Source organism: Eumetopias jubatus, unplaced genomic scaffold (genome assembly GCF_037043125.1).
Source record: "Eumetopias jubatus isolate StellerSeaLion01/CBP00866 unplaced genomic scaffold, mEumJub1_p1.0 scaffold_10, whole genome shotgun sequence".
NCBI classification, from domain to species: domain Eukaryota; kingdom Metazoa; phylum Chordata; class Mammalia; order Carnivora; family Otariidae; genus Eumetopias; species Eumetopias jubatus.
This window is the reverse complement of record NW_028274816.1, coordinates 54,522,532-54,580,490: the sequence shown is the minus strand read 5'-3', so window position 1 is coordinate 54,580,490 and position 57,959 is coordinate 54,522,532. Positions and strand designations below refer to the sequence as shown.

The window sequence follows — 57,959 nt, the reverse complement described above, 5'->3', positions numbered from 1 at the left end:
GGACCCAGGTTTGGATCGTTGGCTGTGGCATGGGATTAAAGGTCTGAGAGCTGAAATTTTTAGGAGTAAAGGTCGGGGAGATAGTGCGATCCCTTTGTCCCAGACAAGAAAAGCATAGCATGAGCAGACCCCTTGGTGTCCCCTAGTAGCAGGGATTGGGTGTCTGAGGGAGCAGGAATTTGGCAACGTAATTCCTGAGTCCCCACGTGAGGGGCCTGCGGAAAATCAGGCTAGAGTTGAGACACCCAGATTTCCAGAGGAGGTGGGACCCCCCCCAGGAGACGAGGCGGGAAGATGGGGTTCAAGAATGCGGGGGTCATGGGCGCCTGGGTGGCTCAGTCGGTTAAGCATCTGCCTTCAGCTCAGGTCATGATCCCGGGGTCCTGGGATCGAGTCCAAAGTTGAGCTCCCTGCTCAGTGGGGAGCCTGCTTCTCCCTCTCCCTTTGCCCGCCCCTCCCCCTGCTTGTGCTCTCTCTCCGTGTGTCAAATAAATAAATAAAATCTTAAAAAGAAAAGAAAAGAAAAGAAAAAGAATGCGGAGGTCAAGGAGCGTCCGGCAGGCTCGGGGCTGGAAGAGCGTGGTTTTCTCCCCAATCAGCGTAACCTGTAGCGTCAGCCCGCTCCGGCTGTGCGCTGGGCGGCCACCCCCGGGCGCTGTGGGCCGAGCGGTCCCTGCGTCTCAGGCATCCCTTTGAGGTGGAGTACCCTCAGCTCTCATCCTAAACCCCTTTCCCCACTCAGCTTTCATTCTGTCTTAGACCCCAGAGAATTCTTTTTTTTTTTTTTTAAGATTTTATTTATTTGACAGAGAGAAAGAGGGAGAGAGAGAGCACAAGCAGGGGGAGCGGCAGGCAGAGGGAGAAGCAGACTCCCCGCTGAGCAGTTCCAGGACTCGATCCTAGGACCCCGGGATCCTGAAGCTGAAGACAGATGCTTAACCGGCTGAGCCACCCAGGTGTCCCCTTAGACCCCCGAGAATTCTTCACTTACAGGATCTTCAACGTTGCATCTCAGACCCAGCAGAGACCGGGTCTTTGCAGTCAGGATGGCAGTCTGTCGTCCAGCTCCTGGCGTTTCTGCCCTCTCTGAGCCTGTTTCCTCTTCCAGAAATAAGTTGAAAACCCATTGGCCTGGCAAAAAGTCAGATTTTTGGCTATGCTAAGTGTTGATGAGGAGCTGATGGAAGTGTAAATGAACAAATGAGTTGGAGAGCAACTTGGCAGCACCCATCAGACCCTGGACAGAGTGCGGGGCCATTGCTGGCTACATCCATCCTCCGTGGCTCTTAAACACGTTTGCTTATATTGGGTCATGATATACACCCAAAACAATCTCACAGGGTAATCCTTACCCTATGTACATGTGTTATAATAGCTTCTTTTCTATTTAATTCCATTTCATTAAAGGGAAAATCATGTTTGCAACCCACTAAATTGATTTCACTAACCCACTAATGGATCTTGTTGGGCAGTTTGAAAATTACTGCCCTAAGAAACTCCAAGAGACGTGTTCAGGAATGTTAATTGCAGTCTTGTCGGAAATGGAGAAAACTGGAAACAAGGTAAGGCCGTCACCAGCAGGAGGGATGAATAAATTGCGGTACACTCTCACAAAGGCCTCCCACACAGTAGTTCAAATGAATGAATTGGATACACATACCAATAGTGTGAGTCCTAAAAACATAATGATGAGTGTACTGGGTTGAATAGTGCGCCCCGCCCGCAAATTCAAGTCCACTAGAACATTATGTAGAAATAGAATGTGACCTTATTTAGAAGTAGAGTTCTCGCAGATGTCACCAAGTTAAGATGAGGTCATATTATTAGGGTCGGCTGTAAACCCAACATGATTGGAAATTTGGACACGGACACAGGTACATACATGGAAGAAAGCCACATGGTGTCAGAGGCAGAGATCAGAGCCAAAGAATGTCAAGAATTTCTGGCAAACACCCGAAGCTAGGAAGAGGCAAGGAAGGATCCTCCTCTTGAGACTTCAAAGAGAACAGCCCTGCCAACATCTTGATTTTGGGTTCCTACTTCCCAGAATGGGGAGAAAATAAATTTCTGTTGCTTTAAGCCACTCAGTTTGCGGTCCTTAGTTACAGCAGCCCTAGGAAACTGATATAATGAGTAATAATAATAATAATAAACAGGTGCAGAAGAATTACAGGGCAATGTCGTTTATATCAGGCTTGAAAGCCTGCAAAACCAATGCTGTAGATTATTTGGGGATGCATCTGTATGAGATCATGGTATGAAAACATGGGAGGACATGACATGCAGGCCGTGCCAAGACTTCAACGTCCTTCAACGAAGGACGTGCCAAGACTTCAATGATGTCATTAATGCCTTAATTTGAAAAATCTGGATCCAATATGGCAAAGTGGCTAAGAGTTCATCTAGCCGCATAGTGGATCCAAAAGCAGTGAATGATATGAAAAGATCCGCAACATCGTTATCAGTCGGATGAAAATCAGAACCACAATGAGCTACCACTTCACACCTGTTAGGGTGGCTGTAATGGAAAAGACAGATAATAAGTACTGGGGAGGCTGTGGAGGAATTGGAACTCTCGTACACTGCTGGTGGGAATGTAAATGGTGCAGCTGCTTTGGAAAACAATTTGGCAGCTCCTCAAAGTAGAGGAAATAAAGAGAGTTTATCTATGGCAAAATAGAGTTACCGTATGACCCAGCAAGCCCCTCCTATGTGGATATATTCCAGGGAACTGAAAACATGCATCCCTGCAAATATTTGTGGAAATAACCTACACGTCCATCAACTGGTAAGTGGGTAAATTAAAAGCAGTGTACCCGTACAATGGAAGACTATTCAACCATTAAAAGGAATGAATGCCATGAGGTAGATGAACCTCAAAAACCTTATGCTAGGAGCGCCTGGGTGGCTCAGGTGGTTAAGCATTGGACTCTTGATCTCAGCTCAAGACTCTTGGGGATCTCAGCTCAGGTCTTGATCTCAGGGTTCTGAGTTCAAGCCCAGCATCGGGCTCCATGGTGGGCGTGGAGCCTACTTAAAAAAACAATTAAAACAAAAGTGAAAGAAGCCAGTCACAAAATACCATATACTGTATGATTAAACGTATTTATTTTTTTTTAAGTTTTATTTATTTATTTGACAGAGAGAGATCGAGATTTAGAGGGAGGGAAGGCGCACAATCAGGGGGAGCAGCAGAGGGAGAGGGAGAAGCAAGCTGCCCGCCAAGCAGGGAGCCCAATGCCCACTCGATCCCACGACCCTAGGACCATAACCTGGGCCGAAGGCAGACACCTAACCGACTGAGCTACCCAGGCGCCCTTGTATGATTAAATTTACATAAAGTGTTCAGAATAGGCAAATCTATACAGACAGAGAGTATATTAGGGCTTGCCTAAGCTGAAAGGGATTGGGGAGAAATGGGGAGTGACTACCAATGGGTATGGGGTTTATTTTTGGGGTGAAGACATGGTTTTAAATTGATTGTAATGATGATTGCACAGCTCTCTGAATTTACTAAAACCTTTGAACTGTACACTTTAAATAGTTGAATTGTATGGTGTATGCATTATGTCTCCATAAAGCTGTTTTTATTTTTTAATTTTTTAAAATTTTCTAAAAAAAATAAAGCTGTTTTTTGAAAAGTGGAGGCTATACCCGAGGATAGCCACAAGAGGGCGCTCCAAGCACAGACTCACCTTCGGGAACGAGCTTCTCAGGCCACGCCCCCAAAGTCTGGCCACACCTCCGAGGCCCTGGCCTCGCCCCAAGGTTCTGACCGCCCTTCAGGCTGAGGCCTGCCCCTCATCCCAGCCAGGCCTCTGAGTCTGGCCACACCCCTTAACCACGCCCTAAGGCCCCGGTCACGCCCCAAGGCCGCGTCTGAAGCTGCAAATTCACCCTCCCAATTCCCCAAACCCTGACCACAGATGCATGCACAGACTTAGATACTCGTAGAGACAACAGAGCCTTAAACCTCCAACTTTCAAACCTTGACTTTTTAATTCGCATTTTTTTCTCTTTGGAAATCATTTTTTTTTTTTTAAGATTTCATTTATTTGACAGAGAGAGACACAGTTGAGAGAGGGAACACAAGCAGGGGGCGTGGGAGAGGGAGAGGGAGAAGCAGGCTTCCCGCGGAGCAGGGAACCCGATGCGGGATTCAATCCCAGGACCTTGGGATCATGACCCGAGTGGAAGGCAGACACTTAACCGGCTGAGCCACCTAAGCGCCTCCCCAAACTATCCTTCAGAGCAAAGCTGTTTTTCTCCAGTCTGGTGTCCAAACCGAGGTCATGAGATGTATTCAGTTTCCCGTCCTCTTTGGTACAATGGCTCTAGCATTCTTTGTGTTCCATGAAGTAGACATTTTTGAACAGGCCAGGCCAGTTCTTTTGTTACGATGTCCCCTTGGGTTTGAGTTTGTCTGATATTTCCTTGTCATTAGATTCTGGTGGCAGGAATATTCTAAAAGAGATGCCATGTCCTTCGGGGGGGGGGGCAGAGACCCAGACCGCGTCTCAGAAGGCACAGGATGTTGGTCATTCTGTGACTGGTGACGGATTCCATCCCTTGGTTATGGTGAATCCTGGAACCCTGGACTCAAGAGGCTCACCAAGGCAGTTTTTTACCTTCTCCGGGCCTCAGTTTCCCTTTCTGTAAAGTGGAGGTTTGGCTTCCATGAGGGTCTGCAAACACACCTAGCCAGCAGATGTGTTCTGCTTCATGCACACGCTCTTTAAAATTTGTTTTTCGGGAATGGCGCCAGCATTTAACATTCGGCAGATTTCACGCATGCACCTGGAAGAGACATTCTCTGAGTGTCTGGATTTACCCACGGTGGTGATAACAAGTGAAACCTGCAGCAGGGGCTGGGGCCCCTGAGAAATGCGTTTGAAAATGTGACTTTTGGCTTGAGAATGTTAGGAGTGTCAGAGACAAGGAGAGCCGTCTTGGTGGTAGTGGTTGAGGGATGTGTGCTTAATTCTGTGAGGTCTGGGGGGGGTGGGGCTGGAGACCCTGTCTATGGGCCTCCTCCCCGATCCTAGGCGTCTGCCCTTCTGCAGGGGAAGGGGGAGGGATGTGTAAGGGGGATGGGTGTGTAAGGACACGCACGCGCCCAGTCCCAAGGTCAGGAGGCTGAGAGGGAATTTCCATGTGTGGAGAAGCCAGATCCTTTGTTTTAGAGAAGTAACTTACCAAGGTCAGGGCCGGGTTCAGCTCTTGAACCCGGGGATAGTTTCTCACACACAAAGACCCACAGCCTGGACTCACAAGGATGAAGAGATTCCCAACAGACACGCTCCAGGCTGATAATGGGCCAGGCCCTGTGCTAAGCACCCACGGTCTTGTTAAATCCTCTTCAACTCGGGACGCCTGGGTGGCTCAGTCGGTTGGGTATCCGACTCTTGATTTCAGCTCAGATCATGATCTCAGGGTCCTGGGATTGAGCCCCGAGTCGGGCTCCCTGCTCAGCGGGGAGTCTGCTTCTCCTTCTCCCTTAGCCTCTCTCTCCACTTCTGCTCTCTCTTTCTCTCTCTCTCTCTCAAAAAAAAAAAAAATTCCTCATCAACGCAACCCTGAGTGGCCAGTGTTAATCCCATTTTGCCAACGAGGAAGCTGAGGCTCAGGATGGTACACTCATTTCACCCAGGGTCACATAGCCATTTGGTAGCAGAGCCCCGGTGTGACAGATACGCTGTCCCTTAGTTACCCTTCTCCCCTCTTCTTTCTATAACAGAGCCTCAGAATTTTAGCTGGGTATATGCTGCCCAGATAAAATGACATTTCCCAGTCTCCCTTGTGATAGCTGTGGCCATATGACTAAGTTCTAGGCAAAAGAATGTGATATGTATAATTTCTGGGTTGTAGCTTAAAGGGCAGGGGCGTACACCTGCCTTTCTTTTTTGTTCTCAATGGTTGGGATGTGGATGTGATGGTGGGCCCTGGAGCAACCATCTTGGACCACAGGGTACGAATGTGTGGTGAAGGCAGCCGAGCAGCAAGGTAGGAGTCTGGATCTCCCACATTCTCAAGCTACTATTCCAGCCCTGGGTGTGTTAACTGGACCCTGACATGAGAGAAAAATCGACTTCCATCTTATTTAAGCCACTCTATTTTTTTTAGTTTTTGTCAGAACAGCTGAATGAAAAGTCTAGCTAATACACACACCTCAGCTAGGACGTCATTACCTCATTTTTCCATCAAGACAAAGAATAGGTCCCATCCTCTTCCTTCCCGCTACCTGGCCACCCTCAAAACCAATTCCCAGATGATAACCACAGCACTTCCCGTTTATCAAGTTCTTTCTCAGCACCACGCTGTTGTAAGCACTCTACACAATTCAGTCCTCACGACAGGGGCACCTGGGCGCCTCAGTGGATTAAGCATCTGCCTTCCGCTCGGATTTTAAGATCTTAAAAAAAAAAATCTTCACAACAGACTGGCAAGGTGAACGCCGTTATTATGCCTCCTTTCCACAGAGGAGGAAACCGGCTTAGGGCCGTGGCGTCACCTGATGAAGGTGATCCAGCCAGGAAATGGAAGGGCAGGACTCGAACTCAGTTCTGACTCCAGGGCCTACACTCTCGATGAGACACCCACTTTTTATCCTTTCCAGGGGCACACAAGGCCTGGTGTGCACAATTAAAATAGATACAACCACGCACGAGTTTTCTTGCATGGCGACAGGGCCCCGTGATTACGAGCATGGGCTTTGGAGGCATAGACCTGGGCTTGGACGGGAGGTTTGCTCTCTCTGGTTCTCAGTTTTCTCATCTGGAATATGGGTGCTGTCATGGCCAATAAACGGCTACTAATATTTGCATTTATTATTATTTTTTAAGATTGTATTTACTTATTTGACAGAGAGAGAGAGCATGGGCAGGGGAGAGGAGGAGAGGGAGAGGGAGAAGCAGACTCTCTGCTGTGCAGGGAGTCAGATGAGGGGCTCGATCCCAGGACCCTGAGAACATGACCTGAGCTGAAGGCAGATGCTTAAGTGCCTTGAGCCACCCAGGCGCTCCTATATTTCTGTTTGTACCCTCAAACGGGTCACACAGGGTGACGTGGGACCAGACGCAGCCACAGAGAATCATGAATGCCATGACGTGGGGGCTAGGGTTGGGGGTGGAGGAGGCTCATTCCCTAGGCCATCACTTCTCAAGGGTCTGCTCTGGGCCAGGCAGTGTGCTGGCTGCTGTGGGTCGGGGGGCTGCAGGGAAGGACGCCTGGCACTGCCCTCCCAGAGCTCACGGTCTGCTGGAGAGACGGTCATTGTGCGTGGCTTTACATGCGCGGGGGGCTTATCATACGGGAAGTTCTCATGCACCGCTGTTTGTGGGGCCCAACAGTAACCCTCCGTAGGGGGTTGAATGTGGGCCCCTCCCCCCTTAAAAATACGGCCCCATCCTAACCCCTAGAACTTGTGAACGTGCCCTTATTTGGAAAGAAGGTGTTTGCAGATACGATCAAGGGAAGGATCTCAAGATGAGATCATCCTGGATTATCTAGGTGGGCCCTAAATCCACTGACCCCCCCCCCACCCCGTGTCCTTACAGGAGACAGAGAGGAGACCCAGACCCCTGAAGGAGACACAAGAAGGAGAGGCCACATGAAGATGGGGGGGTGGGGGGGTTGGGGGGGAAGAGAGGGTTGTAGCTATAGCCCCGGAGCGCAGGGGGCCAGCAGCTGCTAGAAGGGGCACGGAGCCTTTGGAGGGAGCGTGGCCCTGCTGACCACTTGATTTCGGACTCCTGGCCTATAGAACTACAAGAGGATAACGGCCCATTGTTTTACGCCCCCTGGATTGTGGCCGTTTGTGACAGCAGCCCTTAGGACCTTAGTCCAGTGGACCCTCCAAGGTGAGGCCCCGGCAGGGACACTGTGGCCCAGCGTAGGTTCAGAAACAGCGGCACGTGGTCACAAACACACACCAAGACGTAGAGCCAGCTAAGTCCGGGGGACCCAACTTTGTCTCCCAGGAAGACGTTAAGGCAGTTGGCCCCAAAGATACAACGTGTCATGGAGTGGTGGCAGCAGAAATATCACAGTGGCCAAGACAGACGAAGAGCCAGAGGTTCAGGGAGGCCCCCATTTAAAAAAAAAGTCACCATTACTCAGAAGTAAACACACACATGGTCATGCACCAATAGAATGGAACCACGGTTGCCAGCTTTTCCCACAGGACACCGCTTTCATCAAGGTTGGGGGCAGTGGGGACCAATGGGGGTTCGAGTCCTCCCTTGGGGGTTCCAGCTTGCCCTTGGTCTCCCCCACCGTCCATCCATCTTCCTTTCCCGATGCTCTGATCCCCTTAACAAGTCTCTTATCCATATACCCACCTCCTAGTAACGTTGCTTCTCGGATTGAAGCCTGGGGTTGGCTGAATAAAGGCTCTCAACGCTACTTATGTTCTAATCCCTGCAATCTTGTAGAAGTGACTTTAAATGGCAAAAGGGCCACGATGTGGAGAGAAACTTGGATTATCCGGGTGGGTCCAGTATAATCGCAGGGTCCCCCTTCTAAGAGGGAGGCGGGAGATCCCGGTAGAAATGCAGAGAGAGGGGCACCTGGGTGGCTCATGGGGTTGAGCATCTAACTCTTGATTCTGGCTCAGGTCATGATCTCGGGGTCGTGAGATCGAGCCCCACATTAGGCTCTGTGCTCAGCACAGAGTCTGCTTGAGATTCTGTCCCTCCCTCTGCCCCTCCGCCTGCTCTCTCTCTCTCTCTCTCAAATAAGTAAATAAAATCTTTAAAGAAACAAAGAAGGAGTGCAGATAGAAGCAAGAGGTCAGAGTGATGGAAGGGACCATGAGACAAGGAGCGCGCGTGCCTCTAGAATCTGGCAGAGGCAAGGGGATGGACTCTCCCCTAGAGCTTCAGAAAGGAACCAGCCCTGCTGACACCTTGACATTGGGCCAGTGAAACTGATTTTGGACTTCTGCCCTCTAGAACCGTAAGTGAATCAATCAGTTGTTTTAAGCTGCTAAATGGGTGGTGCTTTGTGACAGGGGTGACAGAAAATGAAGGCAAACCCTGAGTGATACCTAAGTCACACATTCACAGAGTCAAAACCCAAACCTAGTATGTCAGCGGGGGCCTGGAATCACCGAATAGAAAACGTGGCACGCCGAGTGAGGCAGTCACATACCAATAGTCACAGGGTGACCACAGGTTTCAATGTTGGGAACGCTCACAACTGCTGCACACGCACACACGGGCCCCGAGACCATCAGTCACCTGACAGTCAGCTGCGTTACCCCAGGGACCCAGGAACCTCAGAAACACACACGCATGCAGACAGCCAGGGTCACTATGGAATCCAAAAGGGTCCCCCACAAAGATGTCACACGCGTGTATCGTCCCCACAAACGATGGCACAGTGACAAAACAGAAGGAACACACTAGAAGTCCCAGAGTCACCCACACGTGTCATCCTCAGCCGGAGACTCACAAGGTCACTCCTGGGGTCAGCTGGCGAGCGATGAACAGCTGTGCGCACTCGAGTGCACTTCCTCCAGGCCTTCCCATGAAAGAGGCCCAGCCCAGCCCGGGTATGGTACAAAAATAGTTTATTACAAAAGAAATCCAACCAAAATGCCTAATAATTTACATTGTTATCAGTGCCTGTCTTCGGCCCATCTCCCCCTCCTCGTCCATCCGGGTGGAGGAGGGGAGAGGAGTGACTATTCCCTGGTTCCACCAGCTCTGGCGGGGTGGGGGAGCAGAAGGAATTTGGGTGGAATTCCAGACAGGGGACTGGTGCCTGAGAATGATAGGGGTGAGAGTCCTGGGTGGGCGACCAGGCCGGAGAATCTCTTTGCTCAGAAGAAGGGGCTTATGGGTAGATGCCTGTGCCTCTGTGCAAATCCTGGTCCTGAAGGGGGGGGGCAGAGTGAGGTCTTCACAGTTTCTAGGAGGGTTGACCCCACAGGGCAGGGAGGTCCCTCCGCAGGAGTCTGAGATCTGCCCCCCCATCCCTCTCAGCTGCCTCCTGGAGCTGGGGAGGGGGGCACCGGCCGGCCAGGGGCTCGGAGGACCCCAGCGAAGGGCAGGAAGGCAGGTGGAGATGAGGGAGGAAGGAAGAAACTGGGGGGAGCCATGGGGAATCCAGGTGGGTCCTTGGGGGGAGACTGGGAGGGCGAGGAGGAGGGTGATGCAGAAAGGAGACCTGTGGGAAGAAGACGGGGGGTGGGCGTCATGAGCCACGGGATCCAGACCCAACTGGCCCGGCCCTCTCTGGGGGTCTGGAGGAGGGCACAGGGGCCTGGAAGGTTCTGGGGGAGCAGGGGCTGGGGGCCTAGAGGGTTCTGGGGGAGCAGGGGCTGGGGGCCTGGAAGGTTCTGGGGTAGCAGGGGCTGGGGGCCTGGAGGGTTCTGGGGGAGCAGGGGCTGGGGCCTGGAGGGGCTGGAGGAGCAGGGGCTGGGGCCTGGAGGGTTCTGGGGGAGCAGGGGCTGGGGGCCTGGAGGGTCCTGGGGGAGGAGCGGCTAGGGGCCTGGAAGGTTCTGGGGGAGGAGGCGCTGGAGGCCTGGAGGGCTCTGGCCCAGGCGGGGCTGGGGGCCTTGGAGGGTTCTAGGGGAGCAGGGGCTGGGGCCTGGAGGGGCTGGAGGAGCAGGGGCTGGGGGCCCGGAGGGTCCGGGGGAGCCCGGTTCTCACCGTTGGAGCTGAGGAGGCTGCTGCTCTCAGGGGAGGTGGTGGTACTGCGTTCCGGCGAGGGCTCTGGCTGTGATGCAGGAGCAGGCCGGGTCGCCTTCCCCCTCAGGATGTCGATGACCTGTGGGAAGCTGGGGGGTCACCACCCGGCTACTCCTGCCCACACTGCTCTCCCTCTCTCCGTTCTCGTCGTGCACGGGGTCTGCTTCGTGCCTCCATGTCCCCTGTCAGAGCTCGCTGGGACCCACAGGCTGCCCCGCTTCCTCCCCCTCCCCGCGCACCGGCACAGACACGCGCGCGCACCGAGGTGTCGCATCCACGCGGGCCGGCGCTCGGACACCGGCCCTCCCAGCGCGCACACTCACCCGGCGGCTGCGCGCCACCATGAGCGGCGTGTCGTTGTGGCAGTTCTTGAGGCCACTGTCGGCGCCGCTGCGGACCAGCGTGCGCACGAGCGGGAGGAGCCCACGGCCAGACGCCGAGTGCAGCGCCGAGCTGCCGGAGTACATCTGAGCGTTCACGTTGGCGCCGTGCTGCGGGGTGGGAGGGACGCGTCAGGACGGCCGCCGCCGCGCCGGACCCGCGCCGGGGCGGTGGATGGGGCGGGGCCAGAGGAGGGGCGGGGCCGGGATGGGGTCCGAGCGGAGGGCGGGGGACGCAGGCTGGTGGCCCGGACGCGGGACCAGATCCGGGGTGGGTGACAGAAGGGTGGAAGCCAGAACCCAAGGTGGGCCGGAGCGGGACTGGGCTGGCGGGCTGATCACCCCGGGCTGGACTCCGGCTGATCGGCCCGCGGTCCCGGCCCGCCGAAGTAGGGGCGGAGTCAGAGAAAGGAAAGGTCCAGGGTCGAGGCGGGGCGGAAGGGGCAGGACGCGTAAGGGGCCAAAGCGGGAAGGCAGGGTGAGCAAGGCAGTCTGCGCCGGGCCCGGCTCATTCTGGGGATGGGGGAGGAAAGGGAGAAGTCCCGGGACAAGAGGGCGGCCTTGGGGGTGAGGCATAGGGTTGACATAACGAGGCCTAGAAGGAAGGGACAGATCTGGAAGCGGAGCAAGAGCGGGAGCCCGAGCTGGAAGCCAGGGACGGAGCGACTGCTGGGCTGGTGCTGGAGGAAAGGGTGGGCGAGAGGCCAAGGGCCGGGGCCGTACCCACCTGCAGCAGCAGCTGCACCATACTAAGGCTGTTGTTTTCCACTGCGTGGATGAGCGGGGAGCGACCGCTTTTAATGTCCTGCAGAAAGGAGGGAAGGTCTTTGAGCCTCTCCAAGCTCTGCCCAATCAGCTGGCGGCCAATATCCCAGCAGCTTGGTCCAGCATCTCAATCGGGTTAGATACTTGAAGCCCCACCCCACCCACTCGCGCCGTCTCCCACGCAAGCGCCGCCTCTTGGGGGGTCCCGCCCCCGCCCCCCAGCTCCTCTTGGCCCCACTCCCGGCCCGCGCCTGCTCACCACCGCGTCGATGTCGGCACCCCGCTCCAGCAAGAGCAGCACAGCTTCGGGGCACTCCATGTTCACGGCCACGTGCAGGGCAGTGAGCCCTGAGGTACAGGAAGACTCAGTTAACCTGGGGCTGGGGCTTTGGAGCCCCGGAAAGACCTCAGGTCTTGCCAGACAGCCCCACCCGGCGCCGGGGTAGGGGCTCACCGTCGTAATTGCGGGCCTCCAGGTCCACGGTGCCCGGGGCCGCGCTGTCCAGCAGGGCCCGCAGGCAGGTCGGGCTGCGGTGCTCACACGCCAGGTGGGCTGCTGTCTGGCCATGGCGGTCCAGTGCCATGGGGCTGGCACCAGCCATCACTAGCAGCCGGACCACGGATGGCAATGTGGTGATCACTGCCAGGTGCAGCGGTGTCTGGGGGGGGGGGCACGGAGACTGTGAGGGACCTGTGCCCTGCCCTGCGTCCCAGTCGTGACCCCGAGCTCCAGTCTTATCCCGGGACCAGAAATCTGGAGTCAGTCCTCCGATCAGATTCAAGAGTAAGGCTCCCCCCTGCCGGCCGCCCCCCACCAGCTCCTCAGGACCCCTCAGCTCCTAGGACTCAGGAGTCCAGACCCTCAGGCCTCTCTTCCATAAGATCCAGGCCGCCAGGCTCACCTGTCGGAGGTTGTTGTAGATATCCAGCTCCCGGCCGCCATGCTGGAAGAGGCTGACCAGCCCATGCACAGCTGCCAGATTGCCCTGCACCACGGCAATGTGGAGTGGCCTGGGGATGGGGGGGATCACAAGCATTAGGGGCTGGTCACCTCTTACCCCCATACACTCCGTGGTGCCAAGTCGAACACGTGCCAGGTACTTTGGAAGCGTATACAGAATCCAGCCACTTTTCCTGACCCTCATTCTCTCCTTCCTGGTTCAGCCACCATCTCCTCCCTCCTGGGCTGTTCCCTGCTTCCTTCCACCCCTGTCCTGCTGTCTGTCTCCCACATAGCAGCCAGAGAGACCCTTTTGCAACCTCAATCAGGTCAGGTCCCTCCTCTGCTCAGAACCCTCGGAATCAGGGCCAAACAGGCCCTCTGTGATCTTGCCTCCCCCTCTTCAATCCCTTTGGCTTCTTCTCCAACTGCTCTCTTTGCTCTGCTTGGCTTCCTTGCCGTGCCTCAAACAGAACAAGCATGCTTACTTGCCTCCCAGAGCCTTTGCACTGGCTGTTCCTTCTGTCTGGAACAGTCATCCCCCAGATCATCTGCACGACTTGCTCCCCGCATTTGGGCCTCTGCCGGAATGGTGTGGCCACGGCTCACTCCCCTCCCCCCCCCCCCGCTTAATTTTCCTCCACATCATCACCCGACATTGTACAGTTTGCTTTGTTTCCTGTCTGAATCTCCCCTTCTAGAATGTCAGCGCCACCTGGGCAGGGCGTTTTGTCTGCTTTGGTCCCTGCCCCGTGCCCCGGAGCGCGGCTGGGGCTGACAGCAGTTGCTCCACAAGCATGCCCTGAATAAAGGAATCCATGGCAGTGATCCCTGGCCATCCTTGAGGCTGGCGAGTGTGCTCCCACCTCTCTCGTCCTGCCCTGGCTTGCTCATCTGTGACCTGAGTGGGAAGTTCTCTTCAGCAGTTGTCACTGCAAGTCACGCTCAGCCTCTAACCCCAGAGCATCTATTTGGAGGGATTTTTGCCCAGAGGGGAGGTGGGATGTACGCGGATGGGGTCATTGTTCTGGACACCCGGGGCTGTGCGACCCAGATCCCCCCTTCCACACTGAAGGACTCTCTCCCCCAGCTTCTGGGAAGGTTGTCCGCTCTCAGCTCTCTCTGGGAATTATCCTCCGCTGAAAAGCACTGCTTGCCTGGGTCATGAGCAGGGGCAGCTGCCATCCCATGGCATCCAGTGACCTGTCAGTGCTGGCATAGAGGGCCTAGCCTTCTGGCCCCACTCTAAAGGCCGCTGCAGCTGCTCCAGTCCCTGTGGGGCAGCTAAGGCCCTGCTGAGACTCCCAGCAGCCCAATTTCTGCTCAGTCCTGCTTCCCAATACCCTTCGGATCCTTCCCACAGCCCCCAACCTGGAAGAGCCATTTAGAGTTGAGGGGGCAGTCTGGGATGACTCTGTGTGTGTGTGTGTGTGTGTGTGTGTGTTGGGGGGGGACATTAGCACTGAGCTTACAAGGGTGACTGCATACACACAAGCTGCACAACGTTCCCTTGACGTCCATTTACTGGAGCAACGACTTTCTAACCCACCACTGCCTCTTACTAACTAGAGCCTTGCTAAGGCAGGTGAACAGTGGTTCTCCCCACTGTGGGATGTGCTTCCAAAATCCACACGATAAACCAGCTCCCTTAAGTGCTCTGGTGCCGGTGGAGAGATCCTGCAGCAACCTCACCCCCCTCTCCCCGGGGGTGGTGGTGGCTTTTCGGGGCTAAGCAGGCCAGGGGTGCAGATTAGGCTGCAACCCTCCCTAGCTGTGTGTGCTAGACCAAAGTCACGTGGCCCTCGGGTTTTCTCCTCCGTACGGTAGCGCCCACCTCCCCACAGGAGCTCTGCAGGTGAAATGCTGAACCCGGAGATCCCGATCCGTGAAAGCCAAATTTAAAAGGAAAATGTTGGGGGAGGGGCCGGACCTGGGCCGGGGCGGGGGGGGAGGGATGCGGTGGGGTGCGGCCCGGAGAAGGGCTCCCTTCCCTCCCTTCATCTCCCAGGAAGCCTGGCCTGGGTCCCTCTCGGGGCGGGCGGGGTTAAGCGAGGGCAGAGGGAGCGAATGATTTCAGAGAAACCGTCCAGGCCTGAGTTCCCATAAACGCGCGGGCTGCAGGGGGTGGGGCGGGGCTGGAGGAAGTGGGGACGGGAGGGGCGGCCCAGCCCTCGGACTTCCAGTAACAGGTCTGCTGGGCGGGGCTCCGCTTCCTGCTCCCGGGGGAGGGAAGCCTCCCGCCGGGGATCTACCCCGGCCACCCCCGGCACCCCCACTTCCATCCTCGCGTGGGGTGGAGCAGGAGGGAGGCCAACCAAAGAGACCCAAGCTTCCCTGGGGGGAAGGACCCCAAGTTTTCCAGCCTAGGGGCCCCTCTGGAACTCCACCCTTCAGGGCTCAGACTCCAGCTGGTTCGCTCTCCCCAGATCCCGGCGACCACCCCTGAGATCTCATAGGACCCGGTTATACGGTGTGCCCTAACTCTTTGCGGATACCAGCTTCCCCAGTCCCTGTGAGTTATAGATCCCCAAGCTGCTCTGTATACCCTGTTCCTTAATCCCCCAGGGGTCAAGGAATACAGTACCCCAACGTCTGCTCTCTGGGACTCAGAACACCCCCCCCCTCGCAGACCGAGATCTCTAGCTTCCCGGTGCCTGACCTCTTGAGGGTCCAGATGCCCCGAGATTCTTGCTCTCTTGAGTCCCTAGAAGTCCAGGCTCCCAACTAAGCTTGGCTGCTTTGGGGACCCAGACTTAGCGTGTCTCCCTCCCCCACCCCTAGGCTAGCCAGCTGTCCATTCCGGTAAAGTCTTGGCCCCAGCGGAAGGGGTTAAGGTTAGACTGAACGCCAGGAGGGGGAGGCTGCGAGTGAGTGACGGCTGCTGACGTGGGGGAGGCAGAGCAGCTGGGCTGCGGTCAAGTTCTGCGGGAAGGGATTTCCCCCAACAGGCAGCTGAGGCTGAAGTGTTTGCTTTGGAGGGGAGGGGGGAGAGGGGGGAGAGGGGGGAGAGCGGGGGAGGGCGGGTGGGGCGCAGGATTTGAGACTGGTGTGCCAGGTCGCCTTCTGCACCCTGCATTCGCAGGCTGCAAACAAATCATCCCTGGGGGCAGATACAAATTATTTCGCAGATGACCCCAGAGGTACCCAGAGTGGGAGGGAACTAGTTTTATTCAGCCTTTTAGATTTCTCAGGCACTTTCTCCTGCTTAGACTCACAGAATGGCCCAGAAGCCCCTGGGGAGCTCTGTGAGAACACCCCCTGCCCCACTCCCCTGTGTGAAGGACCTACTGTGTGCCTGGCCCTATTGTATGTTCTCTGCGTGTGTACATCATTGCACTGAATCCTAATTTTGGTAGGTCCGAGATGAGCCCCGATTTCCAGAAAGGGGCATCGAGGCTCAGGGATGTAAAGTCACCAAGTTGGCCAGTGATGGAGGCCTCCCCCCGCCCCATTTTCTGCAGCCCTGAGCCTGTCCTTTCCAACCCTACAATTCCCAGATAGGCACTTTATAGAGGCGATCTCTGGTCTGCCTCACAGACTTTCACATGCTTATAGTTCTTGTTTTTACAGGGGGAAACTCTGGCAGAGAGGGGCGAGAAAGTGGCCAGCTGAAATTCAAACCTGGGTGGATAAAATAATAATTGGCATGGTGAAGGGTGTTGAGTGCTTACTGTGTGCTAGGCACAGAGCTGACCCTTCCCCTGCAGGGGTTTTCAGCAGCCTCAAGGGCACGTTCTCCCAACCGCAGGGGATAAACTATGGGATTTGTGAAATCAGTTTATTTTTTATTTTTTTTTTTTTTTAGATTTTATTTATTTGAGAGGGAGAGAATGAGAGACAGAGAGCACAAGAGGGAAGAGGGTCAGAGGGAGAGGCAGACTCCCTGCCGAGCAGGGAGCCCGATGCGGGACTCGATCCCGGGACTCCAGGATCCTGACCTGAGCCGAAGGCAGTCGCTTAACCAACTGAGCCACCCAGGCGCCCCTTTGTGAAATCAGTTTAAAGGGATCCTCAAATTAATTGACCTCTATGACCATGAAACAGACCAGAATAGAAAATACAGAGTAGAGCCCATCTAGTAAGGGTGACTCTTGTTTTGTTCTGTGCAAGTTTTATTTCAAGCTTCTATGTGTGGATGTGTGCTGGGTTTAGCATAAAGTAATCATAACAATAATATTAGTTAATACTTACTGAGCACTTATAACCTACCAGGCTCAGTGCTGAGAGCTTAACATGTATAATTCACGTAACAAATCAATCAGTGAAGTATCTTTCACATGTTTGGATTTTTTTTTAAAAAGAATTTTGGGGTATCTTAGGGGATATTTTATTTTATTTTTTTTAAAGATTTTATTTATTTATTTGAGAGAGAGAGAATGAGAGCCAGAGAGCACAAGAGGGAAGAGGGTCAGAGGGAGAAGCAGACTCCCCGCTGAGCAGGGAGCCCGATGTGGGACTCGATCCCAGGACTCCAGGATCATGACCTGAGCCGAAGGCAGTCACTTAACCAACTGAGCCACCCAGGCGCCCAAGGGATATTTTATTTTTTAAAAGTAATCTCTATACCCGACGTGGAACTTGAACTCACAACCCCAAGATTAAGAGCTTGCATGCTCTACCGACCGAGCCAGCCAGGCACCCCTCTCATGTTTGGATTTTGATAAAAAATTTTGAAGCCCCCTGCTTCAAGAAGAGTCCTAGGAGGTAAGTGCTCTCAGACTGCCCATTTTTCAGAAGAGGAAACTGAGGCACAGAGCAGGGGAGGGGGAGAAGACTTAGGCTCCAAGTCACAGCCAGCAGTGGGGACAGGCTGAGAGAACTCGAAAGCCCAAGCTGAGTGGCCCTGTGTTGTGGTGGGTGAGGTGGGTGGAGGGTTGGCATTTATGGGGGGGGTGCTTTACTCACGTGTCTCCGTCTTCATCTGCACGGGTGGCCACAGCGATGTCAGCCGACAAGGGGTGTTCCATGGAGCACACCATGGGGTACAGAGGTGTAGGCAGGTTCAGGAGAGGAAAGAGGGAGCCCATAGTTGGGGTTGGGTATATGGGCAGTAAAGGTCCTGGACAGAGAAAGGACATGGGTGAGGCCAAGCCCGCAGACCCTCAGCCCACCCCTGCTTCCAGGCCTTCGCACCTGCTGTGTCACCTGCCCCTTTTCCTAGGTACCTTTTGCATTTCATACCGGGCCATAAAGGCCCAAGACCAACTGGCCTTCCACATCCATCTGGGCTCAGGTGGCTTCCCCCTTCACCATCCCCTGAGAGCCCTGGTCACTGTTGTCACTTTTCTCTTCACTAGTCTGACTCCCCGTCTCCTAGTGGGCATGGCCCTGAACCTCATCATCACCCACCAGGGGGACCGACCCCAGGGCCTATTTGCTGAGTAAATTTGTGGTTGAAGGAGATAAGAATGGATGAAGCACTAGGTGTAGGGTGTGGGTGATTGTAGAGAGTTGGGGAGAAGGGTGGGTCAGAAGGAGAGAAGAGTGGAGTCAGACACCATCCATGGCAGCGGTTGAAGCCATTACCACCCATCACACAGATGGGGAAAACTGAGGCCTGGGTTCTCATCCAAGGAACAGGAAAGGGGAGGGGGCAGTGGCGGGCCTCCTGATGCACACCCTGAGGCTTTCTAACTGCCCGTACTCTGATGGGGGAAGGTGCAGGAACTGGAAAAATCTGGAAGCACTAGGCATGGGCTCTGTGCAGCTTTGGGGTCACTCAGGGATGGGTGATGTGGCACAGCTGTGGTAGGGGATGCCCCTTCCTTGAGATAGGATGGGGAGAATGGTGTTTGGCCTTCTGTCATCTCCTGATCCTTGGGGGCCCCCATCCGTGCACCCCCAAGTTTGCAGGTCCTCATATCTCCAGTACCAGGCCTTGGTGCCTTGCAGCCTTTTGCCTAAATTCTTCATCTTGGCCCTAAATCCTTCAGTCCCAGAATTTCCCAGTCCTGTCCCCCATTCCTAGACCCCTCCCTCCCCAAGCCGTGACTTTGTGACCCCCTGACTTCCTGACCTCAGATGAGACCCTGAGCCTGTGTGACCATACATAACTGGGTGCCCAGAGCCCCAGATCTCTGTCCTACTGGCTCCTCAGGACCCCCATTATCTGGGCCTGTTTCCTTGCATCCCTGTGATTCCAGATATTGGGGTGCTTAAAACTCCAACTCTGTTCTCCTGATTCCCACTCTTCCCTGATACCAGGTTCCTGAGATTCTGATATGCTGACATCCCTAATATCTGTCTTCTTAGAACCCGAGTTGCTGTTTCCCTGACTCCCTTTGACACCACGTATCTGGATGCCAAGAACCCCAATTTCTCGGGCCCGAGCCTTGAGTCCTCATAATCCGAGATATTCGGGTTCTAAAGAGCTTATGACTCTGTGTTCTTGGGACTATAGGCTCTGCCCCCTTGATTCCCGGAGACTTTCATATCTGCACGGCTAGGCACTGTCTCCTGGGTCCCCACCTCTGTGGCTTTCGGACTTTGGGCTCTGTCCCCCAGGGACCCCTGACACCCAGCGTCCTGGGACCCCCATATCTGTGTCCCAAGGCACTGCTCCCTGATGATCCCATAACCGCGTCCCCGGGACCTCAGGCTCTGCCCCCTCCCAGCTCCCCAGGAACTATGCCATATCTGTGTCCTTGGGACCTTGGATTCTGGCCCCCTGCTTCTCAGCTGGGAGAACCCTGGGAGCCCCTGTATTTGCGTCCTGAACCGTTCTGTGGCTCCGGGGACCCTATGCCCTGTCTGACCCCCACCTGGCCAGGACCCGTGGGAGCCACTCACCCTGGTAGTAAAGAGCCTCTGGCCGGGCCAGTCCGTGAGGGGCCGCGGGGACCGCCGGGGAGTCGGAGCCGCCGCCTAGGGGATCCGGGGGGACAACTGGACCCGCGGCGCCGCGGGGGGCGGCGGGTTCCGGGGAGGGAGCGCGCAGGGGGCGCTTGCGGAGCGGCAGAGCAGCGCCGGGGGGCCCGGCGGCCTTGGGCCGGGTGCGCAGGTCCACGGGCCCCTCGTCCATGGCCCCCGCGGGGCATCGGGGCATGGGGCCGCCGGAGACGGCGGCCGAGCGGGCGGCCGGAGCGCGGCTCGGCTCGGCTGCACGGGAGGGTGGCTGCGCCGGGCGCCGGGACTTCCCCTGCCGCCGGCTGAACTGAAGGGACTTTTGTCGGCCGGGGCGGTACCGGTCGCCCGCCTCCCCGCCCCCGCCCCCCCCCGCCGTCTCCCCCCCCACCCCCCGGGGCCACCCGTCCGCCCCAGGGGTTTCCTGGACCCGCCGCCGCTCCCGCCGCCTCGCGGAGCGGCTCGCCGAGCGCCCCGCCCGCGCCCGCCCCCTCCCGACCCCGCGGCGCCCCCGGCTGCTGGGCCCCGGCGGAGGGGGGGTGGGCAGGAGGCGGGGTCAGGCGGCGGGGGTCCCCACCCCCTGCGGGTGCGGGCTCTCTCAGTCGCTGCCTCAGTGTTTTGGTCTTCCTGACTGTCTCTCTCTCTCTCTCTGTATCTCTGAGTCTCTGACTGTCTCTGACTCTCCCGTCCGGATAGGTGTGTCTTTCTGGGACTCGGTCTCTCTCCCTCTCCCTGTATCTCTATCTCTGTGTCTCGGTTCTCACTGCCTATGTCTCTCCTGTCTCTGTGTCTCTCACTATCTCTCGGTCTCTCGAGTGCTGTCTGCCCTCAGCCTCTCCCCTAGGGAGGGATTCCAGGAGGCCCTGGGCTCGCTAGGACGCGGGTTCGAGTCCCGACTCCCCACTTCCTCGCCGGGTGACCTTGACCAGGCACTTCCCTTCGCTGAGCCGTTTCCTCCTTTGCGGGAGGAAAAAAGACACCCCCAGGTCAGGGACTGCTCTCGGCAGGTGCCCAGGCACCGTCCCTCTGCCTGTCCTGTCGCCATCTCTGCCTCCAGGTGTCCCGACAGTGGGTCTGAACTTCGCTGGGGGTGGGGTGCGGTGGGAAAGTGCACAGAGAAACACTGGATGTGTCTCCCCCTGAGGGATCCCTGCACCCAGCCCGAACTTCTGGGCGAAGAGACTGTGAGAGACCAAGGGAAAGAGAGACAGAGAGATAGCAAGAGACGCGGAGACACAAGACCAGAGTCAGGGCGACCACAGCCCGGGCCTGGGGTGGGGGTGGGGGTGGGGGTGGCAGTCTGGCTACCCCTTCTCCCCCACCATCCCCTCCCCTCCGGGCGGGGTTGGTGGGTGGGGAACAGGCCGGGCGGGTTGGGGGCATGACTCAGAGGCAGGCTGGAGCCGGTGGGCGGGGAGGGGCAGAGGCGGGCCTTTTCCGGGGTCCCTCCCCTCCCTCCCTTCTCTCCGCCCCGGGGAGGGACCCCAGCGGCGCGGGGCTTTCCCGGATTTCCCTTGAGGCGGGGCTGTTGCTGGGGTTGAGTCCCGGTCACCGAGTTACGGGAGGCCAAGGGGGAGGCTTTGGGGACCTGGGAGGGGGGGTGGCGCAGAGGAATGGGGGCTGCACCCCGGATCTGTCCAGGAGGCACGCAGGTCCCCCTGGTTCTCTTTGTGTCTCCCCCTGTCTCTGCAACTCTGTCCCTCCATCCATCCCTGGCCTCCCTCTCCCCGTCTCCGGCCCCGCCCCCTCTCTCTTTTTGTCTCCCAATCTCTGTCTGTGTCTCTGTCTCCCTAGCAGCGTCTCTCTGGGGCCCTGAAAATCGGTGTGGGGCCCCGGTCCCCAGGAAGGGACTTTGCCCAGGACTCCGGCCCCACCCCAGTGGATCGTTAACCAGGGATTTGAAGAGCAGCTGTGGGCAGAGAGAGGCCTCACCCCTTCCCCCTTCTCTCCTTTCTGCCTCTCTCTGGGTCCCTTAGCCCCTGTAATGGGGAAACATTTGGGGGCAAGGTCTGGGCCCAAATCCCACCTCCACTCCTTGCTCCCCGTGGGACCTCAGACAAGTCCTTTGTCTTGAGACTCAGTTTGGTCTTCTGGCAAATGGGGCCAACGTCATGCCCTGCCTCCCCATGTTGGGGTAGCTTCAAGTGAAGGAATTAGGTTGGAAAGTTTGGGTGCTGGTGTTCTCATCCACTCAGACCTCGCCTGAGGGGACTCTCGGACAGCAGACAGGTCCTATATGGAGCACTACCCCACTGCACAAAAGGGGAAGCTGAGCCCCAGAGGGGCGGGGCTTGTCAAGGTGGTGATACTAGGAGGTGGGGTTGGAAGGGCACCCAAGTTCCTTGTACTCCCTGTCTTCCTGTAGCACGTGGGCCTAGGCTGCACTGGTTGGTGGGGGGGTGTCTGTACTTGGCCCAGAGAGGGTTTGGAAGGGCTGAGAGAGAGAGAGAGAGCGTGCTGGGGGTTCTTAGTCTGAGGATGGATGAGGGATAAAAGTCTGAGGGAGGAGGCTCTGAAGGTGGAAGACAGGTCTGAGAGAGGTAAATGGTCTAAGGGAGGGGGAGAAGGGAGGGAGTAAAGGTCTGAGGGAGGAGGTGAGGGGCTGAGGGAAAGGAGGAATGTCTGAGGGAGGAGGGCCTGAGAGAGGGGAAGGAGGTCTGAAGGAGGGGGCGCTGTCTAAGGAAGTCTGAGGAGGACCAAGGGAGGAGAGCAGCTCTGAGGGAGGAGGGGAGAGCTGGGGTGGGGGGGAGTTCTGAGGGAAGAGGAGATTTGCGGCGGGGCGGGGGGGGGGGGGAGACCTGAGGGTCTGAGGATGGAAAGCATGGTCTGAGGGAGGAGGAGCAGTTAGAAGAGGGCCTCCTTGGGGCAGAGGGAAGAGAGGCGTGCTTGGGACCAAGCAGGGACCCAGGGAAGGGAAGGGAAAGGAAGGGAAGGGAAGGGAAGGGAAGGGAAGGGAAGGGAAGGGAGGCCTGGAGTCAGCCCCGCCCCACAGCTGTCTAATTTCCCAGAATCTTCTACTGCTCAGGAAAGTCCCAGCTCCCACAACCGCCTCCCTCCAGTGTCGGGAATGGAGGATGTGGAACCAGGATGGCTGCCCCCTCCTTTCCCCCCTGGCTCCCTGTGCCCCAGGCGGGGAGAACTAGGGTCTCCCCACTCTGGGCTTGAGCTCTGGAGGCCCTCTGCTGGCAGGGGCAGCCCCTGGATGAGTCCCAGAAACTTCCCAGAGAGGGCCCGGAAGTCCTACATTGCGTCTAACCACTTTCCCTCCTGCAGGCCGCCCTTTGTATCTGTCCAAATCGTTTCCAGTTTCCTACGGCTTCTTCCCCCCTCATCCTCCCCTGCGTCCTCCTGGGGGAAGGAAGGACCAAGGCCGTACCTGTTCAAGGCCCAGCTAGAAGGCTGGGGGCTTGGGGCAGGTTCCTAGCTCTTGGGGGCCTTCCAGAGGGGAGGGTAGTGCTTGTCAGACCCTAGGTTCCCATCAGCTTAATTCCTGGGCCTTTTTTCTGCCCCAATTTTTGCTCCCAGCTGAGGCCTGAGTGCAAGTCGTGTCTTCTGCCTTCATTAGCTGTGTGACTTCCACGCACTTACTTAACCTCATGGAGCCTTGGCTTCCTTACCATAAAACAGACTAAATCAAGAAACGAATGCTTCCACCCTGCCCAGCCTGATGTATAGGAAGCACTGGATGCAATGTGGCTGCAATTATGATTTGCCTTATTATAACCACAGGAAACGTGATTATTATTATTATTATCAATTAATCACAGAGTCTCAACAGCTGGACCCATTTCATTGAGGAAATTAGGATTTCCCCCTGCGGGGCTTGGAGACATGGGTCCGGGGCCCTGCTCTGCCATGTGAGAGCTGTGTGACCTTGGAGACGTGGCTTTCCCTCTCTGTGCCTTTGTTGTGACTTTATAGTTGGGTATAATAACAGCTCCTGCCTCACAGGATTGCTGAGCCGACTGAGACCAGGTGTGCCGAAGGAATGATGGAATGCATGATGACCGTTCTTGTCTCCATACTGCCTGCCTTAACTCCTCAGGCCAGGCCTTCCTTGTCACCCTTCTCCATCCAGAGGTGAGACAAGATGGGCCCATTCACTCTGGGCTGAGCTCCCACTGGGAACTGGCACACTCAATCCTCTAGACACCCTGCGAGGAAATCCAACCAAAAGCCCCATTTTACAGAGAAAGAAGCAAGCACGGAGGAGGGATGTCACTGCCCCAGGGTCATATGGCAAGGGACAGAGTGGAGGGAGCATCGAGATTTTCTGCCAGGTCTGTGTGTCCCCAGCACCCTGATGGCTGCACCCGCTGACCTGGGAGGGGTGCCGTCTGGAGAGACCACAGTTAGAGACCTCTCCTCTCTAACTCCAGACCCTTCCCTCCCTCCCTGGGTGGGAAGGGTGTAGAAGGGGAAACTCAGACCCAAAAAGCCAAAGTTGTGGTCAGAGATTTGCAGGGACTATGGTCTCTCTGCAGGCTCTTCTCCTGCCTCCAGGCACAGGGGAGGGAGGTCAAGCTGATGGAGGGAAGGTCACAGTGCAGCAGGAAGGTATAGATTTCGATTTAAGAGAGGTTTGGGGAGAGCAAGCGAATTTACAAAGGCAGAGGAAAACATATGCGAGCCTGGAGCTGGAGGGCCCTGCCCAAGGTCACACAGCTTTGGGTCTGCAGACAGCTCTGCTCCCAGAGGCTGCCCCTTCCCCACCCCCAGGGGCGAATGCAGGCCAGCTTCCTGCAGCCTGCCCTGTACCTCCTGGTTCCTCCCCACCCTGGGGCCTTGGCAGCTTCTGGAATCCCTGGCACCAAGCAGGATCAGCCCATCTGGGGCCTTGGCCAAGACTTAATCTTCCCCTTTCTCCCTCTTGCCGGGTCTGCACGCACGATGCTGAGTCAGAGGATTGCAACATCTCTCCTCAGGCTTTGAGACCAGACACCCTCTGCCCCATGCACTGCCTTGATCAGACAAAGGTGATGCGGTGGGAGAGATCTGGGATATTGGCATCTGCCCTGGGTTGAGGGGGGCGGTTTGGGGAAGGTCAGAGGGGTTCCGGGGAGGTGATGGTAGACAGATGGTAGGCAGTGTCATGCTGGGCCTCAGCGTCCTCATCTGTCAATGGGGGGCTCACTGTCTAGCTGGGTTCGAATACCAGCTCTGTGACCCTGGGCAAGTGACTTACCCTCTCTGGGCCTCAGTTTCCTTATCTATAAAACGGGGACAAAGCAGTGAATCCTCACGGGGTTGTTAGGGTCACAGGAGTTAACGTGCATCAGCTCAAGCGGGCAAGGAGCTCAGTTCTCAGTAAATGGAAGGTATCATTTTTCCATGATTGCTATTATTAATATAGGTATGGGAGGGGCTGCCACAGAGGCACGCTGCTTGGATCCCCCTTCAAGAAAAGATTTGTGGCAGGCGTGCGGATGGCTGGCTGACAGCCTCCCACAGTTGGCTCCTTCAAGTTCAGCCTCAGCTTGCCAGTCGGGGACACCATCTCCTGGGCAGCCTCTGGCCATTGACAGAGCCAGGCGAGGTAGGGGGTTCTGGCCATTTTTGCCTACTGTGGGGTTCCTCTAATGGGCAGTCTGCTGCAGGGGCTCTCCCTTGGGCTGACGTGGTGGCCTGATATTTCCTTCCCCCCTACCCAATCCTGCCTCCCCACTTCCCTTCCTCATGGACGGCTCTCCCTAACTTTTTGCCTTCCTGTCTCTAAGCGTCCGTGAGGACAGCCCGTGGGAGTCAGGCAATCTGAGGGCGAGTACTGTCTCTGCCTGGGTGGCTTCGGAGCAGCATCTGATCTCTCTGAGCCTCAGTTTCCCCCTCTGAGTCACGAGAAGAGTAACGTGATGGCTGGGAGGCTCCCATGAGTCAGCAGGAAAGCCTTTGGTGCACTTACCTGGCACAGATGCCTCCTACTCATCCATCGGAATGGAGACAAATCTGGGTCTCCCTTCCACTCTACCAGTTTCCAGCTAGGTGGCCTCCGGCCAGTCTGTGCTCTCTGAGCCTGGTCTGGAAGGTGGGGGTGGACGCTGTCCTTCCCAGAGTAGGGCACTGGCGGGGTCAGGGGTGGAAAAGCCCCGGGCAAGGCTGGGACAGGAAGCTCACGAACCTGGGTGGCTCAGTCGTTAAGCATCTGCCTTCAGCTTGGGTCACGATCCCAGGGTCCTGGGATCAAGTCCCGCATCAGGCACCCTGCTCTGCGGGGAGTCTGCTTCTCCCTCTTCCACGCCCCCTGCTTGTGTTCCCTCTCTGGCTGTGTCTCTCTCTCTCTGTCAGATAGATAAATGAAATATTAAAAAAAAAAAGAGCCAGGTGGTGTCATTACTGTGATTGCCTTGGGTGGCTGAGCCAGGGGTGGGGGGGCGGGTAGGTGAGCTGCAGGGCAGGCATGTCTGACCCCCGTGGTGCCCGGGTCTTGGGCTGACCAATGAAGGGAAGTCCCAAGGCTGGGAAACCGTGGTGTCCTCCCGCAGAAGCTCCCCAGTTCTAGGATACACCCCAGAGTTGGGGAGGGGGAAACCCTCATTCAGTGGGCAAGGGAGGAGGGCGAATGTACAAGAAAGAAGGCTGCCTCTTTCATCAAACTAGAGCTCGCCAAGGGTGGGAGGAAGACCTCCACCATCAGACTGGGAGGTCCCCGAGGTGGGGGACATGTTCCCCACCGGTGTAGGAGTTTGTGGTGCGTTTGAGTTGCGTTCTTTTTCCTCCACCGGATTAGGATCCCCCTGACAAGGAGGGTGTGACATCTTTTCAGATTAGATATCTCTAAGAGTAAGTGGTGCCTCTCCTATCAGACCCAGAACTCTCTCTGGGTGGGTGGCTGGGGGATGTCTCTCATTAGACTGGGAGTTCCTTGGAAATGAGGCGGCATGTTTCCCTCATCTGCCTGGGACAGTGGTTCTCAATTGAAGGGAGACATTTTGCCCCCTTCCAGGGGACATTCAGATGAGTATTAGACTAGAGCTTCAAGGAGAAAGTGGGCATGCCTCCACCAATCATACTAAAGTTCCCTGAGAGTGAGTCTGCCTCCTGCCTCCTCCATCAGACTATCTCACTGAGTTGCGTAGCTTGAATCGGCCATTGTACCAGGAGGCTGGGAGAGTGAGATTAATCTTGTCCCCAATATTTAAAACAAGGTAGGAATTGCCCCAGAGGGAGCTGTTGCCTGCCTCCTCCATCAGATTAGTGCTTGCTTCTAGAGACTTGAGTTGGGGAAGTATCTCTCTCCCACCAACCTAGCTACTCCCTGAGATGGGGCAAGCCTCCCCCAAGGAACTTGGAGCATCCCCCGCCTTTTCAATCCCACTCCCCAGGGTAGAGCACGGAGCCCATCCCAGAGGAAGGGACAGCACCCTTCCTGAAAAGCCAGCCTTTTTGCTGGAAGTTGGCATCTCCCCAGTCTGAGGCCACAACCGTCCCTGCGGCCACCAGGGCCTAAAAATACAGATGCAAAAGTTCCCTGGGCTCCTGGGAAAGCCGAGGTCACGCTAGGCTCTTCCTCATTTGAGCCTGGGCCACGGCAGACTCACCTCCCCTGTCCCCAGCCATCGTCCGCCCCAGTGGGGGCCACCCCCGCCCTCCAACACCTTCCCAGGACAGTGAGGACTGGGGGGAGGGTGTCTCCAGCCCCCCAACTTTGTGGCATGGGGTTGCCAGCCGGGAGCAAACCCTAGCATTGCTGCCTCTCAGCTCCACAACCCCCCGGGCAAGCTGTTTGCACATCTGAAAAGCATGGGGCTGGTACCAGGCATTGGTGAGGATGTACCCGCGGGGCACCTAGCTCTGGGCTGGCTGGTAAGAGATGGAAAAAATGGGGGCTCCTATGGCCGTGCCCTGCAGGAGCGGGTGGGAGGCGGCGGTTGGCTTGTGGTGTCTACTTTGGACATCACCCACCTCGGAACTTGTCACTTTGGCCTCCTGTGGTTACGCATCGTCACAGTACATTTGCTCACTTCTGGGAAAATCAGATCGTATTGTGTGTTTCAGATCCCAATTCTCCTGTGGCTTCTAGCTGCCTCCTCCTGCCTCCGGGTTCAGGAATTTTTCCCCCTTGGAGAACCAAGTCATCTGAGGACCAGAGAGATGTGGAATTGCGGGATTAAAAAAATATATGTATTTTCAAATGATGAACTATAAGGGGGGCATTGCATAAAATAATAATGTCCCATTTCACGACCTATTATAAAGGGATCGGTTAGTTGTGGTCAGAAATGGTTTTGCCGGTTCCTCAGAAGCCCCTTCGTGCCTCTTCCAGATCATAACACTTGCCCTCGCCTCAAAGTAACCCATATATTTTTGTATGGTTTTATGGCTTTTTTTAAAAAGATTTTATTTATTTATTTATTTGAGAGAGAGAGAGAGAGCACATGAGAGGGGGAAGGGTCCGAGGGAGAAGCAGACTCCCTGCTGAGTAGGGAGCCTGATGCGGGACTCGATCCCGAGACTCCAGGATCATGACCTGAGCCGAAAGCAGTCGCTTAACCAACTGAGCCACCCAGGCGCCCGGTTTTATGGCTTTTTAAAATACTTTCACTGCCTATGAATATACACCTGACCACTACAGTTTTGCATTTTTAATAAAGGGATCTTACAGTGCAAGACGTGGCTCCTTGCACTCAGTTGTATCCCCGTGAGGTATGTGCATATTCTTGGGTCTATGGGAATGCCTTCGTGTGCACGGCTGTATACTATTTTTCTTGCACGATATACCACAGTTTATTAATGCATTCTTCTATTGACGGGCACGTGTGTGATTTTGACACGTGAGTGACTCTTTTGACAAGGATGTGTGCATCTCCTGGTGCCAGGGAGCACCCGTTTTTCTGCATTCCCCAAGAGCGGAGTTGTCATAGGATGGGGCAGATGATGGGTCTATTTCCCCAGGGCAAGATACGGCCAGTTTTCCCATGTGATTGCACCATTTTTTTTTAAAGATTTATTTATTTATTTGTCAGAGAGAGAGAGAGAGAGCACAAGCAGGGGGAGTGGGAGAGGGAGAGGCAAGCTTCCCGCCGAGCAAGGAGCCCTATGCGGGGCTCGATCCCCGGACCCTGGGATCATCACCTGAGCCGAAGGCAGACACTTAACGACTGAGCCACCCAGGCATCCCGACTGCACCAATTTTTACTCCCATTTCCCATGTCTGCTGCGGGTTCTACTTGCCCTATCTCCTTGCCAGCACTAGTTCTGGCCAGACTTTTAAAAATATGAGTCGGGGCGCCTGGGTGGCTCAGTCGTTAAGCATCTGCCTTCAGCTCAGATCATGATCCCAGGGTCCTGGGATCGAGCCCCGCATCGGGCTCCCTGCTCCGCGGGAAGCCTGCTTCTCCCTCTCCCACTCACCCTGCTTGTGTTCCCTCTCTCGCTGCGTCTCTGTCAAATAAATAAAAACCTTAGAAAAAAATAAAATGAGTCACTCTGCGTGTGTGTGTGTGTGTGTGTGTGTGTGTGTGTGTGTGCGCGCGCGCGCGCGCGCGCGCGTCTCAGGGTGGTTCTAATTTGCAATTCCTGGCTCAACATCAAGGTTGAGTACCTTTTCCTGTGTCCATTGTCTACTTGAATCCAAGTGCAACAGAATCTTTACGCCAAAAAATTCTAGAACCCTGGGTACTTGGGTGGCTCAGTTGGTTAAGCGTCTGCTTTCGGCTCAGGTCATGGTCCCGGGGTTCATCATCAAGTCCTGCATCGGGCTCCCTGCTCAGCGGGGAGCCTGCTTCTCCCTTTACCCTCCCCACCCCCCGCCCGCACTCCTGATCTCTCTCTCTCTCTCTCTCTCTCAAATAAATAAAGTCTTAAAAAAAATTCTAGAACCCTAAAATCTTAAGGGTAAAGAATTCTGGAGTCCCAGCCTTTCTGGAACAAGGCATTCCGGAGTCCTGTGGCTGGTTTTCTCATTCATGTAATGGCGATTGTGGGGGTCTCTCACTCACCCGGTTGGCTGAAGGATTAAACAAGTTACACGTGTGCTCCTAGAATGGGGCCTGGCACGTGGTAAGGGCTCAGTAAATGTGGTTTCCCCTAAGGCAGGAATCTTATCCATTTTGTTCTTTCCCGTATCCTCAGCCCGACAACAGCAGAGAGGCTCAATAAATAGTTTTGAAGCGAATGAATGAATCCTAGAATCAAAGGATCAAAGGCTCAGAGAAGCTTGCAATTGGGGAACGTGAGGAGCAAAGACCAGTGGAGTTTTAAGAACGAAGAAGGATCAGATCAGAGAGGCTTAGGAACTAAAGAATGATAGAAATGCATTCTTGGCAAATCTCTGACACACTGTCTTAAAGTCTCAGAACCCAGGAAGCTCCAGGGACAAAGGCCCCCTGACTCAGGGTGGGAAGGGCCTGGGGTAGGCCTGAGGACAAGGCCTTACTTGCTCGCGTTCTCCACGGGGGCTGTGTCCACCACTTCTCATTTCCACTCAGCATGTGTGGATGGATCCTGGGGAAGCTACTCCCACCTGCCCCTCAGCGAAAGTCCAGGCTCCTGCCAGGGAGGCCGCCCCTGCACCAGGCACCGTCTTCCTCCCGCCTTATCTCCCGCTCTGCCCCCACCTACACCCCTGCTTTCAATAGCGGCCTCTCCCCCCCACCCTCCTGCCCACACACACCCTTTCCACGGCAGCCACAAAAATACGCCTCTTCCTCTGAGATCCGACCCAGGGCACGCGGTAGGGGTTCCATAGCAGGGCCTCAACTCCAGCAGCCTCTCCTCCAGGAAGCTCTCCCTGATTTCTCTCCATAGGCTGGGTCGGGTGCCCTTCCTGGGTTCTCCCACCGCAGCCCCAACTGTTCTGGGATGTCGTGTCCCTGTCTGGGGAGCAGCCCAGTCTCCCCAATGTGTGAGGCTGTGAGGACAGGCCCCCCGCGGCCTGGGCTGTGTGTACCCACAAACACTGTCCCAAGCAGCTGAGACCTCAGGGAATGGGTGTGTCAGCCCCGTTTGCCGATTGAAAAAGGCGTTCTTAAAATGCTCTGAATTGTGCCCTTGATACCGTCCCTCTGGGACCCAGGGACGGCTCCACTGGCTTTTTTAGGTCAACCAAGGAGTGCCCAGTGGTTCAAAGGGACTCGGGTTAAGACCTGACAGAGCTCAGTCCGGGACCCGCCCTCCTGAGACACAGGAGCTGTCCAGGTCACCAGCTCAGGTCTGTGTTCTACCCTAAAGGCTCACAAAGACCTTCTGTTTCATTTATGAATGTTTCTGGCGTGTGCCTGTGTACCCACAGGTGAGATCTGAGACCTCAACTCCTGCCCTGAATTCGATTCTCTCCCCCGCTCCGTCTCCCTCCTCCTTCACTTGAGGCACAGAGAGGTTAGGGGCTTTGCCTAAGCTCACACAGCCAGGGAAGGGCAAGGGGAGATAAGCTTTCAAAAATCAACTTTATTTTAAAAAAATCAACTTTATTGACGTATCATTTACATACAATAAAACACACCCATTTTAAGTGTGTACGTTGGCTGAGTTCTGATAAAAGTTTATAGTCTTATCATCATATCACAAGCCAGATGCAGAACATTTCCATCACCCCAAAACTACCCCAGTGTTCCTTCGCAGTCAAACCCTCCCTGAATTTCCCAGTCTCTGGCAGCCGCTGATTTGTTTTTTTTCTTTTTTTAAATTTCTATAGTTTTGCTTTTCTAGAACGTCATAGGAATGGAATCATACAGTATGTGGCCTTTAAAAAATTATTAAAAAATTTGGGATGCTTGGGTGACTCACTTGGTTAAGCGTCTGCCTTCAGCTCAAGTCACGATCCTGGGGTCCTGGGCTAGAGCCCCTCATGGGGCTCCTTGCTCAGTGGGGTGTCTGCTTCTCCCTCTCCCTGCCACTCCCCCTGCTTGTGCTCAGTCTCTCTCTCTCTCTGGCAAATAAAAAATTATTTAAAATTTGCACGTAGTAAAATTCACTTTTTCCGGTGGACTGTTCTATCAGCCTTGCTGTGCGCATGCACCTGCGTAGCCACCACCAGAATCCCATTGCAAATGATTTCTATCACCCCCCAAAATCCCCTCCTGCTGGTCTTCTGTGGTTGCACCTTTCCCCGTCCGCCCTCTGGCAAGCAGCCAGTGATCTGTTCTCTGTCCCTACCATTTAGCCCTTTTCAGAATGTCTTATTCATGGAATAACGTTGCCTTTGGAGCCTGGCTTCTTTGAGCTCCATGCATCTGAGATTCATGCGTGTGGTTGCGTGTGTGTCGGTAACCTGCTGATTCTCACTGTCGCTTGGAATTCCGCTGCGTGGGCGGGCTGCAGTTTGCTCATTTACCAACTGGCTGAAGGACATTTGGGTTGTTTCCACTTATTGGTGATTATGAAGAGAGCTGCTATAAACATGTGCATACAGGTTTTTGGGTGACCATAGGTTCTTATTTCTCTTGTGTAAATACCCGGGAATGAAATTGCTAGGTCATATGGGAAGTGTATGTTTCACCTTAGGGGAAATTGGCAAACCGTTTTCCAAGGTGCCTTCTCTGGGTTGCGCTCCTGCCAGCAGCGTGCAAGGGGTGCTGGTGGCCGAGCTGTGACGTGAGTCGGGGTCTGTGACATGGATCTGGGCTCCTGGCCGCCAAGCCGTGCCACTTTCTCTCAATCTCTCTCTCTTTTTAAAGATTTTAGTTGTTATTTATTTGAGAGAGAGAGAGCACAAGCAGGGGGAGCAGCAGAGGGAGAAGCAGACTCCCTGCTGAATGGGGAGCCCGATGCGGGCCTCGATCCCAGGACCCGGGGATCATAACCTGAGCCGAAGACAGACGCTCACCTGACTGAGCCGCCCAGGTGCGCCACTCTTGATAAATAATGATTGTGACAAAAGCTCTGTCCACCATGGCCACCATCCATGCAGCTGCTTGCAAAATAATAATAATAATAATAATAAAATAAATAAAAAATAAAATAAAATAAAATAAAATAAAATAAAATAAAATAAAATAAAATAAAGGCGCTTCCTGGGCTGAGCTGTGGAATCTTCCAGATGTGCTGCTGAAGAAAAAAAATGCACGGCAGCCTCCAAGTGTGTGCCATTGGCATAAACAGGGTTGCGGGGGGGGAAGAAATGTAAGCCTAGATGTTCTTGTTGGTGCACAATCTTTGGAAAGAAACAGACCAGGAGTGGGGAACAGGGCTGGGGTGGGAGGGGCCCCGGTTCATGGTGACTTCCATTTTGTACTTTTTGGATTTTGAAACTTGTGAGTGTCTGACCTCTTCGAAATAAACACATACGATCCATTCGCTGTGCCAACAGGTATTTCAGGCCCTGTTCTGGTGGCAAACGGATCAGCTTCCGGCCCTTGGGGAGTCAGAGTCCAGTCCCTGAGACAGATGGTCAATAAGACAAGGAATGTATAGACAATGTTAGGTATTTGCTGTGGGGAAAAATAAAGCTGGCGAGGGACTGGGGTGGGGAGTGGTTTAAAGCATATTTTGGGGGCGCCCGGGTGGCTCAGTCTGTTGAGCGTCTGACTTTTTTTTTTAAAGATTTTATTTATTTATTTGAGAGAGAAAGAATGAGAGAGAGAGAGCACGAGAGGGAAGAGGGTCAGAGGGAGAAGCAGACTCCCTGCTGAGCAGGGAGCCCGATGCGGGACTCGATCCCGGGACTCCCAGATCATGACCTGAGCCGAAGGCAGTCGCTTAACCAACTGAGCCACCCAGGCGCCCGAGTGTCTGACTCTTGATTTTGGCTCAGGTCATGACGTCAGGGTCATGAGATCGAGCCCTGAGCCCCTCACTGGGCTCCATGCTCAGTGGGGAGTCTGCTTGAGATTCTCTCTCCCTTTCCGCCTGACGCCCCCCTTAAAAAAATGTTTTTTAAATTGAGTGGCCAAGGGAGGACCCTATAAGGAATGATATTTGGGCAAAAATGTGAAGGAGGTGAGAGGAGCCATGGACATCTGGGGGAAGAGCGTTCTAGACCAAGGGAACAGCAAGTGCGGAGGCCCTGAGGCGGTTTCCCTTGGCTGTCCGAGGACAGTGTGGCTGGGGCAGGGTGAGCCGTAAGGGAGTGAAGGTGAGCTTAGGGAGATGCGGGGGGGGGTGGGGTGTTGAGCAGATCGGGTGCGCCACTGCAAGGACTTTAGCTTTTGCTCAGAGGGAGATGGGAGCCATGGAGGGTTCTGAGCAGGGGAGGGATGTGGCCTGACTTTGGCTTTAACAGGGTCCCTCTGGCTGCCTGTGGGGGGCAAGGACGGAGGCAGGGGGCCCAGTGAGGGGACTGTAATGGTCCAGGCTATAGGTGAGGGTGGCTGGGCCGGGATGGGGGGGCAGGCAGCTGAGATGGGGAGAAGTGGCAGGATTCAGAGGCTATTTTGAAGGTGGCACCCCAAAACATGTTCCTTCTACCATGGTAGGAGCTAGCGTGGAGGGCCACAGAGAACGAGGCCGGGGCGGAGGGGAAGCAGGCCCGGTTTGTGGAGATCAGGGATGACATTCCTGGAGCCGTGATGTTTTAGCAGGGACCTGAAGTGAGTGGGGAAATGTTGGAAAGAGGAGAGAGCACAAGGATCTCTTAGAAAGACAGGAAGGAGGGTGGAGGTGAACAGCGCTCAGGTCGCACAGTGCCTAGTAGGCCTGGGCCCTTGGAATAGCACCAGTGTTCTGAGGGCACTGGGGAGCCATAGCAGGTCCTGAGCTGGGATAAGGTTGAATTTTGGGAAGACCTCTCTGGCTGTGCAGCGAGACCAGCAGTGCAGGTGGCTTGGGTTGGGACAGTAGGTGGAGGTAGAGTAAAGAGAGTCAATTCCAGAGATTTAGGAGGAAACCTCCTGGGGAAAGGGGGGGATGGAGGGGCCACGATCAGCCACTGTCCCTAGGATTTCTTTTGCATGAACTCAGGGAGTCTTCACACCCACCCAGAAAAGTATCATACCCTTTTCACAGCTGGGGAAACTGAGGCTGGGAGAGGCTGCAAAGTCCCTGGTCCAAGGCCACACCGTCAGCAACCGGGGTGGGGAGATTCGAACCCCACCCCACCACCACCTGCAGGGACATGGGTGCCGTCTCACGCTTCCCTTACCCTCCCAGCCCATCCCCTACCCTCTCAGCCCATCCCCTACCCTCCCCAGCTATGAAGGCTTGTCTTTCTGGGGAGTGCGCCCCTCCCCCGCCCCGGCTGGTTAGGCCACCACCCCTCTCTCCCTCCTTCCCTCCCTCCCTCCCTGCCTGCCCTGAGCCCCAAGCCCAGCTCCGGACTTTAACCCTGGGGCCACAGGGTGCTGTCTTCGATAAAGGCAAGCAAGCACAGAGGCCAGCAGGCAAAATTCCCCTACTCCCAGTGCCAGGGGAGTTACCCAGGGCGCAGGGAGGGCGGAGGGCAGGTGTGGGGAAGTGGGGAAAGGGAGAAAGAGAGCATCTGCAGCTCGATGGGGCCGTGCTGCTTTGCCGCCTTGTGCCTCAGTTTCCCTCTCCGTAAATCAGGCTCGGTTCCTTCCATGGATTCCATGGATAGAAGGACCCACAAAGCTCTGCAAGGGCAGAAGAGTCTTCCCCTTTGGTCTAACCAGGAGACAAAGGTGTCCTCCGTCGGATGGGGGAAACAAGGAGACCCAGCTGGCTGGGGGCATCAGGAGCCCTCAGCAAGTCTGATGAGGGAGGCGGAATTTCCCAAATAGGATAGAGAAGATAAATCCCATTTGCCTGGACGAGCAGGTATCTAGTCTGGATTTCTAGTCTGTTGGGGGGAAGTAAGGAGGCGCCATTCTGATGTGTGAGACGATGAGTTTCTAATCAGGCGGAGGAGACGGGTCAACCCCAGTCTTATGTGAGGGGTCAAAATCCTCCTGTCCCGAAGGGAAGGCAAGGTGCTAGGGTCTCAGCTTCCCAGGAGGTCACAGAACACGTTTGCGGCTCAGCTAGCTCTACCCTGGAGCCCTGGGGTCTGAGCGGCCTCTGTGCTTGCAATCTTACTGTTCGCAAGCTCCGTCTCAGGAGGGATCCAGGACCCACACACGGAGAGGCAAGGGGCGTGCGAGACTTGCTCCCCTGACCCAGGGGCGGTTGTGCTGGGCTCTGGGCCTGAGGGCCCTTTGCGGGCTCAGACCGGGCGTAGTGGTGTGCTGGCGCCACCTGGTGGTGGCTGTGGGCCCGGCCTCGCATCCCCAGCTGCAGGACCGCTGTGCCCGCCCCCCCCCCCCTCAAGTCCTGGATCCTCTCCCTCAGACCCCGGGTGCAAGTCTCCTCCCCGCTGCAAAACCCCACCTGTGATTCTGTGGCTTCCCTCTGTTCACCCTCCACGTGGAAGCTGGAGAGGTCTTTCTGACTTACAAGTGTACCTTTTTGCCCGTCGCCCTGCTCACAACTTTTCCATGGCTCCAGTGCCTTGGAAGGAAACCCATCCACAGGCCACAAGGGCTGGCCTCTCTAGCCTCTCCCAAACCACCCTGTGCTTCAGCTGAACCACGAGCGGCTTGTCCTCCTCGGAACTTACCTTCAGGCCTGTTCCCTCGGCCCCGAACACCCTTCCCTGCCTCTTTCCCAGCCTCCCTCCCGTTAGGTCTGGAGTAGAAGCCTCCTCCTGCAGGAGCCCCTCCCTGATGCCCCAGGTCAGGGTCACAGTCTGAGGGGCCGTGGGAGTCACTGCTGTGTCCCCATGGGGGCCTGACACTGACTGCTTGCCCCAGGGAATGTTTGTTTGAATGAATGAACGCCAGGCTGAAGAGTTTGCCAGCGTAGTCACAGGGGAGTTTGGTCAGCGGAGGGACGTGGTCACTGAGAAGCCCCCAAGGTTCCCTCTCAATCCCAGGCCTTTGCCTGCGCTGTTCCCTCTCCTTGGAACATTTGGCACCTGTTAATCCTGCTCACTCTCTAGGTCACCTCCTGCTGGAAGCCCTCCACGAGCCCTGGCTGGGTCAGGCGTTCCCGGACCTAGTCTCCTGGGCTCTGCCACCTCAGCCCTGACCAATGTTGCGTTGTCGTCGTCTGTGACAAGTCTGTACCCCCGCTGCGTCTTGGCAGGACAGGGCTGGGTTCTCTTTACCCCTTGACTTCTCCTCAGAGCTCAGAACAGAGCTGTCTTGCTGTCGGGGAGCTGGGTTCGATTCCAACTCCCCTGTTCGTGGAGTGTCTTGGGTGAGCTCAGGCCTCCCTCGGTGCCCCAGTTTTCCCATGTGAAATGTGGAAAGAACTGCTGGTTCCTCCCTGCCGCCTCCCAGGACTGTGGTGGGGCACTGAGGAGACGAGACCCCGAAGGCCGGAGTTGACCACAGGCCGGGTGACTAGGGGTGACCCACTTCCCCTTTTGGGTCCCATCTGGCTGGATGAACGGGGTGGCAGGGGCCCTGTCCTGCAGGGACATTTCAGGAGGCCGGCGCGGGGCTTCCCGAGGCGGGAGGGCCAGGGACGGGCAGAGGGAAGAGGTATCTGCTGGGTTAGGGGAAAACCAGCCTTCCCCATCATAAAACGGATGACGGAGAGGGAAACAAACAAGGCCAGCTCCACCCGGCGGCCGAGGGGAAGTTGGGGGAGAGGATAAGGGGCCCCTCGAGGTGGGTGAAAACCACAGTCCACAACCGATGCCAAGTTCCCTCCTGGAGCCCGTGTGTCTTCGGTTCAGGGCTGCTTCCCGGTTCACTGGCCTCTGAACACCCCAAGCCTTCCTTCCAGCCTCTGTCCTGCACCGGCTCAGGCCCAAAGCTTGGACACCCCTTGATTCCTTTTTTCCTTCCACCGCGTCCTGTCTGTCAGCAAGTGTTGTTGGCTCCACCTTCAAAATCTGTTCTATCCCCATCTCCGTGGCCTCCCCACCCCTCCCCTGCCCAGCCTGCCACCCCTCCTGTCTCCACAGCTGTCGCCTCCTCACCGGGCTCCCTGCTCTTATATCTCTTCCACTGTGTGACCAGAGGGATCGTGTTAGAACCTGAGACGGCGCCTGTCCAGCACCGCCCACTCCCCCCACTCCGCGGTTCCCACTCAAGGGGATGGCCAAAGTCCTCACGGTGGCCCATGACCACTCCAGCCATAGTGGCCTTGAACCTGGTTTCCTGCCTCCTGGGCTTCGCACATTCTGTGCCCTCTGCCTGAAAGGCTTTTCCCTGCCAACTTTCTACCCGGTTCCTCTGAACTTTCAGGTCCCGCCCTGTGGTAGGCTGAGTAATGCCCTGGAGCCTCTAGAAGGAACCAGCTCTCTTTGACACCAATTTAGGTGACAGACACACTGCAGTGAACAAAAGCGAGAAAAATCCCTGCCTTGTGGAGCTCGCAGTCTGGTGGAGAAGACAGTGCACAAGTGAAGAAAGAGATATGGAATATAAAGTTGGTGTGTGTGTGTATGTGTGTGTGTGTGTGTGTGTGTGTGTGTGTGTGTGATAAATGCTGTGAAGGACAAAGCTAGACGACACTGGGTGTTCAGGGGGCCCCTGTGAGGAGGTGACATTTGAGCAGGGACCCGAATGGAGTGACTCGGGTATCTAGGCCAAGAACATTTTTGGCAGAAGGAAAGGCCAGTGCAAAGGCCCTGAGGCAGGAGTTGTGTGGTTTGTTCAAACAATAGCCAGGAGGCCAGCGTGCCCAGAGTGGAGTGAGAGGCGAGGCGAAGGATATGGACTGTGATCCAAACGGGAGATGATCCAGAAATGTGACCTTACCCCTGGGGGCCTCTGAGAAGGGGCCTTCCTCTTCTGAGGAATGGGAGGGTTGACACCTGCTTCTGAAGGTCACTGTGGGAACACAGGGAGCTCTTGCCTGTGGTTAGCAGCAATGGGGACACCCTTTGGCTGCCCTGGTCCTGTGCAGCCTTACGGTGCTTGGATGTCCTCTCTGGACTCTGTCTGCCCTGTGTGTCAGGCTGGGCTGGAGCGGAGCAGACTCCCTGCTTGGTTCCCAAAGTCTGGCCTTGGCACCCTGGTGCCAGGACCCCCTTCTTCTCTTCCTTCTCCTTCTTCATCTCTCCTCCCTCTCCTCCCTCCTTCTCATCCCTCCTCCGCTCTCTGCTCACCCTCCTCTCCATTCTGGATCAACATTCCAGCCCAGGGGAGAAAAACAGGGCAGGTTTCCTTCCTGTCACTGGCAGGGCTCCAGACAGCCACTGGGCCATTGTGTGCTCTGGCCTCAAGGTCATTCCTGCCCTCACCCCACCCCTCCCCACCGCAGAAGGTTACTTGAGAAAAGGCCTCTTAGGTGAGGGCGGAGGCCTGGGGGCAGAGGCAGGTCAGAGTCTGGAGCCCCCCCACAGGCTGGTGGAATCCAGGGACCCGAGCGCCATCCGGGCACCATCCAGGCTTTGTGGCTTTGTTGGGTGGAGGTGAGGGGGACCAGCTCTCAACCTCCTGGGGCAGAGGAGAGCCCCAGTCTCAGCCTTCAGTCTGAAACCTCTGTGTGAGCCTGGTTCCTGTCCCTCCCCCGCTTCTGTGTGATCCTGGGCTGGTTCCTGCCCCACTCTGGGCCAATTTGCGGCCCTGCCCCTTTCCTGGCTGAGCAGCCTTGGGCACGTTGCCTCTCCTTTGTGCCTCTCTTCCTTTTTTTTTGGGGGGGGGGTCACACACTCCCTGCATCTATCCTTTAGCTTCCCAGTTGACAAAAATCACCCTGGCTATTTATGTAAAAAATTCAGCTTCCACGTCTCTTCCCTGGAGACACAGATTTCCTAGAGCCAGGCAGGGCCTTGGGATGTGTATTTAAAAAAAAAAAAAAAAAGATTTATTTATTTATTTATTGTGGGGGGGAGAGGGGCACAGGGAGAGGGAGAGAGAAACTCTAAGCAGACTCTGTGCTGAGCGTGGAGCCCCATGCGGGGCTCGATTTCACGACCCTGAGATCACCAGGGTCGGACGCTTAAACAACTGCACCAGCCAAGCGCCCCTGGGATGTATATATATATATAATTTTTAAATATTTTATTTATTTGACAGAGAGGGACAGAGCTAGAGCAGGAACACAAGCAGGGAGAGTGGGAAAGGGAGAAGCAGGCTTCCCGCTGAGCAGGGAGCCCGAAGCGGGGCTCGATTCCAGGACGCTGGGATCATGACCTGAGCTGAAGGCAGACACTTAACGATTGCGCCATCCAGGCGCCCCTGGGATGTATATTTTTAATAAACATCCCCATTATAATGTGGCCCCATTTCAAAGGAGCAAGTCAGAAAGTCTGTGCTAAGAGCCCGTTACTCCTGAACCAGTGATGATTAACATCATGATTCTAAAAGCTCCCACGCATTTATTATTTTTTCTTGGAAGTCATTTTCAGTGATTACAATTTTCAAGAACATCACGTGTTGCATCAAGTGAGGCGAACCTATGCAGTAGGATTAATGGAGCCCCCCAAGAAGAAGACATTACAGAAAAAATCTTTCTTTTAAAAGATTTTATTTATTTATTTGACAGAGTGAAAGAGAGCACAAGCAGGGGGAGCCGCAGAGGGAGAGGGAGAAGCAGACTCCCTGCTGAGCAAGGAGCCCCGACGTGGGGCTCGAACCCAGGACCCCGGGATCAAGACTTGAGCCGAAGGCAGATGCTTAACCGACTGAGCCACCCAGGAGCCCTGAAAAATCGTTATGTTTGACTTTTCCATCTGCCTGCACTAGATCCTTTACTTGTAGTGACTCTTTTCAACGACTCTAGGAGAGGGCAACGAGCTCCAAGCCCCACAGCTAAAAGTGGCCACCTCCACTCCATCTGGGCTCTGAGCCTGTGCCCTTGGCCGGCCTGCCCTGCTGAGGAACAAAAGCAGCTGTGGGAACTGTGGGACCCAGAGCAAGGTTTTTAAGCCATGCCTCAGTTTCCTCCTCTGTAAAGTGGAGGAATTGGCAGCGACGACTCAAAAGGGTTGTTGTACAAATTCATTGAGAACGTGTATGCAAAAGGACAATCCATGCCCATGGAGCTAGTCTTATTTTGTGGTTCTTTCCTGTTCTTTCCTGCGCTGTGCACAGAAGGGGACTGGACCGCCGGAAGGACTCAGTTCAGGAGCCCAGAGATGCCTAGAGGGAGGGGAGCTTTGGACCTGGGGACATCTGAGCCTCCACACCCTGAGGATATGGAATCCGACCGACCTAGAAACCTGAGCTGCCGTCCCTCCCACTGGCCTCCTTCTGCATTGCACAAAGCAACCCCCAGTTGAACACAACCACTGTCTTTCCCAAACCCTGGCTCCTGTGGTGATCTCCCTTTGGGCTTAGATAAGAAAGGCCATTTTGTCCAGCTGGGGAAGTGGGACTTCCAAGGTCTGGCATGGTAGAGGCTGCCAGATCTTCTTGGGATCCATTCTTCCTCTCTTCCTTGATAGCAGGACCCTGAGGCTGTCTGCGGGCAGCGACAGACCCAGGCAAAGGACTACATGTGCCAGCCTCCCTTGTAGCTAGGGTGGCCATGTGACTAAGCACCGCCCAATCAGATGTAAGTGGAAGTTGCAGGCGGGGTCTTTAGGAAGGTTCCTTAAAAGGGGCACCGTCTTAACCTGTGTGGTCTTGTGTGGGCCTTTTATCCCTTTCTTTCCACTTCCTCCCTGGAACACTGACGAGGCAGCTCGAGCAGCCATTTTGGGCCACGAGGAGACCAAGGGAGTGGAAACCTCAAGCTGAGAATGACGGGGTGGAAACACAGGAGGAGCCGTGTCTCTTAATGACACCACAGAGCCCTGATTCCAGTTCCGAACAATGTGCTTCTGGGCACTTTTCATGTAAGAGAGAAATAGTCTTATATCCACATAAGCACCTCTCACCCATCCCGGTTTTGCCTTTATTCTGTATTTTGGTCTTCTCTGTCTGTGTTGAGTTATATCCAGTCTTTTACTTGCCACTGAAGAGGGATTCTAACTGGTAGACCTAGGCTCCGACCCTATATATGTCACTGACTCTTATGTGAACTTGGTGGAGGCGGGGCGGGGGGGGTGTAGAATGTGGGCGCCATTTCCCATTTTGGGGACTGGATGATATTGGGGCTAAGAGTCCAGGCTCAAATCTATCTGCGCTTCCTGGAAACCTCATATTGGCGACCACTGGTTCAGGTAATAGCTTTCAAACTCCGTGGAGCTCTCCTAGCGCCTCCCTCAGGTGGGGGCAGAAGCAGTGGGCAGGACTTCCGGCTCTCTCCTTCCTTCATTGGCCAGATGTTGGTCACATGGCCACCTGTAGCTGCAACGCCTTCTGGGAAAGTGAGTACCTGACAATTTCAGCTGCTTCTACCAGAGGCCATGCTTGCCATCTCGGGAGAGGGAGGTTGAGTGGGGAGCTATTCACAGGTATGCCACATTCTCTTCCCTTGATACATATTTTTATTGTGCATCTAACCAGGAACCACCCTTCAACTATAACCAGACCAGTTTCTCTTTTATTTATTTATTTATTTATTTATTTATTTATTTTTTAAAGATTTTTAAGTAATCTCTACGCCCAACGTGGGGCTTGAACTTACAAACCCGAGATCAAGAGTCCCACACTTTACCCACTGAACCAGCCAGGCAGCCCCTCTTTTATTTTAGATATTAGATATTTAGATATTAGTTTTCTCTGTCTCTCATCACACTTGCAAAAAGTTTGTCTAGTCCATCAGCAGTTTCAAAGAAGCAGCTTTAGGTTTTATTGACTAACTTTCTGTTTTGTTTTATGTTTCATCCATTTCTGCTTTTTACCTTTTTACATTCCTTACCTTTTTTTCCTTTGGTGTATTTTGTGAACGTTTTCTAGTTTCTTGAGTGGAAAGCTTATTTTGTTCATCTCCAAGCTCTTTTCTTTTTAGTATTCTCATTGCCTTTAAGCCTTTTAGGCTATCATTCCCCCTCCAAGTGTGGCTTTGGCCATATCCCACAGGTTTCTATCTCTAGTGTTTTCACTGGCATTTGATTCCGGTTATTTTGCATTGTAATTGCCTCTGTAATGCAAGGTTTATTTAATTTACATTTGGGGAATTTTTTTCAACTATGTATAAACTTTGGGGGAGAGAGGGCTGTAGCTTTTGATTTGATATCTACTTTTATTGCATTACTATTTCAAATAATATATTGACCTACCATGTAAGCTTGCGTTTGAAGGGCTCTGAGGCTAATAAAATGGTTTGAAAAATTCTAGTCTACCCTAAGCCCACACCTTTTTGCTGATGTTCAAACTGAGGGTCTAGTGAATCCATGGCAAATCGTGGGTCATAATCCATAAGTCATAACCCTCATTCTGGAGCTCTTTCACCACCCACCATCCCATCTTAACATGGCCATTCTCAGAAAGGCTCTGTCTTGAAAGTTTCTAGGAAATCTCTCTACTAGGCCTTTCTATCCCTGCCTAAACGTCTGTTTCTACCCCAAGCCAAGTCTGTGATCACTGCTTCTGACCAACACCAAGAATCTGTCTCCAGTGGGACATCTTGGCTGAGTGGGACCTGTGGCTCAGGTCCTAGTAGTGACAGGAGTTAGAAGACGCCCTTTCTCTGGCTCTCACTCCCCTGCTCTCCACCCCCCACCCCCACACTACTCCATTTGCATTTAGAAGAGGAGGGAGATATTTTTAGGGTTGTGCAGGTGATGTTTGAGAGAGACATGGGGTGTGGGGGCAATCCCAGGGTAATGGAGGACACAAAGGAGCATTTTTGGTTAAATAGAAGGAACCCTTCATGGGAAATTTGGTCATTGCTTGTCATGGCATGAGCAGCCTTGCTTCAGGGCCCAGGTGGAGTGAGGTGCAGTAAAGGGGAGGGTCATGTCCTATAGAACCCAGCTCTGTTGGGTGTCTCAGGGAGGAGCAGTCTTTGGCCAACTGGGAAGAAGGACCATCAGATATAACCTGGAGAGGTGTGGGAAGAGCCTGAGGCCCTGACACTGAGCAGTAGGAACTTGCCTCATTGTCATTTAGGCATCCCTGTGCACACATGCACCTAAACTCAGAATAAACTCGGGTAGGGAAGAAGGCGAGTGTGGCCACCAGGCAATGGCAGGGTTGGCGGTCATAGAAGGAGAGGCTGACACGTGCATGTGTTAACCAGGACATTTATGGCCTCTGGCTCTCCAACAACTCAGGGAAGGAGCAGGGCCCTGTCAGTTCTAACTCTATTGTGGAAGCAGGAGAATGAACCCACGGTCAGTCCGGCATCCTCACTGGGAGCAAGTGGTCCTCCACCCAGGGAGAGGAGATGGGGGGGAGGGATGGCATGAAGAGCTCTTCTCTCCGAGGTCTCCACGGCCACAGGTATGCTGCTACTCGAGGGCTGAGGAGGGGGTGGGGGAAAAGGGTGGAAGAGGCTGTCAGGGAGGTAGAGGACCAGGTCCCAGTGCCCCCACCCCTCCTGCTTCCCTGCCCACCCCCAGCCTCCCCCGCCCACCCTCCCCCCACCCCCACGCTCAGCCTGTGCCAGGTTCAGGTTCAGGAAGGTGGCGTTGGTCCTCATTCAGGGGAGGGAGGTTGACTGTGAGGAGAGAGACAGGGTGAAAAGGAATCCCGAGCCTTCATGGGGGGGGGGTGGCCGGTTGCCATTGAAGAGCATTCTACCTCCAGCACTGACCCAGGACCAGGGTTTGCTGAAGGAGGGTGTCTAGGGGGTACCTGGCAGTGATTGATTTCCTGATCCTAGAAGCTTCCTGTCTGAGCTGAGAGATGCCGTCCCTGACACAGGGCTTCCAAAAGTACCTGGTTGATGGGGGAGGTGAGACTCCAGACTGGAGAATGACCTAGTTCCCAGTGTCTGAGAGCTCCTGGTCTAATGGGATGAAACCTGCCTCAGGGACATGGCCTCTTGGACCTCCAGGGATGCCTGTTCTGGTGGGGGTTGACCTGGTCCCTGATTCTGGAAGTTCCCTGTCTGATGTGGGAGATACAGTCCCTAACTCTGGGAACTCCCAGTGTGATGGAGGAGACCTGGTCCCTGACTCTGGGAGCCGCCGGTCTGATGGAGGAGACCTGGCTCCTGACTCTGGGAGCTCCCAGTCTGATGGAGGAGACATGGTCCTTGACTCTGGGAGCTCCCAGTCTGATGGAGGAGACATGGTCCTTGACTCTGGGAGCTCCCAGTCTGATGGAGGAAACATGGTCCCTGTCTCTGGGAGCTCCCAGTCTGATGGAGGAGACATGGTCTTTAACTCTGGGAGCTTCCAGTCTGATAAAGGATACCTGATCCCTGATTCTGGGAGCTCCCAGTCTGATGGAGGAGACATGGTCCTTGACTCTGGGAGCTCCCAGTCTGATGGAGGAGACATGGTCCCTGTCTCTGGGAGCTCCCAGTCTGATGGAGGAGACATGGTCTTTAACTCTGGGAGCTTCCAGTCTGATAGAGGATACCTGATCCCTGATTCTGGGAGCTCCCAGTCTGATGGAGGAGACATGGCCCCTGACTCTGGGAGTCCTTAGTCTGATGGGCAAAACATGGTCTTCAACATCTGGGAATTGTCAGGCTGATGGAAGAGACATTGTTCCTGACCACTGGAAACTCCTAGTCTGAGGGAGGAGACACAATTCCCACCATCTAGAAGCCTCTATCCTAATGGAGGATTTCACTTTGAGAGGAAAAATTCCACCCTCTGACGGTAGAAATTCTGTCCTCACTCTTACTGTAATGCAAAGGATGGGACACGATCCCAATTGTCTAGGATCTCCCAGTCTAAAGAGGGAGGCATGATCTACCCTCATACCGTATATCTAGTCTGATGGGGGAGGTAAACTCCCATCATTAGTCCATTTTCCCAGTATAGTAGCAGAGGCAATATCTCCTGTTTTGGAGTCTACCCATCTGCCGGGGAAAAGGATGCCCTACCCTCAGACTATGTCTCCTCTTTGAAAACCTTCAGTCTGGTGAACCTCTTGTATGAGAGAAGAGAAGGCATAGAAGGTCCCTGTAGTGGCCCTCAGTCTGATGGAAGAGGCCCGTCTACCCCTAGTCTAGGTCATCAGTTGGACGGAAGAGGAAAGAACTCCATTTGGAGATCCCCAAGTCAGATGGCGGAGACACAGCACTTTCTTTTAGTCTGATGGGGAGGCATATCCACCCTTGATCTGTGTTTCCCAGCCTATGGAGGAGGCAAAGCCCCCTTTTGAGAGCCTCTGTCTGAAAAGATTTGCCCTCTGCCCCCTTGGGCACACTCACGGGCCACCTGCAGCTCCACTTCCAGCGTCTCGGTCTTGCCCTGCAACGTGACCGTCTTGAGTGTGTAGCGGCCGGCGTCCGTGAGGTTCAGCTTCTGCACCAGCAGCGAGCAGTTGGCGAAGCCCACTTCCCGGCCTGTGTGCGCGGGGCCTGCGATCCAGTTTCCAGACGGCAGTTGGCTGAGCAGCCGGTTGGGCTCCGAGGCCGGCCCGTGGTACCAGGCGTAGACCAGCAGGTCCTTGGGGTAGCCCTGGACGGTCAGTGTCACATCCTGGCCCTCCTTCGGCTTGGTAGGCACAGGCACAATTGTCATGGCTACTGCTGCCGCTGGGGAAAGAGTGGGGGTGGGGGAGCTGGGTCAGCTGGGCCTGCACGGGGCATAGCGTTCCCCTCCTGGCTTCAGCCGGCTCTCCATGCCTCCCCACAGCTGGCGGGTGCTCCCCGTGCGGGGCGCTGGGAAGGAGACAGAGGAGGGAGCTGACTTGTGTGGTAGCGGGGGGGGGGGTTTGTGTCCCGACAATGCCTGCCAGGGAGCACTGTTGAGACTGGGAGACCCCAGAGGGTGGGGGGGGGCCCTCTCCCCAATTAGACTAGGAATTTCCAGCCCTTGGGGGATATTTCTCCCATTTAACTATAAGACCCTAGAGAATCAAACCATGTCTCCTCCATCAGATTGAAATTCCCAAAATGTAGGGGCTGTGTCTCCCCTATCAGATTGGAAATTCTAGAGTATGGGGGGGACATATCTCCCCCATCAGACTGGAAATTCTCAGAATATGGGGGCCTTGTCTCCCTCATCATATAGTTGGGAGTTATGTTCCCCAGGCTGTATCTCTTCTGTCAAACCAAGAGACCTCAGAATGTGGGGGCAGTAATTTCTTTTCAAACTGAGAGATTCCAGAGGGTGGGAGGCCATGTCTCTTCCATCAGATTTGAAATTCCAGATTGTTGGGCTGGGTCTCTCCAATCAGCCTGGGGACCCCAGAAGTTGGATCGGGGGCATGTCTATCTCATCAGACTGGAAATTCCTAGAAAGTGGGGGGGGGCTTATACTCCCCCATCAGATTGGGAGTAACCCAGAGGTGGGAACTGTGTCTCCCCCATCAGACTAGGAATTCTCAAAAAAAAAAAAAAAAAGGGCCATGTCTCCTCAAGACCACATCTCTCCCATCAGACTACAAAATGTCCCCAAGTGTGGACTGTCTCCTCCATCTGACTGGAAGCTCACTGAGGGTGGGTGTCATGTCTCCTCCATCACTGCTTGAAATCCCATGGAGTGTGAGGCATTGCCTCTTCTGACTGGCAGCTCCTTGAATAAGGAAGTCATGCTTCCCTATTCCAGGATCATCTCTCGAAGAACAGAGACCATGTCTCCTTCATCAGATCAGAGTCTCCCCCACATGGGGGCCGGGGGATGTTTCCCTTTCCTCTGTCTCTCCCTGGCACCTGCCACAAGGTTGCTGACCATTCAGGAGGCCCTTGGGGGGCACTGTACCCACTCCCTGCACATACCTGCACACTTGGACACCCCCCATCTCGGCCTGCACAGGCAGGGCTTGGGGCAGCACCTGAGGTCATCTGGTACACCCCCCTGTCTCTTGCCAAGACCAGCTGCCAAGGCCCCAGGTGGGTGGGGTACACTTACCTCTGGGGATGCCATTTCTGCTTTGGGTGAAACAGTATCCACCCTTTGGATGAGACCCAGCCTGTTAGTAGGAGGGAGGGGGGAGGGAAGGAGGGAAGGACTGTTCCCACTGTCCCTGGGGGATGGTGGCCACTTGGGAAGGAACCAAGGCAGAATTAACGAGGCCTTAATGTTCAAAGCCACCATCCCCAGGGGATGAGAAAGTGTCCCCTGAGGATCCTGCTAGCTCTCAAAACACCAGCTGAGTCTGTGCTACCCCCAGCCCCCAGGTTGCTTGAGGACAGAGGCAAGAGAATGCCTCCCTGGCTGTGTTTTTTCACTTGCCAACAGCTGGCTGTGATTTTCCGTGTGTGTGTGTGTGTGTGTGTGTGTGTGTGTGTGCACGCATGTGCGTTTGCACACACAGTCATCTGGGCCAGATAAATGCATCATCTAGTTGGCTGCGCAGTAGTTCAGCTGTCTGCGTGGAGGGAATGGGCGGAGCTTCTTAGCAGCTGCGGCAGGCTGAATTTAGAACAGAACAGGAGCATGGACATGAAGGGACATCTGAATGTTTTCCCCACTCTGCCCCATGCACAATGCAGACAGGTGGCCCCTTTCTCACTTTGCCACCCCTCAAGGAAGAGTCTGATTCCTTGTTCGTTTTCCAGGTGACAAGGTATGGGCTGTCTCCTTCTGTCACCCAAACGAAGAGGGGTCCCCTGACATGCCACTTTGTCACTTGGCCAAAGAATGGGTTGAGACTCTCGTACTTTTCAATTATCTGCTGGGCAAAGAGTACCCTAACTGCTGGAGCAGCGGCCAAACCTTTCACAGTCCACCTGGGCCTCCGTGGGGAGGGGGTGGTGGTCAGGCCGGGGGCAACTCACCGGAGAGCTTGACCACCACTGAGGCAGATCCGGAAAGCAGGGTCTTGGGGTTCTTAACAATACATGTGTATGTGCCCTCCTGGGCCGCGGTCATGCTACTGATGTTGAGGTGGTCTCGCCCGTTCTTGAGGGCCCGCCCGTTGAAGGCCCACACGTACTCGGGCTCTGGGCAGGACTGGGACACACACCACAGGGTGAGGGACATGTTGAAGTCAAGTTTGATGGTGCAGCCCGTGCGGGTGGTAGAGTCCTGGAGGATGGCCACGCGTTCTGGGCCAACTGTGGGGGCAGGAGGGAGAGAGACGGGGCAGTGGAAGGACAGGGGCGTAGAGGTGGGCACCCCTGGCTTCCTCTCCACCAGGCTGGGCCCCTGGGAACGTGTGGGCCTAGCGGTGGGAGAAAGCTCTGGTCTTTTCGGATCCCACACAGATCTCTAACTTGCTCTAGGATCTTGAGAATCACTTTCCCCTTTCAGGGGATCTGTTTTCTCTTCTGTAAAAAGAGGACGTGGGGCCAGACAAAATTTCAAGATATTTTCGAAATCTATGGCCCCATTAAAAAGAAGAAGAAGAAGAAGAAGAAGAAGAAGAAGAAGAAGAAGAAGACGATGACGACGATGACTAGACTATCAGTTTCTCATAAGCCACTCTAAGAGTCTAGAATTCTAGGGCTCCAGGAGGGAGCCCTAGAATTGGTCAAGCATTGACCATTGAAGAGTCAATGCTTCTAGTCAATGCTTCTAGGCTCTAGGATTCTAATTCTAGAAATCTAGGTTTCTAACGTTCTAGGATTGGGTGGCTCTAAGATTTTAGAATTCGACTCTACGATTCTAAGAATCTCTGCTTCTCGAGTTTCTAGGATTCTCAGAGTCTAGAATTCAGTGCTTCTTAAATCCAGCATTCCCTGGCCGTAGAATTCTAGGCTCTAAGTTTTTCTACATCAGCAGCCCTTGCGTACCTCTGTGATTTACTTGCCCCGGATTCCACACTGCATATCTGCTGCCCCTGGGAATGACTCCATGCTTTGGTTACATTTTTAAATTTATCTCCTCTCCCACCCACCACTCACTTCCCGCCTCCCTTTCAAAACCCACCAGCCCTGTGTCCCTTCCTGCAGGTATTGGTTCAGACTGAAGGCTTATTCCATTCCTAGGGTGGTTTTTACTCCTCAGGGAGATAGGTCAATTGCATTTTAAGAGGGATCCCTGGCTCCTAACCCCAGCTCACCTCCTTACTCACTGTGTGCCCTCAGGCGCCCTCTCCAGGCCTCAGTTTACCCATCTATGAGGTTTGGGCACTGGGTATTTCTAGTGGGGCCAGAAGGACTCACAGTACACGGTCAGGTTGATGGGCTCGCTGCGGCTGACACTGACCGGGTTCCAGACCTCACACTGGTAGGCTCCAGCCTCCTCCCTGCGGACGCCGTGCCGGGTCAGCACCCGGCCATCGGGGGACAGGCCAAGGCGGATGGCGATGGGCAGGGCTTCGCCATTGAAGAACCAGCGGACCTCAGCGGGGCTGGGGCTGCTGCACATCAGGCGCAGGGTGTCTCGGCGCTCCACCAGTGCCGTGTCATTGGCCATGACCACAGGCTGGGCCAGGATCTCTGTGGGGCAAGAGACAGAGGGGGAGGGGGCCAGGCACTGCCTGCTCCCCCGGCCACCCCCCTCCCCAGGCCAGGGGCATGGCTGGACCCTGGTGGTGTCCCTGTACCCCCAGCCAGAGGGGCAAAGAATGGGATAGGAGGCTGGTGTAGTCCTGGAAGCCATCCTGAAGGAGGTGAGCATTTTAATGTTCTTTTGTCTTTTTTTTTTTTTGATGGCTTTACATTTTTACTTTTTTTTTTTTTTTTTTTAGGAGGGACTGGGAAGTAGGTGGGAAGGCTGGCTGTGGCAGAGGGGAGTCTGGAGGGGGGGGGGTGTCTCACCATAGACCTGCAAGTGTCCGTAGCCCACCTCTGTCTGCAGCTGCCTGTTGAGAGTCTGCAGGATGTAGGTACCCGAGTGCCCGGGCAGGACGCCCCGGATGTCCAGGCTGCCGTCGGGGCGCACGGCCTCCCGCCCTGTGTGGGCCGGGCCAGGGGTCTCGTCGCCCGTGCTTACGATGTAGCTGGCCACCAGGTAAATCACGCTGAAGGTGGGGCCCGCATACCAGTTGTAGGCAAGCGGCTCCCCCAGAAGCCCGTGGACAGTCAATGTGACGTTGTCCCCCTCGGCTGGCTGGGCAGGCTCGGGGGTGATAGAGATCTCGGCCCCCACGCTCAGGAAAGTGGCTGAGGAGAAGGAGCCGGAGGGGTCAGCTGAGGCTGGCTTGACCACGGCCCCCATTCAATGAAGGAGGAGACCTGGGCTCCTGGTATACAGCTAGCCAGCTGTAGGGTCTCAGTCCTGGAGTAGGCCTGAGGATTGGATTTGACGGGCTGTGCCAAGGCTCTGGCACATAACACGTGCTCAGCCCGCAAGACCTTCGGATTTCATGGGCCGCAGAGGGTTTTCCCAGGGCGAGAGTCACCAAACTGAGGCTTACACAATCAGGCGGGCCCGTCTAGCCCCTGGGCCCCGACTCTCAGTCCAGTGCTCTTCCTCTGCCTCTCCAGGCCTGACCACAGCAGAAAGTAGGGGTGTGCTGAATTGACTCCGCCGTTTTCCTTTCAACCCCGGGAGATAAGCCCTAAACCCGACTGGCTGGTCAGGGCTGATTGGGTTTGGAATTGTATGCGGTTGGTTGCCTGGAATGGGTGGCCATGCCGGTTCTCGGGGAAGAAGTGCTTGCATGGCTGGCCTGGTTTCTGGTACTTTCCAGGCTGAGAAACCATGGCTAGGGTGAGGGCTCTGGGTCGAGCCCTCAGCCCTGCACCTCTGGCTGTGTGACCCCAGCCAGTGGCCTCTCCTCTCCGAGCCTCAGGTCTCTTGTCGATGAAGTCGGGGGTCGTGAGTGGGCCTCCCGTCTAGGGTGGTTGTTCACACACGGAAAACGTTTAGAACAGCTCCAGGGCCATGGCCAGTGCTAGCCAGTGTTGCTTATTCTGACCTTCAAATGTCCCTGTGAGTTTAGCCTGTTTCATAGATGAAGAAACGGGCCGAGAAGGGGAAGGCCACTGCCTGCCCAAAGCCATGTCCTCAGGGAGAGGCCTAGCTGCTGGCTAGAGCTCACCCCAGCCAAGCTTCCAAGGAGGCTCAGAGGCTCCCCTGCCTTAGCTCACGCCCGGATCTTAGAAATCTCTGAGGTCTGCCCTGCAGACCTCTCTGGGTGGCCATCCCTGGCCAGCCCCACACCGGTGCCACCCGGAGAAGCAAGCGATGCCCTCCCTACCCAGCCTGCCTGACATCTGGCTCCCACCTGCCCTCTCCCCGGCCGGGGATCCCCGCCCTTCCCCGAGGCCAGTGGGGGGCTGAGGTTGTGGGGAGCACCGTTCTCGCTCACCACTGAGGACGAGCCAGCTGCGCCCGGTCAGCGCCATCTTTCGCCCCCAACCTGGTCTTGAAAGGCAGTGGTGTTGACGTCCCAGTGCTCCGAGGCCCTTGCTGGTGGGGACCTGGCTCCGTCTGGCGCGGGACCTGGGAGGGTTCGGTGATTTGGAGCCGGGGGAGATCACCTGAATTTGGAGGGATCGAGTCACCGAGGATCTGGGGCCCCATGTGGGTACCAGAGCTGGTGTGGCAGGCGCGGGCCAGGGGCCACGACCCGGCCGGGCCTCCTGGGGCGCTGCCTAACCTTCTTTGTGCCAAGGGCCCGGGTTTGGTACCAGGAGAAGAACCAGGTCGCCAGGGAGGAGGCGGTGGCGTGGGGGGAAGATTTTAGGGCAGTTCTTACCCGGGGCCCAGGCCTCGGCCTCCCTGGTGAACTTGGGGGTCACCGAGGAATAAAACCAACCAGCAGGGACTGTCATTTCCCAGCCTCTGCGCCGTGGGTGACCTTCAGCTGTCCTCTCAGGGGATGTCCTGCGAGGTGAGCCCTTTTAGAACCCCCATTTGCAGATAGGGAAACTGAGGCACCAGGCACGGGCTCTGACTTGCTCAAGTTCCTGCTGGGAGAGGGAATATGAACCTTGCTCTGTCTCCAAAGCCACATGGGGGAAGGAGGCGGGGTGGCTACACACTTTCTTTGGGGCTCTGCTCCCTACCGGCCTCCCATACGGGGCTGAGAAACCCACATTCTCTCTTTCCTTCTTCGGCCTTGTTTTCCCTGTCTCTCAGGTGTGCGTGTGGAGAGCTTGGGGCCAGAGAGAGTCCGGTTTTGACCTTGGCTCTGCACTTCCCCGAAGTAGGGTTGGAGGCAGCTCCTTGCTGAGGCTCCATTTGCTGCTCTGAGAAGCACGGCTGAGGGTAGACCCTGCTCAGGGTTGTTGAGAGCACTTAGTGAGATGGCCAGCACCTGGCAGGATGGGCCCCCCCCCCAACACACACAAGGTCTGGTTGGTGTGACTGTTATTAAAGGTGCAGGCCCTGGACTTAGTCCACTGTCTCCTACCTCCACGACCCTGGGCAAGTTATGGAGCCTGTTGGGCCTCGGTGTCCTCATCTGAGAAATGGGAACAATGACCATACCCACCCCATAGGGTTGTTTTAGTCAACAAATATTGAATGAGCATCTCCTGTCTGCCAGGCACTGTTCTAGGTGCTAGTAGATAAAATCCCTGCCCTCTCGGGGCTGACATTCATGGGGTAAACAAATAAAATATAAACTCTAGGGCACCTGGGTGGCTCAGTTGGTTAAGCATCTGCGTTCGGCTAAGGGCATGATCCCAGGGTCCTGGGATCGAGTCCCACATTGGGCTCCCTGCTCAGCGGGGAGCCTGCCTCTCCCTCTCCCTCCACCTGCCGGTCCCCCTGCTTGTGCTCTCTCTCTCTCTCCCCGTCAAATAAATAAATAAACAAAACATTTAAAAAATAAAATATAAACTCTATTCTATGTGGGATGGACCTAAGTGGTGTTGGGGAAAACTAAAGCCAGGAAGGCGGCTTGTGATTTTTAAATTGGAGAGGGGGGAGGGGATCAGGGACGGTGTCTCTGGAAAGGTGAGGTTGGCAGAGGCCGTGGGGGGATCTGGGGGAAGAGTGTTTTTGACAGATGTGTTCTTATTGATGTCTTGATGGCTTCTGGGTCCTGGTCCTTCTCAGGCCCCAGTGGCCTGCGTCTGGGCAGCAGCCATACCTGTGGCTCACCTGTTCTGGTTTGCTTCTCCTAGTTTGCCCGGTGTCCTGAGCTACCCTTGCAGGGCGGGGCTCTGATGGGGGGGTGGCGGGAGGTGTAGGTGCCCTGGCACCTCCTGTTTCCCCTGCCCCGCCTGCAACCTCACCTCATCCTTCTCTGTCCTGACCCAGGCCTCTCCCCTGAGCCCTGGGCTGGCGTCCCGGAGTCATTCAGGATGCCTCCCCCTAGGTGTCCCTGGGCACCACTCACTCACCTTGTCCCAAACTGACCTTGGCATCTTCCCCCAGACCTGCTCCTCTTATCAGGGATGGCGCCACCATCCACCTGTCATTGGGACACAGAGACCCAGGGCTGTGTCCCTGACGCTTCTGCCCCCGCCCCTCCCAGCACACCACACCCTGTGGCACCTGCTCTTAAATCTCTCTTCCATATGTGCCTTTCTCTCCCTGTGCCCTCTGCCCTGGCCCAGGCACCCGCCCACCTCCCGTCTGGTTTCCCTCTGCAAGTTCTCCCAGGTCCCTGGCCCTGGTCTCACCGTCCCTCCCTCCATGGTGCTCAGCACCTGCCATGACTCCCCAGTGCCCTCAGGAGAAAAGCCTAGCTCCTCGGTGCGGCCCATGAGGCCCTGCATGGCCGAGCCCCCGCCGGCTTGACCAGCCTTGTGGGCACCCCTTCTTGCCGGCAACTATACTCCAGATATTCTGTCTTATGCCCTCTCCACCCAGCAGATCCCTGCTTCCCTCTGCTCTATTCCATTGCCTGCCCAACTCCTCCTCCTCCAGGAAGCCCTTTTGTACTCTCAGGCTGGGTTAAGGACACCCTGGGATCCCCAGTCCCAGCCCTGACCACCGTGGATCCTCACAGTCAGGGGGTGGGCCTGTCTCCCCATCTGAACTGAGTCCTGGGAGGGCAGAACCTGGGCCGTTGCGCTCACTGCCGTGTCCCCATTGCTGCCCAGCACAGGGTCGGGCACAGAGCAGGGGCTCAAAGGGTGTTTGTGGAAGCAGACACCAGGTGTGGATGACAGAGACAGGAGTCTCCAGCGAGGCCCGGGTTTCTGGTGATTCGCTATCTGGTTGAGGAGCGTGATGAGGCCACGTCTCTGGGAGGCCTAAGACACATCCAGGCTTTCGTCCAGACTCTGCCATGGCTCCCTACCCCTTGTGGGGTCACACTGACGGCTCTCTGCTGTCCTTGCCCTTCCAGATCCACCCCTAGCCCCCACCCCCCTGCCTCTCCTCTGGTGCTCTTGGACAGGAGCCTGGATCCTTGGTTCGCTTGAGAGCTGAAGTTCCTTTGTTGTTGTTGTTTTTTTAAGATTTTATTTATTTATTTGACAGAGAGAGACACAGCGAGAGAGGCAACACAAGCAGGGGGAGAGGGAGAGGGAGAAGCAGGCCTCCCACTGAGCCGGGAGCCCGATGCGGGGCTCGATCCCGGGACCCCGGGACCCATGACCTGAGCCGAAGGCAGACGCTTAACTGACTGAGCCACCCAGGCGCCCCGAGAGCTGAAGTTTCTTGAGTACCTAGTATGTGCCAGGCACTGTGCCAGACATTAGGTCACAGTCATGAATAGGACAAAAATCCCTGCCTCATAGAACTGACCTTTTGTTTGGGGAGACATTCAGTAGGCAAATAAACACAAACACAAACACATAGAACTTTCTATCAGGTGGGGATAAAGCCATGGGGAGAAAGAAACCGGGGGAGGCATTACAGGTGGCCTGGGCACTGGTTTATGACCAGTAGTGAGAAGATGTTGTAGGAGGCAACACTGGGGTAGAGTCTTACTAAGGGAGTCATGCTGAATCTGGGGGAAGAGCATTCCAGGCAGAGGACACAGCAAGTGCAAAGGTCCTGAGGCAGGAGTGTTTCGGTGAGTGTGGGGAAGAGCAAAGGGGCCAACGAGGGAATGGGGGCAGATCCTGCAGAGCCTCATGGGCCACGGGAGGACTTCGGCTTTTACTCTGAGACCGGAGCCATGGGAGCACTCTGAGCAGAGAAGGGAGGGGGGCTGACTTAGGTGTTAATAGGAGCTTCTGGCTGCATTGTGGGTAACAGACAGAGGGCTGGGGAGTGAGGGTCTGTGCCGGGAGGCCCTGAGGAGGTGATTGCAACAGTCTAGCTGTGTCCAGTATGGTAGCCACGAGCCACTAGCTTATCCGAATGGAAATGAGCTCTGAGTAAAATGACCACACCAAATACTGAAGACTTGTTGCTGGCAAAAAAAAAAAAAAAAAGTAAAATGAAATAGATCATTCATTTTTTTTAAAAAAGATTTTATTTATTTATTTGATAAAGACACAGTGAGAGAGGGAGCACAAGCAGGGGGAGTTGCAGAAGCAGAGGGAGAAGCGGACTCCCCGCCGAGCAGGGAGCCCGATGCGGGGCTTGATCCCAGACCTGAGCCCAAGGCAGACGCTTAATGACTGAGCCACCCAGGTGCCCCAGATCATTCATTTTTTATGTTGATTCCATGTTGAGATGATAACATTTTGCCTATGTTGGGTTAAATAAATTCATTTCACCTGTTTGTGCGTGTGTGTGTGTGCTTTTCTTCATGTGATACCAGGATGTCTTCTTTTGTGTATGTGGCTGGTGTCCCTTCTGTGGGAAGGCACTGGAACGGGCAGGGAGTGGCGGTGGCTGGACGGATTGCGCAGATCTGGTTTACACCGATGCTATCATTCATTTTGACATTGTTGGCTTTACCTGTTCCCTCATCAGGCACCCCCTCTCCCTCCTTGCCCAAGGATCTGTTTTGCAGCCCGGGGAAACTGAGGCTCAGGGCCATTGCCTCAGGAGGTTGGAGTGGGCGAGTCTTATCTTTGCCAGGCACAGCAGGCTAGGGACAAGGTTCCCTGATCTTGTTTTGTCAGCTCTTCCGCTACCCCTAGCCCTCTTATCTGACCAGCCACGTCACTAGCTCCCTGGGGAGCCCACCTGAGACCCCACCCACTGCGGACTCAATCAGTATTTGTTAGATGGAAACTATCCCATCCTCCTCGAGCAGAAACCTTGGAGCTGAGGGGTCGGCTGGAGCTAATCCCTCAGCGAGGCCAAAGCAGGTTTCTGACCCCCCCACCTCCCCTTATCTGCTGAGAGGAGGCCTGGGTGCTGCAATATTTACTCATGGACCTGACCTCAGGGTGTGGCTTCCTGTGCCCGACTGGCAGGCAAGGTCTGGGCTCAGGCCTGGGGAGGCTGTCCTTGGGGAGAAGGGACCCCAGATCCCCCAAAGTCCTCCCCCCCCCCCCCGGGAAGAAGATCTGGGCTACCATGCAGGAGGGGGACGGGCGGATTGGAGGGGCCAGCCTCACACCTTAGCGCAGGCTCTTCCCTCTGCCTGGAATCCCATCCCCCCCCTCTTCCTCTCACCTCGTTCATGGGGGAAGGGGGGGTTTTCCAAGTCCTTTAATCATTCGAGAAATATTTATTAAGCGCCAACTATCTGCTGGGCTGTGCTGGGGATACAGGCAACATCCCTTTCCTTGTGGGGCGTAATCCACTGGAGGGAGAGGAAGGCTAATAAAAAAAACCTGATACAGCATATCATGTCAAGGAGAGATAACTGCTATAAAAAAATAAAGTAGGGCCAGAGGATAAGAGTGATGAAGGTTGTTGCTCTTTTAGCTAGAGAGGTCAGGGAGGGCCTTTCTGAAGGGGTGACATGTGAGCTGAGACCCGAAGGAGGTGACACACAGGGTCTGCGAACATCTGGGTGAAGGGTGTTTGGGGCAGCAGGCACAGCGAGTGCAAAGGTCCTGAGGCAGGAAAGTCTTTGGTGAGTGTGAGGAGAGCAAGGCGGCTGGTGTGGCTGGAGCTGAGGGAGGGAGGGGGCCGTGGGCTAAGGTACTTCCAGCGAGACCAGGAGACCTAGGGAGTAAGACTTTGGATGCAAGATGGCCCATTAGAGGGGAGTGAGGTGCCGGTAAGGCCGATGAGTGACAGAAGAGAAGGATCTAGGTCTGGAATGAGGGGCTGCAGGGGACTGGATTGGTAAGTGTGAGAAACTGGACTTTTCTGGAGTTAGGGAAGTGGAGGGGAGCAGAGAGAGAGTGCCAGCATTCTCCGGGGGGGGGGGGGGGGTGGCGCCGGAGGGGGCAAGGGTCAGAAGGCATCTGGCTAGATGTCCTTTCTCTCTCTGAGCCTCATTTTATCCAGCAGGAATATGGGAAGGGGTGGATTTGGATTTAGAGTTAGGTAAATACAATTTAATAACTTTTTATTCTGGAAAATTTCCGAATTCCACGCGCTCATCAAAAGGAGAGGGGAGAGCAACGCCTCTCTGCCCATCCCCCAGCTGCCACCGATCTTGCTTCCCTTCCCCCACCCGCGCCTGACCTATAGTATTTGAAGGCAACTTCCAGGCCTCTTTTCATCCTATTCATAGCTACCGCAGCCTCTGTCCCTAAAACGTAGGGACTCATTAAAAAAACAACAACAAAAAACACAATGTCATGTTTTCACCTAACATGTGAAAATAAGATGAACAAAAAACACTTCCTTAATATCTTCAAATACCTAGGGGGCGCCTGGGGGCTCAGTCGTGAAGCGTCTGCCTTCGGCTCAGGTCATGATCCCAGGGTCCTGGCATCGAGTCCGGCTCCCTGCTCCGAGGGGAGCCCGCTTCTCCCTCCCCCACTCCCCCCTGCTTGTGTTCCCTCTCTCGCTGTGTCTCT

General features: G+C 55.3%; 2 protein-coding genes across 2 annotated transcripts; both read right to left on the bottom strand.

The window, feature by feature from the left end:
- Positions 1-9,554: 9,554 nt before the first annotated feature.
- On the bottom strand, positions 9,555-19,954 carry BCL3 (BCL3 transcription coactivator). The gene is made up of 9 exons (XM_028087941.2): positions 19,569-19,954; positions 17,685-17,838; positions 12,742-12,850; positions 12,294-12,498; positions 12,099-12,187; positions 11,802-11,879; positions 11,018-11,185; positions 10,656-10,773; positions 9,555-10,170 (listed from the first exon to the last, which is right to left on the bottom strand). Exons 1-9 carry the CDS (start codon positions 19,822-19,824, stop codon positions 9,983-9,985), a joined length of 1,365 nt encoding a protein of 454 aa, XP_027943742.1. The 5' UTR covers positions 19,825-19,954; the 3' UTR covers positions 9,555-9,982.
- Positions 19,955-43,872: 23,918 nt separating this feature from the next.
- CEACAM16 (CEA cell adhesion molecule 16, tectorial membrane component) lies at positions 43,873-51,581 on the bottom strand. The gene is made up of 6 exons (XM_088027179.1): positions 51,545-51,581; positions 50,049-50,393; positions 49,452-49,727; positions 48,123-48,401; positions 45,609-45,935; positions 43,873-43,937 (listed from the first exon to the last, which is right to left on the bottom strand). Exons 1-6 carry the CDS (start codon positions 51,579-51,581, stop codon positions 43,873-43,875), a joined length of 1,329 nt encoding a protein of 442 aa, XP_087883305.1.
- Between the last annotated feature and the right edge of the window lie 6,378 nt (positions 51,582-57,959).

Excerpts from the sequence above, each read along its gene's own strand:
- BCL3 (XM_028087941.2), bottom strand. The coding sequence starts at position 19,824 with ATGCCCCGATGCCCCGCGGGGGCCATGGACGAGGGGCCCGTGGACCTG. Across the intron at positions 17,839-19,568 it reads AGAGGCTCTTTACTACCAGG|GACCTTTACTGCCCATATAC; the intron begins GTGAGTGGCTCC and ends TTCTCTGTCCAG. Across the intron at positions 10,171-10,655 it reads CAGCCTCCTCAGCTCCAACG|GTCTCCTTTCTGCATCACCC; the intron begins GTGAGAACCGGG and ends TTCTTCCCACAG.
- CEACAM16 (XM_088027179.1), bottom strand. The coding sequence starts at position 51,581 with ATGGCGCTGACCGGGCGCAGCTGGCTCGTCCTCAGTG. Across the intron at positions 50,394-51,544 it reads CAGCTGGCTCGTCCTCAGTG|CCACTTTCCTGAGCGTGGGG; the intron begins GTGAGCGAGAAC and ends CCTTCTCCTCAG. Across the intron at positions 43,938-45,608 it reads AGTGGAGCTGCAGGTGGCCC|TCAACCTCCCTCCCCTGAAT; the intron begins GTGAGTGTGCCC and ends CTCTCCTCACAG.